Source organism: Chiroxiphia lanceolata, chromosome 11 (genome assembly GCF_009829145.1).
Source record: "Chiroxiphia lanceolata isolate bChiLan1 chromosome 11, bChiLan1.pri, whole genome shotgun sequence".
In the NCBI taxonomy this organism is placed as follows: Eukaryota; Metazoa; Chordata; class Aves; order Passeriformes; family Pipridae; genus Chiroxiphia; species Chiroxiphia lanceolata.
Window position 1 is genome coordinate 3,834,724 of NC_045647.1, and position 71,357 is coordinate 3,906,080.

The window sequence follows — 71,357 nt, forward strand, 5'->3', positions numbered from 1 at the left end:
AAAGAAGGCAATAAACATTCCTTAGAGATGTTCCTTCATACTTTACTTGGATGGAAAAGCAGAATGGCTGAGGCACCAGCTTCTTCACTGAAATCAGCATATAAATAGCTCTTTCACAAGGCAACTATTACCAGAAAAAAAGGGCTGGGAGTTCTTAGACTCTAAAAAAATAATAGTTAGGCAGTATTGGATAGTGTCAGTTAGACAAGAATAAACTCTCTAATGAAACTTCTTATCTTTTATGGACTTGTCCTGCAAATTTGAATTTATGCAGAGAAGACGGTGCCTACTGGTTCATAATCCAGCTTCCTGTCCAATATTCTTATTATAGATTACATTGGCAAGGTCCAAAAGTTAATTAGTGCAGAATTTCTCTGGAAATGCATCAAAAGTTTCTAAGGACATGATCGAGGCCTTGGTCCAAGTCAAATCAGCATCTGAAATTAGATGTCATTAATTTCTTATTATAACAGAAAATGCATTTTATATGCCATGCATCTTCAATTTCTGCAGGAGAAAAAGTGGGACACAAGGAAGTTTAGGCAGAATATTAAAACCATACATCAGTTTTAGATCAGTGGGGAGAATGATCTATTTTGAAGCAAATAATTTGATTTTTGTGCAGTATTTAAACTGCTGGTTCAGTTCTGCACAAGAACAAAGAAGTTATCCCATGAAGAGATGTCATATTCAGTGGATTTCCAGCCTGGGGGATTGTTTGTCTACTTTTTTTTCTAAAGAAAAAAATGTTAGCAGAAGTTACATAATTATGCTTTCTCCCTCCAGGAAAAATGTTTGAATGCATTTCAGAGGGGGCAGCAAGAGGAAGATAGTCAGCAGTATTTAAAGATGTAAAGAATTAACTGAAACCAGAATACATCTCATGGTCTAATGGCAGGAAGATCAGACTAATTCTACATTAGGTGCTATGTTTAATAAATTACGGCCTTTAAACCAACTTTTCTGCTTTTGGCAATTTTTTTGAGCTTCTTGTTGCATTTTCTCCTTAATGCTGTGTTGTAATTCATCAGGATCTGCCTCTTTTCACACTGTCAGTGTTGTTCTGCATTTATCCAATGGCTTAGAAGAGATGTAATTGGGAATTCCTATTCCGACATCGCTCACGGGGTCAATCCTCAGTTTACTGATCTACCTCCCCTGCAGCAAAGTGTGAACACAACAGAAATAACAGGACATTTGCTCACATGAATTAGTCCTGGAGTAACCACTGGTTTCGTAAGAAAGAACAGACCAACTCTCCGACACACTAAAAACTGTTCAATTTCCACACTTATGAAAAGCAGCTGAAATAGAAAACGCAGAGTGTGTGCAATATATTTTATGCAACTGCAGGTAAGAATCCATCCTTCCCATTTCTCAAGGGGGCGGATTCTGATTTTCAGCCTAAACAACTTAGGTTTTACACAGTTACACTGTCCATGTCCACGCTAACTGTTAACCATTTCCTTTCTAGCAACTCCGGGAAACATGGCGCAACTCCATCAGATTTTTAAGAGCGACTCGAATTTAAAGGTGATGTCTGAATTCGCGTGTATTTCGCGAAAACCAGCAGGAGTACAGATAAGTAGCCGGCTGTTCCCAGGCTGGCCGGGCACCGCGCTCTGTGACAGCGGCCGCAGGGGCCGCCATGACGGGGGCGGGGCGCGCCCCGTCTGCGCCTGCGCGGCCCCGCCCCCGGTGCGGGCGGGCGCGGGAAGCGGCGCGGGCGGTGAGTGGCGGCGCGGGCGGGCGCGGATGGGCTTTATCATCCCTTCCCCATTCCTTCATCCCGGGACTCTTCCCGCTTGGAGCCGCCTCCTCGGAAGGCTCTGTCCCGCTGGAGGGCTCGGGAGGTTATGGGCGCAGGTGGGCCCTCGGCCCGGTGTGAGCCAGCGGTGGGAGGTTGTGTTTTACCGGACCCCCCCCGTCCTGCTCCCTGCGCCTTTCCCTGGAGCGCAGCGGTGTTTGCTCGGGAAGGGCTGGAAAGCGGGATTATTCGGGATACATGCGGCGTGTTATCGCCGTTCCTCAGCCGTGAGATACCGGGGGGGTTGTGTGGCAGCCTCCGGAGGGGTTTGGGGTCGTTACTTTGGGTCAGGGATGCTCCAAGTGCAGCAGCAGCGCAGGGACGGCTGGGCCTGGCTTTGGGACTGCGCTTTATAGATGAAACTCTGACTTAAGGAAATAAAACTTGCGGACTAACACCCCCTGAGGGGTCTAAACGAGCGGCTGGATTTTTGTATCCAAACTTGAGGTGTTGAAGTAGACAAGAAGAAAGCCCATAGCGCTGTACTTTTTAGTTTGCAGGTGTTCCCTATCCAGGCACAACTATACATAAACACCTGGCAGCTTTTCAGCCTGGAAAGGGTGGGAATGTTGCCCTTGAATTCAGTAGTACGGTGCAATGGGGAGTTTAATTTTTTTCACGTGTGCCAAATGAGGTAGATTACCCATATGAAGGTAGTCTGTTAATTTAGCCCTGTTAATGGTTAATGGTTGCTGTCTGTTTGTGAAATTGTCACAAAGGGGATATATTTAACAAACATTTATCTGGGAAAGTGCTACTTTTCACTCAATTTCACAGTTTATTTCTAGTCTGCATTTTTTTGGCCAAAATATTTTTGTTTGAAAAAGTTAGTTTTCGAAACTGTGTGGCCATTTGTAAACATGCCCTCCCCAAACAAACAAAACTCCAGTCCACAACTGGATTCTAAATTAAACCTGATGAATTATCTTGTATTATTTAGAAGCTATTGAAGAGTCAGACAAGTTGTATATTGGGTGAATAGTACTATGTAAATTCCTTCTCTCATGCTAAATATGTACTTGTGCTAGTGTGTATGCACACAAATATGGTTCTGATGGATGTTCATCTAAACTGACCTTGCATCTGTTGCTTGTTTTCTGGCTAATATGTGTGTGAACTATAAAATACAGCTCTTTTTTTTTTTTTTTTTGCAAGTATTACTGTTTTTCAGTGTTTTCTAATAGTGGTTTGTGATCAGTTCACTAAAGAACTGTAAAGGTCTATATGTGATATTATAAATAACAATTACAAAAAGTTGAAAAGTTTTAAGGCTGAATTCAGTGTGGTTTTTTATGTGGAATGTAACAGGTGCTTTCCTGTTTGCATATATTAACATTCAGGTGTTTCATTAAGGTGCAGAGGTGGTACCTTCACGTTCTGGATAACACTTTGATGTTGTTGTCATGAGTGTTTTCTCCTTGAGCATGTGGAAGATCATTTTGTGAGAGTCTGAAATGTTCTTCTTAACAAATTCTGAAGAGACATGATTTGCTCTCATAAACAATAATCTTTTCTTATTTTTATAGGGCCACACAGTCATTGCTTTTCCTGCTGGATCCATCATGATAACTCCAGCTTTCAAACTGACCCAGGATCCGGATTTTCTCACAATAATAATCAGAGTACCTTATGCCAGAGCTTCAGAGTTTGATGTGTATTTTGAAGGGGAAGACTTTAAATTTTATGCTAAGCCATACTTTCTCAGGCAAGTAGTGGCAATACTTATAAAATTTGAACTTCATAGTAGAAATTGAACTTAATTTTGGTCCCTCCAGAACATTCCTCATCTGCAGCTTTTACAAGGTTGGCTGCAGACAGCCCACTTCAAGCAAAGATCTGTTATTTTGGATCTGGCCTCTTTGTTCTTAGGCATTAAATCACATTAAAGAGAGTTGAAAGAAACTTTTCTGAATTTAACTTACAATATATTTTTAATTGTAAGATGGCCAGACAGTTCTCTGGCTGTAGGTTTTGTAGAACAAGTGTGTCTTTTCCTGAGAGGAATCCGTGGGGATTTAACTGCGTGGCTTCCATTACTGTCAAAAGGAGTCACGTAGTCTAATCCTTTGTGCTGCTTTTGGAATGTGCCTTACATTTTTATAGGCTGAGATGTTAAGTTGCCTCACTGAAAGCCTGACTAATTCTGCATCTCATTTTTTGCCCACAGATTGACACTTCCTGGGAGAATTGTAGAAGATGGCAGAGAAAAAGCATCCTATAATACAGACGAAGGTAGTGGTTCATGTGTTGGTATATATGTCATTAAAAATGCTACTAACTCCAGTAATTTATACTTTAAAAACAAAAAAGCAATAAAGCCTATAAATTTGTTGCTTGCAGAGTGTTTATTACATGCTTGACTTAAGACAATCAGATTGCTGAAGGAGTTTCTTATGATCTTTTGTAACTTGTTTAGTGGAAGGATTAAAAATAAAACAAAGCTTGTATTCTTCTGTTGGTTTGTGTTTATACAATGTGAGTCAGGAGACCACAACTGGTTAAATATTCTCTTTGATGTTTTATCATTAAAATCTTTGAGTTTTGTGAAATAAGGTCAAAAACATGCACAGAGATGGATGCATAATTAAATGCTACCAGTATGTGTCCCACTTCCTCTGAGCCTTTTTGATGAGAGGAAAAATGCACATTTTTGTTTGTCTTGGATATTTTAATGCACTAACTACGTTCTGACTTTCTTTTAAGGAACTTTTACAATCCGGTTACCCAAGGAGGTTCCTGGCCAATATTTTGAGGGCCTGGACATGCTGACATCTCTTTTAGCACCAAAGAAATCAAGATCAGCAAAGCCTTTGGTAGAAGAGATAGGTATGACAAGAAAAATCGTGTTTATACTAATGATACATGTACATAATGAAACAGTTTTAGATCTAAGGTGATATATGTGGAAAAATACAGTATTTATTACTGGCTAGTCCTAGGTGTGAAAAGGGTATGAATAAATGTAGAAATAAGTATGTTGTAGACAATATACATGTCAGCTTTATAGGTTTAGTTATGTTAAAATTTTTCCAAAATGTGCTTTAAAATATGCTAATTCTCTGTAGATCTTTGTACCCCTCTAGTGGCTGTAGAGCACACACACATTGGAGTCTTCTGCTTTCTACAAACTACCACAACTGGACTCTTGGCTCATATGAGCAGCGGATTAAAACCCCAGGTTCTGATGGATATCTTGCTTAACATCAGTATTTAACAGACAAAAATGTTTGACTATCTCTGTTTAAACTTTTAGTACCTATCTTAAATTATTGATAACATCACTTCTGTCAGGGTCCTCTTAACATCAAATTCTGATCTTGTTGAAATCAGTGGAACAAGTGTTTCAGTCTTTGAGGGAGTACACTTAAAAAATTTAGCATTCCTGGTCTTCAGTTTTGAAAGTGGGAGAGTTGGAAGCAGGACCTAGGGGTCACTGACCTGTATGACCCCCCAGTGTTGTGTAAGTTTTCTTAAAAGATGTAGTAAAAAGGCTTTTTGTGCTACCCGTGTTTGCCTTTCTAGGAAATCATATATATATTTTCTGTGCACTGATTTTCTTTCTCTGACCATGCAATATATGCAGCTGCTTCTGCTGAGCTGTCTGAGGAGGAGGAAGAAGAATTTGATTGGGAAATAGAACAGACCCCTTATGAAGAAAGTTCAGAAAGCACTCCAGCACTGCAGCACCCTTATGGATTTGGGAATTTGCGCTCAGGGGTGTTCCAGAGGCTGCAGGTAGGTGCATTTTTCCTGTCATAAAAGTTCTGTTTAACTGGCTGTGTAGGCTCTCTGGCTCACAAGGCAACTTCTGAAGAGTGGACTCTTCAAGGTGTCTGTCCACCTGGTGTCTGGGGTTCACTAGCATTATGCTGAGGCATCTAAATTTGCTTTTGTGGGTTGATTGGTAGGATAGGAGACTTCAAATACTGTTACTCTGTTCTTGTGCCTTCAGCAGTTTCTTTTAGCCATGAATTGATTGAAACTAATCTAAAACCTGTAGCATGCTGAGCTGTATAACAATAGTTGTAGTCACTGTTATTAAAATAGATGATAATTTTTTGTAGTGTTCTTGCTCTAAGCAACTAAGTTGTAGCTGTTTAAAGCAACTTAATTATGTAACTCTACTTATTGCATGAATTGTAGTATTTTCAGGTTTTGGAGCAGAAGGATTGCTATTTATGGAGAAAGTATTTATGTTCTGATAGAATATACATACTGGTTTACTTGTGGAGAAATGCATTTCCCATCAGCATTAAAGTACCACTGCTTAATGATGTTTAAAAGGGCACTGCAATTGCCTATTAATTCATGTACAGCCACTTCAGAGAGCGAGAGAGTCAGAAGAACAGTATCTGTGATTTTTATCTTGTCTTCATTGTGGTTGTGTACTTTTGTTAAATATTTCAACTTTTACAATAATGCAAAATAACCTTCCTGCCTTATGATAAAATGTCCTGAATAGACTTGATAATATCATGAATTCTAAGAGGCTTCAAATAATTGCATTTCCTTGGAATTTGGATGTTTCATTTGCACAGTGAAGGCAGAATTTGGAAGATTGGAAAGGGAGGTTGAAGATCCGGAGATTTCAGTGTAATGCTGATCCCTTCCTAAATTATTACTAAATCGGTCTTGCATGTCATACATGTGGCTTGGTCCTATAACTTTGGCTCCCTTTGCAGGATGAGCTCAGTGATGTGATTGACATCAAGGATCCAGACCAGACTCCTGCAGATGAACGAAGGAGGAGACGCCTGGAAGCTGAGGCTGCCAAGTTTGAGCCTGATCATTACCTGTGAGTACTGATTGACTTCATCTGCTCAAGGAGAGGTACCTCAGCTGAAATACAGTCACTTTTCCTTTTCATAAATTATTTGGTTTAACGATCACGTCTGGAAAGAATAATTTCACTTTTCATTTGTCTCCTTCTTTGTCTCATCAGGGCAGGCACTGGAGGGTTTTCTTAGTGTGACACACAAGGCATTGCCCATCTGTTTTGGGGTTACTCAGCTGTTTAATTGCTGCTTAAGTCCGTGTTCAAGTGGGGCTGCTGTGAACTCTTGCAGAACATTGTTTCATAGTTCACCTCTTCAGCAGCTGAGCAGCCAATCCCTGCCAGCATTTTGGGTTGTGGATGTCAGAACTTTGTTTTCCTCTTGTGAAACAAGAATTAATGAACCATCCTGGTCTATAGGAGGTAATTTGAGTTTTGAAGTTAGGAATATTTTGTCTTGGCCACTTTTTGTTTTTTGCTTTCACATGAAAGCTGTTTTAAAGGAGAATGAGGAAAAGTTCCAAATCAAACCTTTGTGTTTCTTTTGTGCTACTTTGTTTCTTTTGTGCTTCATTCCATGTAAGGAACATGGAAGTGATTCTTCGTGTTCTTTTCAGGTTGGGCTTTTTCAGGTCAAATTAGGTTTAGAAGCTGTAAATAAAATAAGTTGGAGCCATGAGATCTATTAATATACATTGATTTCTGCAAGATGGGTTTGGTGGGAGAAGAGTTTAGTCCTCAGTAGGGAGAATTAGTCCTCTGGTGTGTTTTGTGAGGGTCAGGAAGGCTTTACCCACTCTGAGATTTTTTCAGAAGGTATCTTTGCAAACCTGGTGTTTTTCCCCAGTTGGGTGTTTCAGAGGCAGCCTCATGTCTTTCTGTAGCACACAGAAAATAGAACAGCTTTCTGGAAATATCACTTGGAAGTACATTTCACTAGAACTGAAGTAGTTCCTAACCTATAATGGGATGCAAATTACAGTAATTCTAAGTTTCCACTTTAGACTCTGTGTTCTGGCCTGGTAGATGAGTTACACCATTTAGTTTAATGGCTGTGTTTTGGTTGCTTCAGAACAGATGATCCCAGCCTTTCTTCAAGAAAAATTGTTTTCCCAAGTACCTTGATTAAGAACAGAAGCTCTGGGAGAAATGGTGGCAAACAAGTGTTCTGGTGCCTTTGAGCAAAGTGTACACTGACTGATATCTCTAAGTGACTTTGTAATGACATTGAAGGAAGGCAACAAAAACATCTGTCAGTGTGAGAGTGAAGCAAATTACATTTTGTGTTCAGTAGACTGGGCAGGTTTTGTGTGGTGATTAAGAAGGTTTTAAGAAATTCCCTGCAGTTTTTTTCAGTTCTCTGTATTTATACCATTGTTTGGCTCGAAGAAAAAGCTCATATGGTAAAAGGAGGCTTAGAACTTGAGTCCTTTAGTAGAAATCCTCCCAGAATTACTACATTGAGGTTTTTACCACAGTGGCTTTGTGCTGAGATGGATGTAATCTCTCTTCCAGAATTCATGTACAACTCTTCTTTTTCACCTTTCCTGCTTTGTGTCCTTGTTTACCTAAAAGTCCATCCCTACTTTGTGTTTACCCTTCAGCTGCACACCCTTCCTCCCCACAGAATACCTAGTTCTTGAGTGGGAGAGCTTCCCAGTAAAACCAAGTGATTTGTCTGAGGAGCCTTCTCTTTGGAATATTTTCTTTTTAATACATCCAGAACAAATCATGTTTGTTCACCTTTGTGTCATGCTGCAAGCTCATCCATTTCCTGGGATTCTGGGTGGCTCAGGGAAGGTGGAGGAGGTAAGGAAGGGATACTGTAAGATAAGAGAATGTTGTTTATGCTTTTAATAATGATTATTTTCTGCCTTTAAGTCAAAGAACATATCTCTAATGTGTGGAAAATAGCCCAGAGCCCAGTGAGGTGTATTTTATATGTGCATTAATATATACCCACATGCACTATGAACTGAAATAAATAGCATATGACTTTTCTTTTTCTTTTCCCTAGAGCTGATTTTTTTGAAGATGAAGCTATTCAGCATGTTTTAAAGTACAAACCCTGGTGGGTTGATGCACATAAAAAGCTGACAGCCTTGCAGAGGGAAAGTCATCAGGAACATGACACTCATACATTTGGTGAGAACATGCTTATATATATATATATATATCAGCATATATATATATATATCAGCATATATATATATATATCAGCATATATATATATATCTGCACACACACCTGTTGCTTGAATGATAATTGGTGTGATGCCATGTTATGTTCTAGGTTATTGTTCTTAAAGGAAATTTATTACTTTACTATTATTTTTGTGTGTCTCGGCCTTTTTTTGAAGGAAAATTGTGTCTTTTTAGAAACCTAAAGGGATGTTTTCAGGGTTAGTAGATGGCCTTGTAAGAGCACTGTTAACAGATAACCAAGGTCACCTCCCTGCACACAGTGATTGCAGAGAGCACTGCAAGTTACTATTATGCATATTCTTCCATTGTCCTTTGCTCATTTCCTTTGTAGTATGAAAATCTGATATTGAAAGTAGATAATGATAATCCCTTCACCAGAGGTTCTTAGTGCACTAATAATACCTGCACTTTCACATTTGCTACAGGAGAAGAACAATGGAATTTGGGTAAATGTTGTGTATTTTACTGTGAATGTAATCTGATCTTCATTCCTGGTCTCTTTTCAGCCTCTGAAGCAAGAAATTGTTAATTATATCCATCATAAATATTTGATTTAAAAAGCATTGGACAAAGGTACAAAGAAGCTTCAAAACAGAATAATGAGGTGTCCTTTTGTTTGTTTTTATCCATTCACTCCTTAGTAAATGAAACACTCTTACTGTTTGCCTGTGTTAAGGAATATCATTAAAATGAAGAGCTACTGGATGATTTTATTGAGGAAGAATATTTTTCCTTCGAATTGAGATAGGTTTGTTTTTCTTCAGTGTGTTGCTGGGTTTTAGGGGCAGCAACAACAGAAAAACTACTTGAGAGCTTGGCAAGCCTGCTAATGAAAATTACACAGAAAATGCAGCTACATTAAGGGCATTTTTCTCTGAGCCATTTGTTGTAAGAATGATAAAAAAAAAATTTGGTCTGACTCAGATATGGTTGAGTGAAGAGGATCGTGTGGTTTTGTGGATTTAAGTGACAAAAGAAGTGATGTGGTGTTTGGATGATGTTAATGAGAACAACCCACCCTTTCCCTTTGTAAGACCTCAATTTTGGTAACACTTGTACTGTTTGAATGGCAAGTGACTGAGACCAGTGGAGGCTCTTAAACCTGAGTGAGTTGTGGTGAGGGAAACCACCATGAGAGGGAGTGCAGGTTCCACTTGAAGGTCTATGAATGGAAATACAGAAGGGCAGGAGGTGGGTCCAGGCTGTTCCCCCTGGAATCTGATCATCAGCAGGATGAGTTCCCTGTGGGTTTTTGTTGCTTCATCCAATCGAAGGATGGTCCAGCTAATCAGAGTTACAGATCCAGGAATCCTTACAAGCTGGGTGCAGTTTGACTGCACATCTGCCTGACTGTGTGTTCCATCCTGTCTGGGGGGTGGAGGTGACAGAACAGGCACATAAAAGGAACAGGGACTGTGTTAAGTGAAGGACCTTCTTTACTGCTTGAGAAATCCCATGTTATTTCCACTAAAACCAAGCAGTCTGCCTGCATTAAGTCAGGGTGTGCTGTACAGGGAGAAGGATAAGGAGGCTTTCACTGCATTGGAGTGTGCTCCTAGTGAGGAGCCTTTGAACAAAAGTGCTTAGCTGTAAAAAGCCAGAGGGTACTCGAGCACAGAAGCTCTAAGGGCACAAACACTATCCATGTTGCAGATTGTTCCAAGGTGTTGTATGATGTGTGGTGATTCTTTGAGCCTGTGTATACAGGAAGGTGGGAGGTCAAACCTTTTTTGTTACAAAAATCAGACATAAATGTCTCCTGTTTACTTTTGAACTTGTTTAAGGGCATAAAAAAAGAGGAATTGAAACCTTGATGCAGGGGGGTTTGTATTGCTTATGGAGAAGAAGCATAAAATGAAAGTACCCAGATTTCTTCCTCTTCCTGAGTTCCAAATTCATGTCTTCTGTTAAGGAAAGCACCTAAAATAAGGTCATTTCCACTGTCTTCCATGATGAGGACTTCCAAGCATACAGCCTGTAAAGAGACTTCAAATACTGAGATGTTTAAAACATGTACAGCTCATGGCAGGTCTGCTGCCCTGGCCAGCTTGCAGAAACTTTTGTCTGTCCTGTGTGAAGGAAGGTTTTGTTCTTGATTTAAACACGTGCTGCTCCAAAGCTGTTAGAAAATGGTTTTTTTTCTTATTCAGAAACACTGAATGAATGGAATAAGTTTTTATTTCTTCTTTTTCCTTACTTATATTGATGTCCTTTTAGTTGTTCTCTTCAGTGTTTTCTTGGAACTAAAAACTTCATTACGTTTGTCTTCGTCTTTGGCTGCAAGGAGTAATTAGGAATAGAGATGGCATTTTTTATCTTTTGCATGGCATTACAATTAACTGAAGATTTTCTTTGGTTGATTACTGCTCTTATATTCATCCCTGGTTATTTTCTCCCTGTTTTTACATCCTCAGGTTTTTCTAATGTCTCATTACCAGATATTTTTTTTTTGTTTTTGGATTATCTCTTCTCATTAACATTTAAAGTCTTTGTCTCTCTTCTGTCCTTACCTTGAATCTATTTTTATTTGACCTTTTTCTCCAGCTCATGTGCATGGTGTGTGTATTTTGCCTTTTTTAAATTTATTCTTTTTTTGTCCTTAGTGTCTCTTCTTTCTTTGGTCCTTTTTTTACAATTTACTGTGTATCATCTCTTCTGGCCCATTTTGCTCACACTTACAGTGTCTAATGCAAGTCAAGTAATATTCCATAAAGCCTAACTAATTACCCAGCCTTTCACATGAGGGAATAAAACTTTTGGAAAGCTTTCTTTTTGCTGCTGCTGAAGTTTACATCAGTGTCTCCTGCTTCTACAGATTTCAGATGAAAGGGTTTGTATTTTCTAACAGTCACATTCAGCTTGGTTAAAAGTTCATTTTTATTCTACTTCCAGTTGCACAACTGTAAAAACTCCTCTTTAGGCAACACAATAATCTTCAAAGGCTCAGGCTGACATATGTATTCAATCTAACATTTATATGCTCCAAGGATATCTTATTTTGTTCATGGTAACCTGTGACCATTCTCTCTCTGATTTCTTTATAGAATGAGAAGCAATTTCCTCTTAAAGATCCACCTTTCAGTAGAGCTTGGCTCAAATATATACCATTACTGGTAGATTCATAAGTTTAAGATGAATCATTTTTCCTTTTTTATCAGATTTCTGCAATTGCTCTGCCACCTTTGCATCATGTCTGTCTTCCTGGCACTGCTCTGCTGCAGAGCAGGTATTTGTCATGGGAGGGAAGATTGCTTTTTATTAATGCAAAATCCTTAATGATCTGTCTCCTTTGTAAAGTACCTCAGGTTTTAAAAGGCAAGAACAGAAAGAAGAAAGAATGATGTATGGTTTTGATATGGTTTGCAGGAACTGTGTGTTTCTTAAAGAATAATGGGAAAAATTAGTATAAGGAGATTGTGTGAGATCCAGGAAAGACTGTCCAAGTCCAGTGATTCCATGGAGAATGCCTGGAAGAAGAAGGTCAGAAGTGATGTGGAGGAAATGTGCTGTGAACATTGATTCAAGAAGTGAAGGGAAGAAAATATATTAGTGAAGGAGCTAAAATTTTAATGGAAGAAAGGCAAAGAAAGGGGAGGGATGAACAAAGCAGACTTGACTGATCACAGTTTAGAGGGAATACAGGTGTGCACAGGAGGATAGCTTTGTGTTTTTAGAACTTCTAGTTCACTTCCTGTAAAACTGAGGCTCTTCTCATCACAGGTCTCCCTGACAGAGCTTTAGGGGGTCCTAAAGATGGGCCCATCTGCAACTTCTCCAAAAATGGCCCCATGTACAAGGGAAAGAGCTTTTCTTGAATATTCAGTGCCACGTTTTTAAATGTGGAGTCCATACAGGAAAGAGAAGTTATCAGGATGTCAGCACTGTGGGAAGGTTCAGTAACCTCTCATAAACCTCACAACAAATTCAAGCACAAGAGACAAATCAATAGAATATCAGCTTCATTAGTTCAGTCACTTGTTTAAGTTTGTTACTATCAAGTATTTTCAAGGCAGTATCCAGCACTGGGGAAAATGCTGATCCTGCACAAAGCCTTTGGGCATCTTTCTAGGCAGAGTAGTGCTGCCTTTTATCTCTTAATGGCTTAGGAAGAGCTTGAAAAGAGACTTGTTTGCTACTGATTAATATCAATAACTAACTTTATTCCTGACTAATCCTCTCTCTGCTGACTAATCTCCTCCTTTATCTGCTGTTGCTGATTCCTTAACCTACAGGGATAGAAGTACACATTTAAAAACCTCAATATGGTAAAATAATATTTTAATTTAAAACATAAAAAAAGGAGGGATCAGTTCTCCTCAGTTCTTTTTCGAGAGAGAACTGTGGGATTCAAGGCTTGGCTTGACAGGACCTTAAGCCAAGACTGCTCTCACCAGAAAACAGCTGGTTATCAGAGGTCCTTCCTGACCTGTTCTTTCCTGATCTGACCACTGAGTCAGCTCTCTGTGCAGATATAGCACATTTTATCTAAGTGCCCCTAACACATTTAGAACTGGAAGTGTCATAGTGGTCTGGAGATACAGATCTTACAGTGATTTAAGTGGTGTTATCGCAGCAAAATACCAGTAAGGCTGTAACAAAACACCCTCTGGCTGTCAGACCTCATCCTCCCCTCAGAGATTAAACTGTGCTTCATTGACACTCAGGGTCTGAAGGGCAGTTTGAAATATCTTCATTTTAACATGAGGAATGGCCAGTTTAAAGTATGTAAAGGAGATGATTAAAGTGTAAAGGTAATCTCTGCAGGACTATCTGTCAGTAACTTTGTGAGGTGAATTTGTCTGAGTCCTTTAGGCTTGCATATATTAACAGTTTCACTGTGGCTAGAAGGGTGGGTTTGCCACTGACAAATGTACAAAGCAATGTAAAGTCAAAGTTACAGAAAACTTGCAAATGTAGTGCTTGATAAGTACCAGCAGCTTCTGCTTTGCATCAGATTAATATTAATTGTTGTACAGACTATTAACTAAAATGTTGGTAATGCAAGTGTATGGAAGTGCACGGGCTTAATGCAGCAAAAAGTGCAATTACAATTTCCCTTGTTCATCTTACTCCGTGTACTTGGCTTTTTGAAGTGGGAAAACAAAGTAGGTGGTGATTTGGATGTGTTAATTATGAGTTTTGTAGCAACTGTGGGTAGAGTCCTTCCCAAATCTTCGTTTGCAAAGCCTAGCCATGATGATGATGAATAATGAGTTTCAGAGCTGGATAATTCACTGTTCAAAACCTTTAAGGAACAGATAGGTATTTATTTGTGACATTAAAGTATTTTCTCCAGAGAGAGATTTTATGTGGAGCACCTGGTACTTTGCAGTGAGTTAATGAACATCATGTATCATTTACCTTTGGGAATTCTCTAGTCTGTGTCTTGTTTGCCATTGTTTAGTAAACTTGGAATTTCTTTATTTATGGTCCACTTGCAGATGTTATGATGCTTCAGAGTTTGCATTTCAAAGGAAGAAAACTTTACTCCCACGTTTCATGAACTTCACTTGGAATTATTTTGCTTTCTCCTTAAAAGAGAAATAGGGTTCACATTTACATTGAAGCACCAATTTACAAAGAAATGTACTGATAGAATATAGATACATCACCTGTATTAGTGATATAAGGTGTAATACAGAGCTGCTTTGCATGGACAGAAAAACAGAGTTAGAACTGCCATAGTCTTACTAAATTGTCACCTTTTTCTAGATCTTAGCAAGTGGAAGAAATTGGCTTTGTCAAGATGATACAAAAACTGGAATTTCTTTTTGTGGGAGCTTGTAAATAAATGAGACTGGCTTGACTCTAGAGTAATGTTTAGCTCATCAACAAGTTTCTGTAGGAATTTAAATCAAGCATTTAATGGTTATGAAGCTGATAGAAACATTAAAAAAGTTCATACAGTAGAAACATTCAAAAATGTTCCTCCTAATGCATAATTTTATGTCTGCATATGTACATGCCTTTGGCATCACAAACATTTGTTTCAAAACATGTCATCAAGTTAGAAAGCTCCTGGGATAAAGACCACCAGTGGATAAATCCAGCAGTCTTAGCAGTGGATTACATCCCAGAGATTGTGGATTGTGTAAAACGTTAGAGGAGAGAGATCTGTGAACACACTGAGCTGCTGCTGTGATGTGACCAGACTGTGCTCACTGTGCCAGTCCTACTGAGTAAATCAGAGCCTGTGGGCAGGGAATGCCAGTGTTCCATGCAGCCTGGATGGAAATCTCTTGGCTTTGGCTTCTGGCAGTTTTAATTGTTCTAAGTGGCTTCTTGGTTTCCTTTGGGTTGGCACAGAAGTGGCTCCCACTCAGTTCTCTGCTTAACCTCCACTGTTCTTCCAGGGTAACTCTGCCATCCTTGCTGGAGTGTTTTAAGTACAGAAGGGTGAGCATTCAATGTCCAATCTGTGCTATCTGTGTCTGTACCCCTGTTTGTCAGGGAAATCCTTTGATGCAGTGTCACAGCATTCCTGGTGTTTTATCATCTTCCCTGTGCCTCCCAGAGGAGAAGGTACTGGGCGAGAGGATTCTTTGGCTTGGCTCAGTACTGCCACTCTTAACTAAGGGAGGTACACTGAAGATATGCCAAGTCTGATGGTCACTGATGGGGGATGCCACAGCTCTTTGGGAGGAGATGCAGCTTCCATAACTATTGGTGGGGATAGGATTTTGATCTCTTAGATCTCCCTCAGACACTCGAAGGATGTTCTCAGACGGCATCAACAAAGATCCTAAACCATGTCTAGGTCATGAGTCAAAATGGATGAGGCTTGGAAAACAGAATTGTACTTTTTTTTTCCCTTCCCTATTGTTTTAGTTCTTACCTTTTTCTCCAGTAAGAAAATACATCTGTCTTTTTATCCTGTCTTCTTTTATTTCTCCCACACAAGGTGGACTTAAACTTCGTGTTACTCAGCTTCTGATTGTGCATCCAGGCAGAAATCCTTGGCACTTTGAGAGGTTCCAAATCATCAGTGTGTACATGCAGTAGACTGCAGGGCTGGAGCTTGACATCGAAAGGAATATATCAGAGTTTAATAAAAGTTAAAATGAAAGTAAGAATGATTTAGGCTTTTGCTTGAGCGATGAGTGACTTGTGATTAGTTACATGCTCCTTTTTAAAGAGACTGTTCAAGTAGTATTACCACCTATTAAAATGAATGTGCCAGCTTTAAATTCATAATCAATTATCCTTTTACTTTTTATAGTTGTCTTCTCTGAGGAAGAGAGAGAGCAGCTGAGAAAGTTCACAAATAAATCTTACCTGCTGGATAAAAGGAGCCGTCATCATGTATATCTTGGATTAATTGATATCCTCCTGGCATATTGCTATGAGATCTGTGTCAATGAAGGGGACAAGAATGTAAGTTAGAAAAAATAAAAATATATGTTAGGAACCTAGTGCTGGACCCTGTCCTGCCATTTAGGAAACTTATTTTTTAAAGTGAACTTACTTCCAAGCATTAAAAATATATGATTGACTTTAAATTAAGGACTTTGTATCTCTGGATTGAGCTGTTGGGATGCATGTGGGGATTAATGGGATTTCAAAATACTTGTGTTCTTCTGCAGCAGCATTTTAGTAGGAGAGATGTGGAATTGCAGGAGATTCCAGACAATTCTGTTTGTTTCTGATTTGGGTTGTGATGGGTCTTGGTTTATGTAAATGGAAATTTAACAAAATAATTGGTTTTTTTTGTTCTATGTTATGTGGATAACTTGCCCTTTTGGAAGTGGACTTGGTTCCCAAGTACAACTTTGAGCCTTGAATCTCCTCTGCTGGTATTTACCAGTGAGGTGTTTTCTGAATGCTTTTAATCAAAATATCGGGACATGTAATAAAAATTCTGTTGTGTCTTAATCAGATTGGCTTGGAGGGCATGGATTGTAGAAAGAGAAGCAGAAATGTCCAGACCTCTTCATTCAACAGAATAATCTGGGATTGTTGTTTTGTGTGTTAGTGCTGCACAAAATTGCAAATCTGCCAGGAACACAATTGTACAATTCTTTATTTGGTTTGCAGTGATTGTATGGGATATGCAGAAAACACACTGTGGGTTTTGTCCTTTTTTCCCCTCTTTCTTTTTTTCTTTTATTCCTATTTAATAGGAAAACCAAGACATTCAGGCCACACAAATCTTTACTAGAGCCAGGATTACAGATCAAGGCTTTCTGGCTTTTTGCCCTAATCATCCCACTAGACCACACTTGCACACAAATACTGTGAATCTGTCACATTTTAAGAATAATGATATTTTACATATACTGCTGGCTTTGGGACCCTCTCCCAAAGCCAAAAGTCTTGAGCTGTTTTCATGAAACAAGGCAGTTGAGCTTGGCTTTTGTTGATTCAAGTTTCTGTTGCTTTGTGCAAAGGGACAGAATTCCACTAAAATACTGTTTTTCTGTGCATTGCTGTTGTATTTCAAAGACTTTGTGCATGGGCTCGATATTCCCACTACGAAAACCAACATCTGCATTGCAATATAATTTTTAATGCTGTCCTGTGGCCATTTCAATGCACGTAATGTAATTACTGCTGCTTATTCACAAAGGTTCTTAAATTGCTGCCAGAATGTTATCTTAAATGGTTTGCCAGCAGTCTTGAGTGTGGGATTAGATAACACTTATTTTACTGTCTTCTCTTAAAATTAGGTTGAATCGTCTTGGAACATCAGGAAACTGAGTGCAACGTTGTGCTGGCTGGAGGTGAGGCAAAACTAAAGTTTTGTGTTATGTGGTTTTGCTGCATACTTGGGGGTTTATGGGTGTTTTATGTTGCTTTTGGGCAAAGTTTACTCTTTCAGTATTGAATGTTAGTGGATATGTGTTGCTTTACCTGCCCCCTGTCTTTTCAGCCTTATTTATAGAATCATAAAGGTTGGAAAAGACCTTTAAGGTGATCAGGTCCAACCATCATCCCAGCACCACTCCCTTTTTCCCTGTTAAACCATGTCCAAGTGCCACATCCCTGTTTGGTTGCTGCTCACCCTTTGAAGCCAACACAGATTAGAGGAAACACTGAATTCTGCTCTTTCCACATTCACACTGTTCCCTGAGTGTACACAGACCTGTGTAAAGAAGTTGCTAAAGAGCTGGCAGTGGAAAGGATGGCCTGTAATCCACTCACTGTCATGATGCAGCAAGCTGGGAAGGACTGTCCCAGCCCCATTCCTGAAGTTACTGAGCCAAGTCTCAGTTTGCAGGATCAAAACTGAAATTTGACAGGACTTTTGGGTTCGTCCTTTGAACTTTTCTAGTGGTGGTCAGTGTTACATTCACTAATAACTTATTCTGTCAACAGGTTTTCTAGATCTTTTATTATTAATTCTGCAGTAGCAGGTCACAAAAGAGTGCACTTAAAATGCACTGATTGCCTCAATTCCTGATTTATCTTTTTCAGATCCATGTCCTAACATAGTAAAGGGGTTTTCTGCATGTCCTTATGATATAGCAGTTCTTGGTGCAGCCTGTGCCAACTGTATATTTCATACTCAGAAAATTCAGTCTCCTGGCACCAAGCTGTTAATAACTATCTCTGTTATACAAACCATGTAGGGTGGGTGTTTTCATCGTTCTGTAAACAAAATTGCCTGAGCTCTGGTTTGTTTGAACTGGCTGCCATTTTGCTGGGCATGACATGTACACACACCTTAGCCTTTAAATATTAAATCACAAACCATAAATGATTTAAATGCTTGCTGGTCATCCATTAAAATGAAAAATGGGTTGAGGTAGTCACGGGTGCAGAGAAGTGCTGGCTGTCAGCAAAGTGTTTTTATTAATTTTAATAAATTGAGGGTTCAAGATGAAATAGGTATTTTTATTTGAATTCATAAATGGAGTATTTTGTCTTGAAAAGTGAGAGCTGGGAAGAAAATCACTCTTTTAAAAAAGTCTTTAATACCACCTTAATGCCTCTGGCCTGAGTAAATTAGGGGTCTTCCTCACTCATAAAGGAGAACAAGGAACTGCTCTCCCCAAGCAGGTATATTTATCCTTATCTTGAATATCTGTAATTTTCATGGAAGGCAGAGTCATGTATCATTTCTAAAGATCTTATATGTACACATGTATTTGGTTAATATCATGTGGATTTAATTTTTCTTTATTTTTAAAAGGCTTTTTATAGCTTCTCCTTAATATATATAATAATGTGAGACAGATGTAATTTATTGCTTTAATCTAAAGGATGGCAAAGTCTTGAGGTAGATGTTTTATTCTGATGTTCTCTACGTTCTTTTTTTAATCCAAAACCACTAAAATGTACAGGACTCCTGTCATCCTGCCATGCAAACCAAATGTGCAGTGTCTTGTTTCTGTTTAACATGTTGATTTCCATACCTATTCAAATACAGCTTTTTAGAGGCATAATATATAAAAATGTACTTTTTTTCCCTCCTATTCTGCTATGACCTTTTTCCTTAAAGGACAACAAACAAGCACAAAGACTAATTCAGATTTTTTCACTGATATACACAGAGCTTCACTTGCATCCATGATGTCCTGGTATCTTTTGGAAGAAGAGTGCTGTGCTATCCCCTGTACAGACACTTTGGGTTAGTGACACGTGCCTTCAGTGACACAGCCATGATACTGCAATTAGGTGAGTTTTTTAGGGGTTGGAAGTGATGCCTGTAGAGCCACCTTGTTTGTGTGTCTGTTTGCTTTAATAACTTTGAATCCTTTGGCCAGTTTCACCCAAACTTGAAATACCAACATTTCTGGACGTGTGGTGGTTTTGTGAAAATGGGGCTGTGGAGAGAAGAGTTAAAAAAATGAGTGCCTTTAGCAGTAGAAAGCCTCTGAAGCAACTAATTTATTAGGCAGCAGATAATACCTGCAGTATTCCTGAGGTGTTCCATGGTGTGGGGCAGTTCGGTATTGCTGTGCAGAATCACACACCTGAGGAGAAGGGGGACTTTTGTGGCTCCTATTCAGTGTTACAGTTCTTTGCAGGTTTAAGGCAGAATGGTTGAGGTGACCCCAAAGAATAAAAAACTGACTGTACACTGTGTATTTGTAGCTTTTTGTTTCCCCTTGAGGAGTGGAGCTGGCATCTGACTGACTGCAAATTATTCCTTCAGCAGTGATATTCTTTTTGTATATTTCCTGTTTATCCCAGACAGCTTTCCTGTGACAGTACAGATCTTCAAGCCTATGGCTTTTCCAGCTCCAGTTTTGCAGTTGTACACAACCACGTTTATATCTTGGGTTATTAAAGTTACTTGCAACTTTTCTATTTATCGTGAGTTATTACTTTAAAAAAAAAAAAAAACAAACACATTCAGGGTTAAGATTAATTTTTTTGGACAGAAGAATCACTGAGAAGCAGCACTTCAGTGGTTTATTTTCAATTGCAGGATTAAAAACCCACACAAATGACAATGTTAATCTCTACCACTGCCAAAAACTATTGATTCAAAATACTATTTTCATTACAGCAGTCAGGTAGTGAAGTTTTAAGGGGGAGATAGATGCTGTCCTTCTTCACTTATCTCCACTGGCTTATGTTGCTGTTCATACATCTGAAAAAATAAAATTCTGGTAACAAAACTGCAATGATACAGTGCTGTCAGCCTTTTGGATTTGTTTTTTTTCTAAAGAGAATAGTACAGGAGAGATAAGATACTTGCTTTTCTTTCAGTGTCACGATGGAAAATGGTACTGCAGTGAACTTTCAGTGATCCAACAAAATTTCTTTAGTAGCTTGGTAAGGGAGATGAGGAAAAGCTGAGAAGAGCTGGGGGTTGTTCAGTCTGGAGAAGAAAAGGCTTCAGGGAGACCTTAGAGGCCTTCCAGTATTAAAGGGGGCACATAAGAAGGCTGGAGAGGGACTTTAGACAAGGATATGGAGTAATTGGGCAAGGGGGAAAGGCCTTAAGCTGAAGGAGGACAGGGTTAGATGGGATGTTGGGAAGAAATCCTTCCCTGTGAGGGTGGGGAGGCCCTGGCACAGGTTGCCCAGAGAAGCTGTGGCTGCCCCATCCCTGGAAGTGTCCAAGGCCAGGTTGGACGGGGCTTGGAGCAACCTGGGCTAGTGGAAGGTGTCCCTGCCCATGGCAGGGGGTGGGAGTGGATGGGCTTTAAGGTCCCTTCCAACCCAAACCATTCTGTGATTCCACTTCATGTGGACATAAATCCATTGGGAGTGGCATGGGCAGTGTAGTGATGAAAGTAATGGTGATGAATGTGAACTTCAGAAAGTTCTGGGGTTTGTGTATCAAATCAGTATTTACTGTTATGGTGAGTGTAGAGTGTGAGCAGTGCTGATTTTTTTAAGGAGCCAACTGCCAAAGAATTGGAAAGGTACCAAATGGATGGGTTACCCCTCAGTAGTCAGAAGGAGGGTGGGGGAAGAGAGTGTGTGTAGGTATTGTTAAAAGAAATAGGGTTGTAGGTAATGCTTGTACCACCAAGTCACATTCAGTCAAAAACTTTCCCCTTTCAGTCTTCAGTGGTATTTGAACTGTTCTTTTGGGGAACTTCTGTTTTTACAAAATACTTAGCAAAGTATGCACTGTGCAAATCAGACTAAGACTAAAATAACATTAAATACTCTGTTACTCTCTTTGGAAATGATGCATCACCAGTTTGGCACTATATTGTTTTATGAGTGTGAGGGACATAAGTAAAAATCAATAACAGATAATTAATTCAATTAAATAGTAACACAAAACGTGCTTTTGATGTAGATTCAAGGACTACTGTTTAACTTAAAGGAAGAATCGATTTAAATTGACCTCTCCTGACTTGAGATTTCTTTCAGGATGCTGTTGACAGAAGCTGGGACATGGTATAATGCAATGTTTCGCTAATAATAAGCACCGTAAACTAATATATTTTAAAATACTAAAGAATTCTGATGGCACTGACTGCCTCAAGTTATGTTACTTGACTTTAAAAATATTAGTCCTGTGTTGATTGATCACTTCCAAGATACAGGACACTGCATTTTTAAGCTATTAAGGATCCTTGCATGTGGTTGAAACACTTTATTTTGCATTAAGACTTCCTGCCAAAGCCTTAATTGTAAGACAAATGCATTGAGCTGATTAATGCTGAGGTTCTCAGCAGATTTTTTCATATGATGTTCTAGCGATCTGTGGTACTTAAAGTACTTCACAAATCAACGTAGTTATTGACTGTATTTATCTGTTCTTTGGGTAGGATTGAAAAAGGGAATGAGATGGCAGTGGTACATCCATGACCCTGCCAGAGCAGGTGACCCATTGTGGTCCCTTCCAACCTGAACTATCCTCTGATTCTGTGATTTTGAAGTTGTCATCTATGAGCTGGTAATAAAAACTCATTTGGGCTCTTTCTTGCAACGTAAAATATCCTTTGCTTCTTTTCATGCAGAACCTAACACTAATATATTTACAATTCTACAATTGCCCATTAAAAACAGATAGTACTGTTGCCTAACTGGGTAAGTTATTACCAGGATGTTTCAATTTAAAAGCCTTTGAAGGTTCTTTTCTTGTGTTTAAAAATGCTGTTGTTCTCTGTTTTAAATGAAACAGTAAAGTTCAGTGTGTCTTCTTAGATGAATGCTTCTCCTTGAAAATGTGGAAAAATGTACAGAAGTCTTCAGGAAAAATAATGTAAAATAGATATATGTGACTTTAAATTTCCTTTGCTTCCAAATACCCAGTATCAAAGGTGGTAGAATTTCATGATGGTGTAGAACCAGTATAATTTGTTCTATCAAATGGCAGATACAGAGCTGGGGTCAAATTACATCCTTTTTTTTTTTTTTTTTTTTTGAAATAGTCTGTGAAAAGAGGACTGGCTTTCTGAAAATGTGGAATTCAAGTTGCAGGCTGTGGGGTAGCAGCTGTCATAGCAAGGAACTCCAGAACAACCCAGTGATCTGCAGACAATTGCTCTGGATTTTCTGTTACAGATGTCGGGACCTTTTTATTTGTGCTTTTAAAACTGTTGGAGTTTTTTGCATAATCAGGAAATAGTATCTGCACATAAAAAGCAGTGTATTTATTGATCAGTTAAATGCAGAGCTGTGACTTCACACAGAAGAGATGCAAAAACTGGGTTAAATCATATGGACTCACACTCTAAAAGCAGACATTTGGTAGTTTGCTGTGCTCCGTGTTTGCCTTGACTCAGGATTCCCTAGTCCATGTCTGGCAAGATTTGCAGCCTCTCTAATTAGAGACCCATTAAGCTCCTGGAATCCAAAACTTTTTAATTTATGAAGAAAGACTTTTTAATTGAGAATTAGTGCGATGTTCACTGCTGTGCGTCGTCGCTTGGCAGATGAGTAGCAGGAGTGGATGTTGTAAATGCTTTGGGCTGACAGCTTGACAGCTGGAACCTGAGAAAATTAGCAAGATTTTAATTCCACATATCATTTCTTTTTAAAAGAGCTCACTTCTTTTTAGTCAAAATAGTGAAGTTTGACAAGCTTGGCTTGACAAGCATTGATGGGGATACAGTCTAAAAGTTATCAGTTATATTTGGGATTTTGTTTTCTTACCTGACTTCTTCAGTAGGTTTCCCAAACCAGTGGGTTTTTCAGTTCTTTGCCGTGGCTTATTACTCTTTGTTCTTTCTCCTTATTACCATCTTCCTCATCCTTTAACTTTCATTCTCTTTCTCTGTTTTTGCAGCATGGAATTACTTACAAACAAATAAACAAATGTTGTGCTTGAACAGCAGGGGGAGTTCTGATCTTTTTTTTCTTTTTTTTTTTCCCCTCCTTTTTTCCCCCCCCTGCTCTTCTAAATCTGTAAAATGTAATTTCATCCCTGTTCAGGTTTCATAGCCTAGGAGGAGCCAGCCTCATGGGAGAGGGTTATTAGATTCCATTTGCAGTAGTGGCTGTTTTCATTTGAATATGGTGGGTTTTTCCCCTATTAAACAGCGAAAATAATTTTTTTTAAGTGTTCCAGCACTTAACCCTTTAGCAACTGTAATCAGAAAACTAAGGGAGGAGATTCCAGCTAATTGGATTGTTGCATATGAAGGAAAAATCAAATTGATAACAGAAAGCCTTCTGGTTGTGGAATGATAAATCACTTACGTTTTTAATCTTTTACTGAGTTGATTATCTGTGTGTCAAATGGCCCTTTATTGGGCCTAAAGGGAATTTTTCTTTCATTTTGCCAAATTATTCAGTAACTAGTCAGAAGCAGGAAAAGTTTTCCCTAATTTCGGGCCCTGGTGAGCTGTTGGGCAGGGGCATCATTACACTGCCTCACACAATTCCATGTGCTTGACCCTGCTGAGGGCTGTGTCTTCCCAGCCTTGCTGTTTTCCAGGACAGGTTTTTGTGGAGGCATAAAGGGAAATGTGTTTTCCTCCAGAGAAATGATGGGGCATAACTTTTTGTTATTTGTGAGTTACTTTTCAGTTTACTCTTTTTTTCTTTTTTTTTTTTTTTTGGTCAAAATACCATGCACTCTGTACCTGTTACAAAGTTTGGGACAGCACAGCTTGGAGAAGTGGAAAAGCTGAGGGAAGGGGCTCCTTCAACTGTGGAGAATTACATGCATGACTGTGCCTTGAGGCTTTAGCCTTGCAGAGAGATTCCCACTGAATTCAGAGGGATGTGGATACCAAAGGACACGGTTACACTGCTGCTGTCCTGAGCCTGTGATTCAACTATAAAGTTCCAGGATGGTTGTAGATACCGTGGTTATTAAAGCCTCACAGGTGAGATGATGATAAATATGATCTATTAAGATTTCTAGTGATTCACAAAAACAAAAATCTATTTCCAGGAAAAGCTGCAGTTTTGAAGTGTCTGCTGGACATTCACAAGATTTTCAGGGAGAGTGACCCTGCCTACATCCTTAATGATCTCTTCATTACAGACTACTGCATCTGGATTCAAAAAATCAAGTAAGTTCTTCAGTAGTTATTGGTGTGGGTAATGTTTTCAGCATACTTCATCTGTGAACAAGTATCAGCAGAGTAAAAAGAAGTTCTGTCCCCTATATGTGGAAATATGATCACTCTTCTTCATTTAGTAGCTGTGTCTGTCCAGCTATTCTTGTGGAGATATTCAGTGATATATAGTTGAATCACATGACTGGAGAAAGGAGGGAGGAATTGTGTTTTAAATAAAAATGTGAGTTTTCGTGAATCTGTTAATAGGGGTTTTTCTGGGGGGAAAAACAGCTTCTGGGGAATTTTCATTCTACTGCAATCTCTCAGGAAGAAAAAAAGCATATATATCACTTATATAACTTCAGGATAAAGGTAAGAAATAACTCCTAGTTCTGAATTGAATTGACAGCACAGGCAGACCATTGACAGCTGTATGAAACATTGATTTATGGGCTGTAGCAGTTGTAGCAATTGATTATCAACACCAGAGTAAGTGTCACAAATCTCCATGCACTGTGTGCTCCTGCCCCTGGAGCTGTTTGCCAGCTCCCTCTCCCTGACAATGTGCTTTGGCTTCCACTTCACTTGAGAGGAAACAGTGACTCTGCCACTTCCAGGCAAAGTCCCTGCACTTCAGCACTTCTGTGCCTCACCTGTGTTCTTTCAACAGAGTCAGCATGTCTTATTTCCAGAGTTTTGGGAAGTTTGCAGCCAGACTGGTTACAATATCAGCATGTTTTAATGGCTTAAAACCAAAAGTGTCGGCAGGAAAACAGTGGAAAGTGGATTAAATGATTAAAGCAAGCTGCATGTTCAAATCTTACTAAGCTTTATATTGTTCTTATCAGATTTATTCTGTTTTCCATACAGCTTTTATATTTTCTTCCTTCCTTTTCATGTCTTCGCAGCCTTCTCTGAAGGGCCACAAAAGAAGGTGTGAGTTGGAATAGGCATTACTGATGTAAACACAAAAAAATGCCATTTTCATACTGGTTAATATAGCAAAATGTAGACTCATAAAACTGGTTAAAATTAGTCTTTGCTTTTCAGTTCACAATTTAACAAGAGAGTGTGGGAGAGAAATAACTTCAGTGCACGAGACACGAGGAGCAGTGAGGGGATACAGAGGGAAATTGGTAATAATTATGATCAGAAAGGGGAATGTGACAGAATTGAGCCTGCACAAGGCTGTAGGTTTAGGTGTGACCTTATCAGAACTTCTTGGAGAATTAAAGACCCTCAGTTTATAGCTGCTTATTATGCATTGTAGATGATGTTGATTCTTATTCTCCTCTGTGTGCTTTCAGTGACTGTGTTCCTATAAATAGCAATGCACAAAACACTCTAAAGCAACTACAGGTGTTTCCAAACATTCTGATTCATCAATCCTCATTAATTCCAGGATCAGCCAGTTCATTTTACTCTGTCATATTTGAGGAGGCCTTTTTTGGCCACACCTTAAATGTGTGGGAAATTCCCCAAGTATGGGGAAATTCATGTTCAGGTTGAAGTTGAGATGAAAAAGTGCAGTAAATAAAGAAGGAGATACTTATTTCATGGATCTTTCACAAAGAAATGAGTCATAAGACAGTAATATCACTGCTGCCCATATCAATGAATATAATGTCTATCAAGTCAGTCATAAACCCCAGGGTTTTCTTTAAATCCAGCCCGGGAAAATGCACAGTAGCTATAAGTGACTGATAGATTAACACGTTTCCTCCCAGACTCTCACATTATGTCCCAGTTAAGCAGAACTGACAGCTGCTGGAAAGAGGGCAATTAAGCTCTCTTATTGTCAGAGTGACAGGGCACAATAGCTGTCTGTCATTAGCAGAGCGGGAGAAAGAGGAACCGCAGAAACCATTCCTATTTTTAGGTCTGAATCAGGACAGCATTTAAGCATATGCTGAAGTCATTCCTGTTCAGTTTAGCAGTGAAGCATGTGTTTTAAGTTCAGCATGTGCAAAGTGAATGGGAACACTTTGTTTTATTCCTTTATGTTGAAAGGAAAACCAAAAGTTCGCTTGTCATTCAGAAAATACCTTGACAGATGCAGAAATGGGCGACCAATTGTCTGTTCAGGACAAGGGTTCCCAGCTCCCCAGGGTGAGGAATCTGGAGAGGAGGGTGGTACATCTTCCATTCCAGGGGAAGAAGGTTATGACATCCCTCTGCTAACTCCCTCTGAAGCATTGGCACAGAGGTTGCCCAGAGAAGCTGTGGCTGCCCCATCCCTGGAAGTGTCCAAGGCCAGGTTGGACAGGGCTTGGAGCAACCTGGGCTGGTAGAAGGTGTCCCTGCCCAGGGCAGAGAGTGGGACTGGATGGGCTTTAAGGTCCCTTCCAACCCAAAACCCATTCTATGATTCTATAATTGTCTTTGTAATGAGAGAGTGAGGGGAAGGTATTCATAGGTATTTTTGTGATGGTCTTTCAATGTAGTTATTTTCATCTCCAGTGGGTCTGGATACTTTCTGGTTTGTTTCTTGGCTATTCTTTGCTCCGTGGAAGCTTCTTTGTCTCCATTTCCTCCTGTCTTTCCATAACTGAGAGCGCTCTCAAAATCCATGGAGGGTTTTCCTTTTCTTCCCCTCTTTCCCTGCTATGTAACCAAGTCCTGGTGGAGGTTGGGGCCTTCTTTTTTTTTTTTTTTTTTTTTTTAATAAACAGTTAAAACAGACTGTAGGTTCTTTTGAAAGAAGAATCTGGTCACTTTAAAAGCAGCTGGAAGCAAACTTTTTAGCTCACCTGTGCTGGCAGAGAACAGTCTGGGAGATGCAGGTTTAGGAAAAAAGCTTGGCACAGGCAAAACTGTAATGGATGTATCCAGTGGCAGTAAGCACACAGTCCTGTTCCAGATGAAGAGGAACTCCCCTGGTAGGTACCAGCTTTTAAATATTCCACGTGGAAACAAAAACCTTACAGCCAGCAGTGTGTCAATGGCTGATTACAAATTTGGTTTGAGATCATGGTTTGGCTGTGGGGAAATTAGATGAATAAGTGAATGTGTCACTGGGCTGGCAAGAGCTGATTTATTTTAAGCACAGTGTATCTGGAATTGGAAATGATTAAGCTGCTGAATAAAACACATGCAGGTGGCTAATAGTCAGTTCGGTATGGGGAGTACAAACTAGGTCTTTAATGCTAAGGATTTTATTTTCTTTTTTAGAAAAATTGTTTTAATCAGGTGCCTGGTACTAAGAGAAAAATAGATTTCCAAATGTCTTAGTCAAGATATTAGCAAGTGTAGCTAAAATTTTGCCTTCCTGTTTACAATCTTAAAGCTAGTTTTACCTGCTTTCTAGGTTTCTAGTATTTCTCTTTAAGCTGCTTTTGAGGTGACTATTAATAATTTCAACTGCTGTACGAACTGGCATGTAAATCCTGTTAACTGTTACTAGGCTTTGGAGAAAGGGAGAATGTTGCTCAGCAAAACTTAGCAGAAAAGAGGGAGAAGTAAATGTTAACCTGGATAACAAAGGCTCGACAAAGACCTATGGAGGCAGCTTGTGGTAAATCTTGGCAGGTGGTGTCAACATTTCTGTTGAAAAGCCAGATGCAGCCAGATGGAAAATTGCATCTTTAACCCCTGAGGTCATAATGACATGTCATCACTTCATTTGATCCCCCTGCTAAGTGAGCTTATCATCCACCCTGCTGTCACTTCTGTTATTGCTTTCATTTCCATAATAAAATTAAATTTAATTTGTCTGCTTTGCATGCCTTTGTTCCTTAGGTCCGAGCTTTTACAGGCCATTCTGATACATGTGGCAGCCTCTGAGGTGAAGTTGTAACTGAATTTGTATTATAAATCTGAGGTTTTCTCTGTCTTCCACACCTTCCTTTGAGCAGAAGGAGATAAGGAAGAGGAGTTTTGGGGAAACCACTGGTTGGTTGGCAGCTGCAATAGGGGCTGCTGAGACCAGGGGAATCCAGGTACAGGCTTGTTGCAGGAGAGCTTTTTCTCCCTCTGGAGAGGAGTTCTGTGTCTGTGAGCCCACAGGAGTTGTCCTTTGCAGAAGTCAGAATAGTTTACCCACTGCCTCTTGCTGTGCTGAGATTCCTTTGTGTGGCCTGATGTCTTTCTCCAGTGTTTTGTGTTCCCCTTTGTGCCAGGCTCTATTCATACTGGTTTTTGGCCACTGTTGTACATATGTGCCTGCTGGCCATGACATGGGTGGAAGGCTGAACAGCTTCCTCTGAGTCCTTGTCCAGGCAGGCAGTAAGTCCATGCTGTTCTGCAGCCCTGCCTGAGAGGAAAAACTTGAGCCCATGTCAACTTAAAATACTCTTACCTACTATTTATGTGCATGTTTAGTTTTAAACCTTTATCACTTTAGTGTCAGTAAATGAGCATATTCTGTGTTCCTGAAATGGAGGTGAAGTTCTGAGGGTTCCTGGCAGTTTTCCAGGGGGTGGTACACTTAGTACAGAATCACAAAATGGTTTGGGTTGGAAAGAACTTTAAAGATCATCTTGTTCCACCTCCCTTCCACTAGACCAGGTTGCTCAGAGCCCCATCCAGACTGCCTGTTGTATAGTTGGGGATTAATCTGCTCAAAGTTTTGTAGGTATGAGACATGCAGGAGAATAAGGTACATTTTTCACTATCACTATTTTTCTACTTTTTAATTTACCATCTGACCTTTTGTTCATGTTCTACTGCAAAAAAAAATATTATAAAATGATTGTGTATTGTAGTAGCTTCAACTTGTGCAGTGAAGGAGATCTGTGTGCTAAGACAAATAAGCTGTTAAATTGCCTTGGTGTGTTCTGTGGAACTGAAACTGCAAATTACTTTGTTATCCTTCACAAATATGTGCTCCCCAACCTAAGACAAATGTAACACTGCTAATTTTGGTGACTGTAGGTGTAACATGCCAGTTTGAGCATGGATTCTTTGATTTAAAGTTTGGAAAAAAAACCCAGGGTCCCTGGTGGCATTTATACAATCTCTGTGGAAGCTGCTGTCTTTATTGGAACTAACTGAATTAAAGCTAAGCCAGATATTCCTGAGCTGTACTGGCTTCTCCCTGATTTGCAGGTGAGACATACCCTGAAAGGTAGGTTGGCCTCATAGGCCTGCTTTCCTTTTCATCTCTTCGTTAGAATCGAAGCCTAGTCCTTGTTGCAGCATAATTACCTGGTCTGAAGCCAGCAGGGAGTTGCTGCTGTATTGTAGGATGTGAATTTCTCTAAATAAATGTAGGATTAATTACATTCACAGCATGTCATGGAGGGTGAAAAGATCAACTCTGATCATTCAGCCCCCCCTCCTCTTTTCCTCAGGTTTTCTGAATCACTTGTTTAATCAATACAGCATAGTCTTGGCCTGAAGTGTTAAGGCCTGATGTTGCAAAGGCATTAAGAAGCCAAGTCTTTCAGGAAAAAAAAAAAAAGAGTTGTGAGATTGAGGATTTTTTTTACTGCCTGTGTCACATCAGGTCATAAAGTACACGAAAGGGAGTCAGGAACTCAACCTGTGGCATCGCAGTTTGTCCATTGCATTGGTTAAAGTTTAGTAAAAATGTATTTTACAAGTTACCATCTCTTTATATTTGCAAAAAAAGACCAGGTTTGAATGTAGAAGACAGCCCAGTAACATTCTTTAGAGCATACTTCTGATAATCAGAGGAGTGTTGGTAGTTTGATTGCTCTCATGTCCATTTAAACACATGGTACCACACTGAATCTTCAAAAGCCTCTCTTCAGTCCATATAAGTATTTGTATGGCTTTATAGGTCTCTTATTAATTTGCATTAAGTTCTCTGCTCTGTATAGTCTCTTATTTATTTTCCTTGTATCCTGTTGCCCAAATGGGCTCACCATACCCTGTACTGTGCTTGCTCGTGGGGCAAAAAGCATTTGGGAACAGGGCATGTGTTGCAGCCTTTCTGAAAGAATTACTTCAGGCTTTTGCTAGATTTGGGGAAATATTTTGGAACATGTAACATCTTTAAGCTTCTGTGGCCAGATATTGTGATCTTTGTATGAATTTAAATAGAATTTTAGCATGCATTCCAATGGTATGTTGAAATAATTTGTGAAATGGATCATCTATCTGCAAACCTAGGAAATTTGATCCAGTTATTATTTGCTAAGATCTGGAAAACTTTGAAAAATGCTTCAAAGTATGTAGAAACTGTTTTGATTGTGCCATTTTTGCAGCTGTTTCTTCTTGACAGTTTTGTTTTCTTTAGGGGTTTAGGGTTTTGTAAAGCTCAAAATACTTGAAAAGACAAATTCCCCCCAGGATTTTAAAAGACTTTTGTTTTTCCTTTTTTGCTGATTGTGGAGTTAATATTTACAGAATCATAGAATGGTTTGGGTTGGAAGGGACCTTAAAGATCATCCAGTTTCACCCCCTGCCATGGGCAGGGACACCTCCCACTAGCCCAGGTTGCTCCAAGTCCAGTCCAACCTGGCCTTGGACACTTCCAGGGCTGGGGCAGCCACAGCTTCTCTGGGCAACCTGTGCCAGGGCCTCCCCACCCTCACAGGGAAGAATTTCTTCTAATATCTAATCTAAACCTGCCCATATTAATGAAATCCTATTCCCTCCTTGTGGCATTTTCATGTTCCCAGGAAGGAATTAACTGTAACTTCTGAAATTCAGGACTGTCCTGCTAAATGAGGGGTGAACAGAGTAACTCTTGTAAGCTGTGCACCTCTACTGTGAAAATATTAAGTTCAGACAGGAGGATTCAGGAACAAAACTGTCCTAAAAGGCTTTCAAACGATGCACTACTAATGTTAGTTTATTAAATATTTGATTTGTGATGAGGGGAAGAGGGAATGTGTAAAACATAATAAAAATGAATCAGTGCTTTAAAGCATTCTCAAATGTTAAAGGAATATGCTAATTTTCAGCTGTTAACCTCTTGGATTCAGCAGCCATGATTGAAAAGAACAAAGGCATAAGCAGTAATATATTCTGGATGAAAATCCCGCCTCTTGGCTCTGTGGGATTAATCTGATTTGTACAGCATGTTTAATGCACTTCATACAGTGGAGTCCTGAGGAAAAATGCACCTCATAGTATTGCATTTTCTGTGCCTTGCAGTCCCGTGGTCAGCTCTTCTCTGCTTTCTTTGGCTGGAGTTGCACTTTGACTCTACCTTCCTTGCTGCCCATGTCAATCTTAGTTTAGTGAAGGCTGCAGTAATTTCAAGTTTGACAAAATTCCAGTTTTCGAAGTAGGTGGTGCAGAGAAAAGCCAAATTGCTTTCATGGTGCTGATCTGAAAGCAGCTTTGCCATTAGCATATGCTTTTAGCCTGTGTTCTGATGTAGACAGTTGTGTTACTTATCAGAGTGTGTAACAGCCCCATCAGAAAATGCCTTATTTTGATCTGTTTTGTAGTTAGAGGATTATATTTTTCACTGAATCTCTTTAATGATACTGTCATTGTGGATAAACTGGAGCCACTTAATTCTCTGCCCCCACTCTCTGAAAAACAAAAGAACTCATTGGATTTGGGAGATTTTTTTAATTTGAAGGCTATTCTTTCCCTTGCTGTTTTGGCTTAAGAAGAGCCACACAGGTACAAGGGATATATCAAAAAATCTTGGTGCAGCTTGTGATTGCACCTCTTGATGCACAGGGTGAGGAAGACAGGGTTCATCAGGGCTGCACCCTCCCTGTCCTGTGATGACTTGCAGCAGTAGCTCATGACTACAATCCCCAATTATTGTAGCTCATGACTACAATCCCCAATTATTGTAATTCCTTCTTAGCAGGTTTTACAAGCTGGCATTACTACTGCTGGCAGCCAGTTCAGCAGGCAGCACGTTTTCTCACTGCTTGGAGTAATTGTGCTGCTCTAGGTTTGCTTCTCATTCACTTCCTTGGTGGCCTGTGGTGGTGAATTACCTTTGAGGTGCCCCAGCTGCTCTTCAAGCTTTTACCAATAATGAGAGTGGCTACTTCAGGTGGTGTCTTTGAGGTTTGAAAATCCTTAAGAAAATACAGTATGTGTCTTTTTAGATAAATTTTTTGTGGTGTTAAATGTTATTTATTTCAAGGCTGAAAATGAATTGCACAGGCTGTCCCAGACTGGCCTTAAGTGCTTATTTGAACAACCTGCATTTTAATACAATCAAGTATAAAATGACACACTCGATAAAAGATTGTAGGTCGAGTTATGGATTGGAGAATATAAGACAGTTGAGGGCAGCAGCTTCAGAAAAATAGGTTGGGTCATGCTTGAGAACAATTTGAACCTGAGCACCTCTTTGTTTCTTCAGCTGAAGTGTGCTCACCCTCTCACCTGCTCAGAGATAGAGTGGTATCATTTAGAAGAAGGAAGTGGTATGACCTTAGAATGCATCATTTGTAAGACTGTGTTAAAACACAGACTGATTCTCGTGTCTGTTCAAAAAGATGCTGAAAAATGGAGAGAATTAGAGGGGAAACAGTGTTTCCTGACTGATCTGTGTCGAGGCAAAGACACCAGGTAAACTCAGCAGTTCATTGGTAAGACAGCTAAAGTTTGATGTAGACTTGTCTTCAAGTATGATGGGACAGAGATTTTGGGCTTTAGCCATTGGGTAGTATAACAAAAAATTACAAATGCATCTAGTTGAACAGGAAGCAGGAAAAATTCAGACAGAAGTAAGTTTTTGCATTTTCCTAGTGAAGAGGAATTAGGAGTTGGCTCATTCTCCCTGGGTTGCTGGGTAATTCTGTAGTGTCTTATTTGTTTCCATCATGATAGCATAGCTCAAAAAAACACCTTGTGGCTCAAACATGAGCTCTGGGTCTGGTGCAGAAAGTACTGGAGATTCTGTGCAATTTGTCATGCTACTAAAACAGCCTCACAAGAGGAAATGCTATCATTTTCCTTAAAACTGAGATAAGAGTTAACCAATTTATCAAAGAGTACATTGACTGTTGGAAGAAAACCCAGATTTATTTATTTTCATCCCAAGTCCTCTGCTCTTAAACCTTAGATCACAGTTCTTTGATTTAAAAATAGTAACTAATAATTTGCAAGAACATTACATGTCTCCTCTTTCACTGTTTTGATGCATGTTTTTAATACAGTTTGTTTGTTTGCTGCCATCACAAGCTGCCAATGCCTCTCCTTAAGTGTGGCATCTTTTTTAAGGCTTGAGCTGTCACTTCAGTTGTCTCTGAAGCAGGAGGTGCACACAGAGCACTTTGTAAATAACAATACCCAAGTAATATAATATACTGATTTAAAAGCCTTAAGGCAAAACACTGTTTGCCCTGAGGGCCCAAAAAGGTGATAGACAGGTGGGTATAATACCAGATGTTCCCCTTCATGTATGTTTTAGCAAGCCCTGTAAAACATGGATTTTTAACAAGGGATTTAATCTCTCCTCCCAGCTGCTAGCTGCAATTTCCTTTGATGTTTTTCCTCTCCTGCCCTCTGTTGTTTTTTCCTATTTATTCCATCATTTTTCTGCAGCTCCTGTTCCTTCAGGCTGTGTCTGAATGCACCTTGCTGTGGGCAGAGAAGGCAAAAGAAGAAAGCCATTTTTCCCCCCCTCAGGCTACAGCTTTGATTTTCCAAAGTTGTGGGGAGGCATTTCCTACCTGCCTACAGAAGGGTCAGTGAGCTGTGTCATGTCTCTTCAGTCAGCACATCTCAGCTGACTCGTTCTCTGGTTTGGGGAGGGGAAAGCTGAGCTCCTGTGATGGTTCCCTTTCCAAACAGGTGGAATGTGCAGCTCTGCTCCAAGTGGGAAGCTGATCTCCAGGCTGAAAATGCCTTCCTGGTTTGCTTCCAGTGTGGTCAGTAGCTAGCTTAGTAATAATTATTGTTCCTAAAAGGCATGGTCATGGAATCATAGAAGAGTTTGGGTTGGGACCTTAAGGACCATCTAGTTCCAACCCCCTGCCACGGGCAGGGACATCTTCAACTAGACCAGGTTGCTGAGAGCCCCATCCAACCTGACCTTGAATGTTTCCAGGGATAGGGCACCCACAGCTTCTCTGGGCAACATATTGCAGTGTTATACCACCCTCATTGTTAAACACTTCTTTCCTGTATCTAATATAAATGGACCCTCCTGCAGTTTAAACCCATCACCCCTTGTCCTGTCCTGCCCTGGAGCAACTGGTACCAGGTGCCCCAACACACTGGGGGGGGGGGTGGTGGGAGAAGCTGGGAGCAGCTGTTCACTTGAGACCCTTGTGAAAATCTGCCAGGAATTTGCAAGATGCTTGGGTTTGGTGTCTTTTCCTGTTCAGATTGTGTGAGATGAGAATGGACTGTGAGTGGGAAGGCTGCAGGTGGTGGTTTCCCTTCAAGTGTTAGGGGTGTCAGTCGGAAGAGATGGAGCAGCATAAGAGTTAAAACTGATTGACCTCACTGTGTTTTTGGTGGATAAATTCCACTGCAAAGGGGTAGGATCATGTTGGAGTAGTGTGTTTCTAATTGTGCCTTTAAGGCTGTTCCTAGCCATTGTTGTTATTTTTGTAATGCAGGGCTTTACTGGCATTATCCTGACACTAAAATTCACGTTTTCTGCCCTGCTGTCTGTGAGTAGCTTTTATTCACATATTGTAACACAAATTGTATCATTTGCAATGCTAGGAGAACTTTCTCCTGGATCACCAGCAGTGATGGTGAAGACTCAGTTCTAGGTAATGGCAGTTCAGAATGTGAGGGAGATGGAGCTAATGCAGAACAACTGTGTGTTCCATTTCTGTAATACAGCCAATATTACTATCACATCATAAAATCTCTTTCTTTCTCTGCATCTGTTTTGTGGTGAGTTATCTATTCATCTTTCATTATTTGTGTTTATCATATATAACTTTGGAAGCTGTGCCATTGTTAGATGTTTGGACTGGCTGCAACTTACTGGAGATATTTTGGCAACAAAGATCCATTAAACTGTTTTTAAAACTTATAAATACTGTTCAGTTTCTTTTCATAGTCCAATATTAATTCCAAGTCTGTTTTCTCTTATGAATATTTTCATAATATCATCTAAATAAGTAAGCTGTACTTGATTTCTTTTATAATCCATGATCTGTTTGGTTTCAACTTATCAAAAACACCGAGTAATGAAAATAAGATGTTATATTGGAAAGCTTCATCTTTTTTTTAAATATTTATAAATGTGAAGTTCAGCTCATGCAGTATTTAGATTCATTATGAAAGAAGCACCGTGGAATTTCAGAATAAATATGGAGGAAAGTCACTTGAAACATTCAGACTTATTAACATAAAAGAAGTCACTTAAACTGAAACGATGGTGCTATGTTTTATATTTGATTTATGGTTAACAAACTGTAATACTTTAAGCTATGTAGATGGCAGTTCATGTTTACAAGACTGCCAGTTGGATTGCACTGTAAGTACATCACTCTCTTAGTTTCAGGATCCACGTAATGCCCTTTGAAAGCCAGAATTTCAAGATTAAAGCACTTTGTGTTCCCCTTAAACCCGCTGGATTCTCCCCATCAGCCGTTGTTTACGGTGCAGGGCTGTTTTCTGTCACCTGAAGAGAAGGGGGGGTTTCTCTTGTCCAAAGTGGTCTGTTCACCCTGTCTCTCTGCTCTTCCCATCCCATCCATTTGAAGTGGTGGCATCTTGCTTACAGGGAGATGTATTTTCCAGACTTCTCTTTGACCCCAGTGCTCCCTTTTGTGCAGTGTGGTTTTCCCGTGTTTACGACGAACGTTTGACATGCAGGGAACGCTCTTCCAGTCTCTGCTTTATGTGGTGTCTACAAGACAAGGAGGGAAAAAAAAAGATTCTATGAACTTCCCAACCCAAGCCTTGTGCTGTTGTCTCTTCCTCCCATCCCTTGACACTTCCACCAGGCATTTCCACAGCTGGAATTAGCATGGATCAGCTGGCTGGTGTGTGCGTGCCGTGGCCTCCTACCAAGTCAGGACATGAGAGCTGTGTCCTGCCAGCCTTTTCTCATGAGGCTCATTATTTATATCTCTGCTTATTTTCATGAAATATGTAGGAATTTAAAGGTCTCCTTTAAATTCTAGTTGCTCTTAAATTTGATGAAAATGCCTAATGTTTCCAGGAGTACTTAGAAAGGAAATAATTAACAGTTAGTATGGACATGGAGAGTGTTAATTGTTTAAACCTAAGTTATTTAGGCTAAAAATCAGAATCCATCATCTTGAAAAATAGAAAGCATGAATTCTTACCTGTAATTGCATAAAATACCTTGCACAGACTGAGCAGCTTTTATTTCAGCAGCTGCTTTTCATAAGAAGTGCAGAATTTGAACAGTCTTTAGGGAAGATGGTTTCTTTCTTTCCTAAGAAAACAGTAGTTACTCCAGGACTAATTCATGTGAACAAATGTGTTATTTTTGGTGTGTTTACACTCATCTGTCTTTCTTTTGCTGCTGGTAAGGCAGAAGATTAGTTAAAGTTTAGGTCAATTTTTACCTGAGTCTTGAAGAAAATTTTCTATTTCTCCTTTACCAACACATTAAATTCAGCTTTGTACTTTTGTTATCTTCTGTACTCATTGATCAGAGCTAATGAGATTTTAATGGCGTTATTTATTGCTTCTGCCTCTTACTGTGAAAATGTATCATAAACTAAGCACATGAAACTGTTGAATGGTGGTGTTTGTGTTTATCTCCCTGGCTGTTAATTGTACAACCCCTTCTGTGATCCTTTCAGATCTCATAAGCCAGGTAGGGTCATGATGAGCTAACCAGCTAATGAAGGCTGGGAAGGGATTTAGTAGATGTTGCATGTTCATCTTTCTGATGATTATGAAATAATATTATCTGTGTTCTTCTGAATGAGGTGTGTATTTTCCAGTTCATGCCTTAAACTTCATAGTATTATTGTTATGCTTTGTTTTAGCCGTGTTTCACTGTGGGGAACAGTTATGTTCCCAGAGCTGGGTGAAATAAAATGTTTGCATAGATTCCCCGAGCTTGTGGGGGAGTTGGGGTAAAGGTGTGTACAAAGTTCTGAGTAATGAGAACAGTGTGAAGTTAGAGTTGTTCTCATAGTCTGTACTACAGCAGTGTGCATGGATAGGCAAAGTGGTTGGCACTGTCTGTTCACATTTACCAGGACTACTTTCTACTCAGAATTTCTTTCAGAACTTAAATTGCAGTATTTTTGGTCACTGCTTCTGAGCTTGCTTTTTCAAAGCTATTTCACTATTGTTGGAGGTCATTGACTAGTGTATAATTGAAGCACTCATTACAAATAACCTTGGAAGTGAAATAAAAAAATGGTGAAATATGGCATCTCACATAAAACACGTGCTAAAAGGTGTAATTGAGCCTTAATCTCTTGTCTCCAGGCAGACTCTGAGGCTCATGTTCTTTTGTAACCCGTGACTTCTAAAGCATAGTTTGGGCAAATGGATGATGTGTTCAGTGTGATGAGTTTCTCATTATTGCAGGTAAATTTGCAAGGATTCTTTTCCTGAACTGGGGGATTTTTTGTGATCCAATCTCATTGTTCGACCATTTGTGCCTTTTTTTTGTGCCTGTTGACTTGAGCTGTTTCTGCATTAATGAATTCTGCTTTTGCATTCAACACCATCATCATTATCACTTCTATGTCTTAGCAGTCAGGGTTGATCAAACCTAGACTGTTTCATGTCTTGAATATTTTATTAAAATCAAATTGCCTGTCAATTCTGTATCATAAGAATTCAATCATTATATTATTTTTTTCCTTCAAGCTGCTTGAAATTGTATGTCAGATGTGGAGGGATGTTTGTCATTATTAGTTGCCCTTCTGAAGGAATCATTCTACTGTTGGGCTAAAAGCCTGAAATTTAAGTTCTGTTGCAGCTACTCAAGAGTATGTGTGTCTCCCCCATTTATCCTCCACCCCTGGCTCTCAGAATATGCTGATCTAGTGACTTAAGGTGTTGCTTAACAGAGTGAGCTCAGTTACCAGTTTCAAGAGACACATTTTCCCCATAGATCACCAGTTTGGTTGCTCAAGTAGCTGTGCAGGACTAGACACAAACTGCATTTGAATTTTAGAGCAATTTATTTCCTTCTTGATTACATATTAGACTAGTTGGATCATTCTTGTATGAGCTTACTTTGTTGTCTTCTGCTATCACATTTGGCTGTACCTTGTTGAACCTTCTGCTTCAAGAGACCTTAAGCTGTAGATTTACTGCCATAGGGAGATTAATTTCCATCAAGATCGTGACAGAGTTCCTGCAGGAAGTTCATTTGGCATTATCAGGAGACTGAATGTTGAACAATGTCTCTTCATACCCCTTTTGTCTGGGCAGATAAGCCTTGGGCTGGAAGACAGTGATGGATGGAATCCAGCAAGAGCCACTCAGGGCAGGAGGAAAATAAGATGATCTGAAGGGTGTGGAGGGTCTGGCCCTTTGCAGGTGCCCTTTTGTTCAGCAGTGACAGACCGTGCAGAAACATCAGTTGTGTCCTATTGCAGCCTGTCCTCAACCAGTCTGGTGGCAAGGCAGGAAATTCCATTTTTCCTTACAGTTTAACTGACATTTCAGTATCTTCCAGATAGTAAATCTGCATGTCCTCTGTATCTGAACTGCTGAGGCTCTACTTTGGGATAATATCTGGTGATGTTTGAGATAATTTTAACTCTGGGATTGTCTTAATACTTACAGTGCCTCTGGCTAAATGAATAATTGTGGGAAATTGTAAGCAGTGCTGCCAGGTATGTAATTTGGAGCACATTTAATGTGGGGATACTCTTGGCTGGTTGCATTGCTTGGTATCTTATCTGTTTTATCTGTGAAACATTTTCATGAGTCAGTTTTGCCAGGCCTTGTGGACAAGGGTAGTGTAAATAGAGCCTGATGCTTTCTCCTTAAACTTGGTAACTTCTCATATGTGAAACATATACAATTAAGGCTCTGGGAATATCTTGTGATCCAGCAGGCAGAAAACCTTTTGCCTAATGCAACAGCTTTACTATTATATGGATCCTGTGTGTCCAGAGCTCCTGCTGAGTGGAGATAAGTTAAATAAGTGCCCTTTCTGTATCTGTCAGCCCTGCTGACTGGCACAGCACGCTGCTAGTTTGTATTTGAATGCATCCCAAGGAACTGCAGGGCTACCAGGGGACCAGAGCTTGGCAGGGAGACAGGCCCATTTTCATATTTGGTGGAACCTCCATCGCTCCAAAGGCACGTCTGCGCTTGAAGTATCTGCTGGTTCTTTGAGACCTGTTTATCTTGCCCGCGAGGCTTAAAGATAATTAATGTAAAGTGTTTTACACTTAAAACGTCTTGTCAGCCCCGTGGAGCCAAGTCAGAGCCCTGCTAGTGGGGAGGACTGATTCCCAGTGTAGCACAGCGAGCACATGGGAACAACAGAATGCATCAAGACTTTGGTTAGTTCTGAGATTAGTTAGGTTCCAGCTTGGTTCCAAGACCAGTTAGGTCACGTTCAGACACCAGGCTGGTAAACAAAGCTGCTGTCACTGCTTGTGGTACGCAGGTTCCCATGCTTTGTTCTTCTCCTGCTCTGCTCAGGCAGGAACAGCTTCATCTGCTGTGGCAGCTCCTCGTGCTGTCACTTGGCTGTGACTGAGCCAGGGCAGATAACAAAGAAATTCTGTTGCTTTTTGCTGTGTCTTACACCTTGTTTACACTGTGTACTCGGCACAGTGGTTGTTTGTATACATCTGTGAGATGCAAAGCCAAATTGATGAGGCAGTAGAAATAATCCCTCTATTGTTTACAAAAACAAAAGCAAGCTGCAGCTTGTGCCTGTGCAAGGAAAGTCACTTCTCATTCCACAGCAAAATGTGACTGATTCCGGCTTTGGGAGGCTGTGCTGCCAGTGTGACTATTTCATAAACTCACAGAATGGTTTGGATTAGAAAGGACCTTAAAGATATCTTGTTCCACCCCCCTGCCATGGATAGGGACACCTCCACCAGACCAGGTTCCCTGAACACTTCCAGGGATGAGGAGTCCACAACCTCTCTGGGCAACAACATTTGCTCCCATGTTTGCAAATACTCAGTACAGATTTTTAAATGTGTGATTCCCTTGCCATGATGGTGTGCAGTGCCATCATCGTACAGAATCAGGAACAGAATGCTGGTTTTCATTTATTCAAGTTCTCTTTGAGTTGTTTGGGGGTTTTTTTAACTGCTAAAGCAAGAGAATTGGATGTAAGGCAAGTACCAGGCAGATGGAAAGGTCTGGCCCATTAACACTTTCTTTAAAACTTCTCCTTTCATACTGTGATTTCTGACTGATGGACATAATATATAGAAGCATAATTACTTATTTTTAGCATTTGGGAAAAATTAGAGGATTTTGTGGCTGGATGTATCCCCCCACTCAAATCCTGCATTTATTTTTACTCTGAGTGACTAGGCTGACTTTTGTTTTTCCTTCCAGCTTATGTTAAATCTTCCTTGGAAACAATCAAATCCCTAATGTATGTCTTCTGTGAGACCTGTTTCTCATAGCTCTATGTTCTGGAGATAACAGCTATCTTGATTCTTCAGATCCCACTGCCTTCTGTACTCCTTGGAACAGAAGGCAGACCTGGAGCTCACAGGAGTGTTCATCTTCACCTGGAGATGTGTCCTGCTCTCCTCCCACCCCTCAGCCCTGCAGTCAGTCCCATCACCATCACCTCTCCTCATGCTGCCACAGGAGGCCTTTGCTGGAAACCTGTAATGATTTCCCTTTCCTATTGCCATAATCCTCCTTTTTTCCCCTCCTTGTTTTCTCCATCTCCCTTTATTTGCTAAATCTCCTTTCGTCCTTTGTTCTTTTCAGCCCAGTTTCACTCTTTTATAATCTAAGATCTGTAGAACAAGGTTTTTTTTTCTTCTTCTAGCACCTGAAGAAACTCTCTTGTGCTTAGGCAAGGATTACTGTAGTTCTGTCTTGGAATTTTAATTCCAGACTACACGGACAAGCCCCGAGATGCCTCTGTTATCTGTTCCTCAAAGCTATACATTAAACAAAACATGCATCTGATCAGTTTAACCTGTAATTAAACATTTTCCTTAAGCAACTGACATTGTGATAACTAATAATTATCATGTGTAGCACCTTTAAAACCTATTATGCATGTTTATGTAAGAACACTATTACCATAATAATAAGATATCATTACCACAAATGTGCATACTGAATGAGCATGTCTTAAAGTAATCATGGATTCCATTAATCATACTTGAAAAATTAAAGTATTTGCTGTCTAATCTCTCAAACACTACTCGAAAGATTTTGGAAACAGCAGGACCTGTTTACTGCAAGTCTCTAATACATGAGATCTCATTTTTGCTTATCTTTCAGCTTGGGAAATCATTAGCTCAGGGACCCCCAGTCTCCCATTGAAAGCATTTCCATGCTCTGATTTTTAGGCTGTTTGCCCTGGTTTTTGTCCAGGGAATGCTCCCACCTTTTCTTAAGGCTGATGTGAAATGCACTCCTGAAACTCAGTTCTCCTTCAAATTAGATAATTGCCTTAAAGTAGATGAACTGATAGCTAATTGTAATTCTCTTAGTCCTTTGCACAGGGGGAGGAAAAAACCCCTCAACCTGTGCTTTAAGTGCTCTTTTTTTTTTTCCATTTAATAGAAGATTGGGAAGTTGGAGAGTGGAATTTTCTGCTTTTATGTATAAATTTGTCAATAGGTGACAGTTTGACTTTGTCTCTTGTATTGAAAAGTTGAGCTCTGCAGATTGTCCACTTTTTTTTCTGATAGAGACCTCAAGGAGCAGAGTGAAAGTTGGGAAGAAACATTTGGCCTACTAAGAAATCTGAGGAACTGAAAAGAGACTTTTTCATAGAATCACAGAATATTTTGGGTTGGAAGGGACCTATAAAGGCCATCCAGTCTGACCCCCTGCAATGAGCAGGGACAGATACCTGATGTGTCTAAGAGCTAAAAAAACCAGCTTATTGCTTAAGAGAGACCATTCTTTTATCTGTCAGTAGGACCACATTGAATTTAGTAACATCATGTGTGTTGAGCCAAAGGAATATATCACTGTGGGGGTTTTTTCCCTGACATTTGGCATTAAGTAATCTGGAGCCCAGTAAAGTATTTATTAATGCCAAAAAAGCACATGATGTCATACACCTCCTTAATACTTGATGCAGTTATGGGATATGTTTCTATATCAATAAACTGCATTGTAAGAGAATAGTGAAAGAGGAGGAGAGGATTTTAAGGACTGAGAATATCAAGCAAGGAAAACATGCATGGAAAATCAGAACAGCAGAAATAGGAAAAAGCCAAATAATACATACAGAATTGGGAAACAAATTGACAGACATGATAGAAGTGTGAGGAGAAACAGGACTTTGAAATTTGATTTTCACTCTGTAATGGCAGCAGTGGAACAGGTGGGTGAGACTGAGGCAGTGGGAGCTGTAGGTGTGTCACCAGAGGAAATTGTGCCAGAGGGTGTGTTGTGAGTTAGTTGTTCGTGCCTGTCAATGAAATTAAAGGGAGCCACATTTAAAACTGGGACAAAACAGTGTTCTCTGTCCCAGGGCACATCCAGCTTTGGGAGCTCCTATTGCTGTGGACGGTCAGGGAATAGCACAGGAAGAGGGGCTGTACCTTCATGTTACTGACAGCTCTCACAGGGGAAGGGGACACCAACATAGAGCTGGAGGGGAGAAAGGAGACTGTTTCAAAAGCAAAGCCAAATGCTTTCTGAAAGGGATATAAACTCTGGTGACTCGGGGTATAAATCAGCTTCTCACCAATGTGCTCAGGAAGCAGATTTCCCTGGAAGCCAGTTGTTGTGCTCCCACCTACCTGCAAGGCTCCATGAACCTCTCTCAGTGTATCACTTGGCTTCTTTTCCTTTTTTTTTTAATGATGGAGCAGGGAGAATGCTTTCTTTGTTCCCAATTAGGTTGGCAATTTCTCAAATCCTCCATAACTTTTCAAGAAAAAAAATCAAGATCTTGACAAAAATAAAATGGGTGTAAATTGCCAAAAAGAAAACATCAGAATAATGTTAAGTATGCAGATTTTTAAAATTTGCTACCTGACTTTATAGTAGAGACTGCTAGGATGATGTTATATTTAATTCTTAGCTTTACATTTAAAAATCATAGAAATATAAATTGTTTTCTGTTGCTTCACTTCTGGGAAACTTATTTCTTAGTTTTTTTAGTCTGTGGGTTGAACTAAGGAAGTTTATTATGTTCTGCTCCAAGATCAGCTTTTAAATGTTGCACTGTCTGTAAAGTGTGTAAGAAGCTGCACTGAATTTTCCTTCCCCCCCCTTATAAATACAATTCCTTTAGGAGAAAAAAACAATATGGAATCTTCTACTGAGTAATTATGCCCCCTGGGAAATAGAATATAAAGATCTTTAAAATCATTCAACTGAGAGAACAAGCACTTTAACTTTTGCCTCGCAGGAGTCATGTATTACATCCCCAGCTCCTTGCTCCAGTGTCAGTGTGTCGTGCCTTGCAGGTTTGCAGCTTTGGCAGAGGAAATGAAACCCAGTCAGTTACTGCAGGATTTATTGCAGACCTGCTGCTGCAGGAAGTGGTGAAAAGCTGATTGATAGTCTGAGGCAAAACTCTACAACAAGAAACAGGATGTATGTTTGTTATTTTATACCCATTTTCCCCTCTGCCCTCACCACCCTCCATTTCAAGGCACTCTCTTGCTTTTTGGCCTCTGTTTATAAATCCCCGATGCCCTTTTCTGGGAAAGCACGTGCTGACTTCCAAACACTCCAGGGAATGGATGGGGCTGCACCAAGGGTTGGAAGCTGATGGGGTGTGTCTGCTTTATTAGAGGCGTTGATCTAAATGCTCCTGTTATTCCTGTTGAATTCTATTTCAGCTGAATTCCAAGTGAAAGGTAAAGCACATCTACAGGGTGCTGAGTACTTCCTGTGACAATGGGTGCACCAGGCTGGCTGGGAGAGGAGGATGGATCACTGAGATGGCCCTGATCAGCGAGTGCTGCTGGTTCATACACATTTAACAGACACATCTTCAAGGGTAGTAAACCAAAATGATTTTGCTGCATGTAAACTTAATGCAGCCAGCCACATGTGCTGCCAAAGACAGCAATCCTGGAAAGGTTTGTTCTGAACTGCCTTCTCCCTCACTGTGCACTGCTGCAGCACCAAAGCAGCCGTATCTTTTCTGAAAGTATCACGAAGACTTTCCGTGGGATATTGTCTAACCTTGTGGGCAAAGTTACCCCAAATAATCGTAATTATGAGTACTTTTTATTTTTTCCCCCTCCTGTAGCATCTGCTTTTACAATCAGGACTGAAGAAGCTGTTCTGCACAGCAAGCAAATAGTAGAAATGTTTTAAGGTTTGTGTTCTCGTTACCGAACGGGAAAGTTCTGTTTGTAAAGTTCAGTAATACATCTTGTTCTTTTGTTAAAGGTCAAAAAAGTTGGCTGCACTCTCTGAGTCCTTGCAGAAAACCACGCTCACCAAGTCCCACATGGGGTTGGAACTGGAGGAGCTGGAAGCAGCAGCAGTGCTGGTACAGGAGGAAGAGAACGCGTTAAAAGCTGCTGGCACAGTTTCCAAGCAACAGCTGCTTTCCTCGGAGTCAGAGACGAGTGACTCTGAAGAATCAAGCAGCACTTCATCATCTGAGACAGAAGGCTCTGATTCAGATGAGCAAGAGTCCTCAACCAGTGAAGATGGGGAAATAAATTCCTTCCAAGGCACACTTGAGGAGGAGAGGACAGCTCCACTTATTGACTGTAATGGACTGAGGCAGGGCACAAACACCTCGGCGCTGGGGGTTAGTGATGGAACAGCAGAAGCTTCTTTGCAATCTGTGTCTCTTCCTGGGAAATTGATAGAGGAATTGGAAATGCAAATGCACTCTGCAATGAGGCTCTCAGAGCAGCCTGAAGGATTGGCTACTGCGAGCTGCGTTTCACAGGAACAAGCAGCAAACCCTGTACCCAAACCTGACAGATTTTCAGAAGATGCTGCTGGGAAGGGAAGTTTCTTGGAGGTGCCTTCAAAGCCAAACCCATTGCTTTTTCTCTGCAGCACAAATGAAGATGAAGACTAAAGGACCATGTAGGAACACAGTGTGACCCACGGGCACACAGCTCATCACTGTGATGAGATGTCCCAAGGCTGTCCTGAGATACAGAAAGATGTTTTGTTTTTTTTTTTTTGTTGGAGGACAAGACTGCTTTGAAAAGAATTTGTATGACTGTGTGTTAGACACCCTCATAGTTAATTTTTGTTTTTCTCCTCTGATTCAACAGTCTGAGATTTGATGTGGGAATGTATAATTTCAATAAACTTCTAGAAGCAGTTGTCATTAAGCTTATTCAGTGGTAGAATAATGTCCTAGTCAAATACAACTGAAATGAGTTGTAGCATGATTTTAGTTACCTTTAGCTGTTGGGATTTACTTGAAAAAATATCATGTTTCTACAAACTTGTTTGACACTGAACTACTATTTCTTAATTTTAAAATGCTTTATAGCTAACCACTTCAAAAATAATGGTTACAAGTTTAAAAGTCTAAATAGTTGATTGCAAATTATTTTTAAATATATATTTTCTAAATTTTTGTACAAAATAAAGGCTATGTCTTTGTCATCAGTACAAGAAAAAATGGTCATCTTATGTGTCCAAGGGATAGAAACTTATATTTCTGCAGTTCTTACAGGAGTTATTTCAGCAGTTTTGTCATCTATTTATTCTTTTTTGTTGTTTTTGAAATGTTGGGCACTCCTGTGGACATTTCTGTTGCTCTTTAAAGAACAGAAATCCCAGTTATTTCTTATTCCTGCATATGGCCCTACTACCCTGCCAGTAATGTTAACCAAAATGAAGGAACAATGTGGCACGTGGGTCACAAGCACAGGACTGAGAGCAAACCTGGGCTCTCTGGTCCTGACTTTGCTGGTCTGGCACGTAGCTTTGGCCAACTTACCTGCTCCTTTTTGTCTTTATAATATTAAAACAATTCAGTCACTTGATATATTTTGTTAACTAGTTTCTGTTGTTGAAATCAGATGGCTACTGTAAATTATCAGCTGCTCTTTAATCTCTACAGAAGGATTTGGGAAGGAAGGAGAATGGAACATGGACCACCAGGTTTGGTTTCAGCAGGAGCACAAACCCAAGAGGAGCTCCCTGATTCACACCTCTGAAGGAGCAAGTTGCGATTACTATTCAACCTTCTTGCTATTAAAAAGTGTGTAAAAATCCCAAGCTTAAGGATTTACTCTTCACCAGTGCTATTCCCTGCTGGAAATCAGCAGGTGAGCTCTGTTCCTGTGCTGGCTCCTGTTCAGTGAGAGCTGCAGCCCTGATCTGCCACTATTTTTTATGTTCTTAAATACCTGCTGGTTGCTTAATCAGTCTCTGTGTTCTGTTCCCTGGGGGAGAAACCTTTCCCATCCTGTGTGTCAGGGAGCATTTACTCTTCTAAATGCCAGCAATAAAATCTGTGCTGGAGCTGCTGCTGTCTGAGAGGGGAAAAATGCACTTCAGGAAAAAAAAAAAAGCAAAGGTCCTTCTGCTTTCCCCAAATTACAGGTGTGAATTCTGGAACTTCCTGCAGCTGAACAGGGGCTGGAGAAACTCTGTGCCTTTTTGCAAAACTGTTTTCTGGTCATGATAATGGAATTTGATTGCTGTGTGTTGATTGATGGCAATTTTATGTGACCTCTGTAGTGATGAGGTGGGAAATTTTTCCATATTGGGTTCTTTCACATGTGGCTGCATTATCCAGCACAACTGGAGTGCTCAGGACGAGCAGTGCCTGTATGAAAAAGCAGCTCTGCTTCTCCAAAAAGAATGCACAGAGACACTTCTAAAAGAGAAGTGGAGCTCTAATGTTGTTTAGCCAGAATTAAGGCTTACTGAATCTGTGAACCACCAACACTTGGGAAAACAACAAAAAAACCCCAAATCCCACCACTACCCCTGACCCCTCAGGCCCATAAGCTCCTGTGGGTTCTGAAAGAAGCCAGGGAATTCTGGTAAGGAGTCAGATTTCTGGAGAGGAGCTATTTGGATGAATCCATAGGAATTGTTTTGCAAATCCTTCAGGCTGAAAATCAGCTGCTGTCTGAGGAACCCAATACATGTATAGTCTATTCTGTTGGCTTTAAAATTCTCCCTGTCTCTAGTGCCCTTCCCCACCCCGTGCACCCAGGCTGATTGGTAGCACAGCCAGTACTTGGTTTTCAGGCATTTGTTGCTCATCATCATAATCATCCCAAAAGGAACAGAACTGCAGTGTCTGTCCTGGAAATATGTTTGAATATGAGCTAAGCCTGAGGGAGGAATGCTGGGGCATTTTGCTGGAGGAGGGGAAAGCAGCTTGTCTGAGGTGTCTGGAATGCTCTGGGGGAGAGATTAAACAGAGTTGGGTTGGAAATATAATTTGTTTATTGTTGTTAATCAGTGAAGCTTATATCAGTGCTTAGGGCAGCTAGACTGTTCTCTGTGTGGCAGAGCTCCCCTGGGGCCAGTGAAGGTCTCTGTGGGGAGATGGCTCCAGGTAACATCCTGACACTTGTCCATGGACCTTTCTGGAACAGCACCGACCTCCCTTTTTATCCAGAGCCAAGCGAAGGCAAAGTCCCAACCCCACATCCTCACAGAGCTGAGCTGTCCTTAGGGAAAGCTGGGAAATGATTGGCAGCAGCCTGAATTCCTGCCTGAGGCCCTGGCAGGGGTCTGTCCACTATCCTGGAGCGCTGCTCCTGCCAAGGAGAGCAGGAGAGGGAACTGTGTGTGCTCTTGGTGGCACAAGTGCCAGTCCTGCTGCCCTGGGCTGCCCTGAGCCCTGGCAAATGGAAACGGAGACAAATCTGGTGCTCTCAGGCTTTGGCTGCACTGAAGGGGCCACATGAAATGTGTGGAGAGGGAGGGAGGCTCTTGCATCCAGGAATTGGCTGGAAAAGGACGGAGATGCAGCGTGTGAGGGAGGTGCTTGTTCACACGGAGCTTTAAGAATAAGGTGTTCAAAGCAACAAGTGAAATACTGGAAACAATCAGGAGGAGATAAACAGAAGCAGGTTTTGCTCTTTTCTCCTTTTTCTTGATGGCGACAGTGTGACTCACAGGACATTGCCACCTTTTTTCCCCAAATTAAAAATCAGTGCTGAATTGACTAACAACCCTAACTACTCTGTGATTAAATTATTCCCCCCCCCCCAGCTTTCCTTAATTCCAAACAGTTTTCTGAAAAGCCTATAAAGGCTTTGCTCTACGTCTGAAGAAGAAAGCATCGATTAGACTTGATTTACTGCAATAAATGATAAATATGGCAAAGGAATTGATTCACAGCACTGAGTGAAGGGGCTGGGCAACCCTCTGCCACTGCCACAGCTGAGTGTTGTCACAGCCCAAGCCGATGGCTCAAGGCTGGAGAAAACAAACAGGGAAACACATGTCAAATAGATAAATTGCTCTGCTGTTTAGAGCTCTCCGTGGAGGCCATTTGTCTCCAAGATAAGGAAGAATGCACTCCAAAGCCAGGAGAAGATAAGGAGGGAGAAGAAAATGAATGTGGAGTTGCTGTGGTGGCATTTGGGTGTTGGCACAGGGAGAGAATGATGTCCCCCCACGTCTGCAGGGAGCAGGATGAGCACCAGGGGAAATGTCCAGTGTGAACTTGCAGACTTTTCTTAAATATTTCAGGAGTGGATGGTATTTATACCTCTACAGCAGACAAACAAATGGTGTCCTGTCAGTTGTCTGAGTCACTGGAGTGTTTCCTGAGCCTGTCGTGGATCTGTCCCTCCCCTTTTTGGTGGTAAGTGGGCTGCAGCCTGTGGTTATGTGGGCATGTGTGAGGCATGATTTTGCATTGACACAACAAATTTGGGTTTGTAGTATTGTGGTACCCATAAATCATGCCATGTTTTGTATTCTTAGGTTTTGGAGAAGTAACAGTCCCGCTGCGACAAATGCTGCATTTGGAGACCTGACTGAGATCGGATCCAAAATGCTCTTGGTAATGTTGGTTTGCATTTCATTAACTGTTTTCTCATATTCACAAGCCACAAGACAATGAGCACAGTTGGTGGCATTTTGGAGGATGCTTGGGGACAAAAACAAGAGCTGTGTCCCTTAGGTGAGGACTGAAATGTTGGCAGAGCTCCGTGAAGGAGGAAAGCTCCCAACAGCAGGTGATTTCTGTGGGAGAAGCTTCCTTTATAGTGATTAGCATGGAAAAGGGCAAAAAGTTTCAGGTTTAGAAACCAGCAAGGTCAGCAGGTGGTAATGTTATTCACTAGTGACCCCAGGAGCTTGGTGGCCAGTCCATCTCTTTGCTGTTGATGTTCTGAGTGACTCTGGAAATCATTCTCCCTGCTTTCACAGAGGTACCCAGCCTAACTCAAGAAGGTTCAGACTGTGGAAAGGGGATACAAAAATACATTAAAAAGGATTAAAACTCAAATCTGACAGTGGAGACTTCCATATCTGCTACTGACTTGTGCTGAGCAAGAGTATAAGAGGCTAAAATCTACCATTTCTGATGTATTCTCTAATACCTCTCTGTGTATCAGTATCCGAGTGTCTGACTCAAGGCTGTTGGTGTCTTGGGAGCTGTGGTGCTCACCCACACTAGCTGGAGTCACTGCTTCTCTAAACTCCTGAAAACCTGACAAACCTGGCCAAAATTAGGTCCCAGAAATCTCTTAAAAATGTAACAAAAGAATGTGTCTCAAGGCTCAGCCTCTGTTCCACTGTGTATTGATACCTCCATAAAACCTCTGAGCCCTCTGCCCAGGGGGGTCTGTGAGGCCTCAGCACCACTTAAACAAGACTCTGGTGGTTGTCTGGGAAAGGTTGTGTTCCCAGGCAATCCTGGGGCATAACCTTGCTTCACGTCTATAAACCAGGATTAAACCCACTGTGTGTATGTGGGACTGGTTCTAGCACTGGAAAGAGATCCCTGGCATTTCCTCTTGGCAGGAAGGTCACCTTCCTTGAAGAGCCCAGGAATTCATAACTCTCTCATTCCTATCACTGACTTGGCTTGTACCCCTCTTTTCCATGCAGGACCCCCCTTCTGGTGCGTTACCCTGCTCCACAAGGTCCCCTTTGTGTTCACCTCTCCCCTCATCACCTCACCTGTTCACGGGGTGCTTGTCTGCAGCACACCTGCTCTTTATGTCAATATATTTTATATTATTTTATGTTCATATAATATTTTTTTTTATTCTGCCACTCAGTTTACGGTGAGACCTCACCCTGCCCTGCTTTCCATGGGGCGGGAGCTGCAAGGGATGAAGAAGAAGCAGAGGAGAGAAGCTGCTGAGCAGGGAGCACAGAGCCAGCACTGACCTTAAACAAAACTGTGCCTGGGGAGGAGAAAGTTCAGCAGCCACTTTTGTCAGGAGCCAGCATCTGTGTGTGCTTGAGCCCAGCCATGCAGGCCTTGGCTCTCCATGGAGGGCAGGACTGGCTGCTGTTTGCAGTGAGGATTTTGCAACCTTCAGTCGTGCTTTGGGTCTGGAGTCAGTGGTGGGGTGAACGACTGTAAACATCATTCCCTCTAATTACGGATGTGTGAGAGATTCGGGAGCATAACTCATAAATGGTAATGAGATGTTGAAAGGATAAATCAACTGTATATCCAGAAGAGACCAAACTCCCCTCAGCTGCACTCCATATAATCCAGGTAGTGACCTGATGGCAGCACCCTACCTCCCAGGGCTGCGATTACATTTCATCTCATGTCTGCAATTTTTGGCAATTATGCAGAAATGTCCTATTTCCTGCAGTAAATAAATTGGGATTCGTGTTCTGCCTTGATGTAACTCCTCCTCCCCTAATATGCTGCATTGTCCATTGATTTGCCTAATTATGTGTATTACAACTGCACGAGGCGCTGGGTAGCAGCAGGGGTCCGTGCTGGGGAGAGGAGGAGGGTGATTGCTCCATCTGTTCCTCCGAGCTGCCGGGAGAAGCATCGGGGAGTGAAGTGGGAAATGGAGGGGAGGAATTACCATTTAGTGCAGGTGCCTCTGGAAGGGGAATCCCACTGCCAGGTGCTGGCAGGCAGCTCTCCTGAGCTCCTCGCGTGCTTAATTACCCTACAGCGAGTCTTCCCACCTCAAATTAGAGCCGGCAATTGCAACCGAAGCCCTGAAACAAAATGGGGAGCGTAGCAGCACTTAATCTATTTCACTACAGAGACCTGCATTTCTCATTCAGCAAGATTCATGCCCCATTTGGCCGAATTTAAAGGCAGTTACCTGGAATTAGATGATTAATTTTAAAATCTGAGCGTGGAAGCACAGCAGACAAGGTCAAAGCATCCGAGCTGCGACTCTGCGTTCCAGTGGTGATATTCCAAACAGCAAGTGCAGTTGCTCTGCGCTGTGGATTTAGGAAGAAGTTGCTCAGGGCTGCTGGAGCCAGTGCAGGGAGCACCAGGCAGAGCAGGGGATGAGCTGTCAGCACTCGGTGTCCTGAACAAGTGGCTTTCTGCCTCCACAGCTGCTTCTCCCTTTCACGGTGCCTGGATCTCTGATGGATCAGTGGTGGCAATAGGGTAACGTGTTGCTGCTCCCCTGCTGGCTCCTGCTGCTGCGAGCATCAAATCAGTTTGTTAGTCCAACTGGAAAATATCTGAGGGGTAAAAACGGCCTGAACCTGTTGTGTGTGTGGCGTTGTAACAAATGCACAGGGACTGTAACATCCTGGGAACAACGCACTTGGAGAGGGAAGACTGTCAAAGCTGAAGTCATGGTGTGTTTCCTGTTGTGTTTTAAATTGCTTTAACACTTTGTTGTGGGCTTCTGCACCACGGACCAGGGCTGTGAAGAGTCACACACATCTGTGATATATCCAAACTTTGCTGTACCTGGCATATTACTCAGGATTTGCTAGTCCTGTCATTAATTAAAAAATGAAATTGTCTGAAGTGATCACATAACCAGGACTGCAACAGAAAGTTGAGATTTTTGGTCTGTCCTTCCAGTCACCTTCCCACACTGCTTTATACCTGTCCTGAGTGACTGGTCTGTTCGTGCTCGGTCCGTGTAGCTGGGGCAGAGGAGTGAGCTGAAATCGCCTCTCCCTGAGACCTGGTGTAAGTTTTAACACTTAATGTGCTTTTCTTCCTCACTCTGTGGCAGATGTGCCCCACTCAGGGCCTGCAAAGCAACGCTGTGCCTGCTGCTTTGGGGAATGACAGAGGCTGAGATGCAGGAGCAGAAATGTTGGCATGCCTGGAAGCTCACTGTGGCACCACGTGGAAGTGTCATGGCTTCATCCACAGGGATGCACCGGGTTGTGTCCAGGTCAGAGCTGTGAGGATCATCTACAGGAGCTACAAAGCTGAACCGAGGGGCCTGACAGTGCTCCAGTCATTCATCTGTGGTCAGAAGGACTGGACAAGGGTTTGGCACTGGGCACCAGTGGAAAGTTGCCTTTTACTTTCAGATGTCTCACACCAAACTCCATCAGCCTCAGTAGTGGAGGGCATGTAAGGCCCCTGAGAGTATGGGGACTAGTACTGTATAAAAATTGGGATAAGTCTCTATTCCAAGAAGATACTGGTGCTAACATGCTAACACACTGTAAAATCCTGAAGGATTTGAGTTATGAATAATTACAGTGTTACACCTTTCCTGAACCTGTTCTATACAGATAATTGGACAACACTCTCAGGCACATGGTGGCATTCTTGGGGCTGTCCTGTGCAGGGGCAGGAGTCAGACTTTGGTGATCCTTGTGGGTCCCTTCCAACTCAGGATATTTAATCATTCTGTGATAGCTGAAACAGTCAGCTCGGGGAGCTTTAATACTCTGCTCCTAATGACCCTAATGAAAAGTCCTAAATCACACTTTGCCTATAAACTGCAAAGCTGTTGGGTGTCAGTGAATATCCAGCAGAGGCGGCAGAGGATGCGTGTGCACACACAGGTGTGTGTGTGTGTGTGTGTGTGTGTGTTCATCAATTTGCTTTTCAAAGTGGCTAAAAACAGAAGTCTGAGGAGTTCCCCCTGCGAGGTGATTTCCCTGGATGCTGCTCCTCGCGCTAATGGTATCCTCTCACCAGAGAAAACATCCCACTCCAGAGCTGAAGTGGTTGGCAGAAGCTGTAATTAAGGTGTGAAGAGACTTTCCACACAAGAACCTGCCTCCCAGCGCTGGGCTCCTTGCTCGTCTCGCCTCTGAGCGGAGACTTTGGCAACCGGCTTTTATAAATGGGCTTGGAAGCCTGTCTGTATTCCTGCTGTTCTATTTGGGTTGCTAATCCTCCAATTTGCACCTTAAATCCCTTAAAGTAAAACAAGAGCAGAAATGTTATCGCGCTGAGTTGCAGTAATAAATGTAAGAGAACAAAATATTTATAATATAAATATTTATAATACAAGTACTTTTAGACCCAAACTTACCAAAACCAAACTGCAATTAACGTGTGTTTTTTTTTAATACTGAGAGTTGCTAGAACAGGAATTCTGAAGCTTAGAAATATGGTTTAAGATCATTTTTGCTTAAAGAATTGTCAACTTTATTAATTTGGCAGAGATTTATATGGGGAAAAGAGAAACTAAAGAAAATGATGATGTATTAGGTGGGTAGGAGATATCGAATTAACGTGAGAACCTACTGGATTTTTGGGAAGTCATGGGAAGCTATTTTCATTGATAATGTGATACAGACCCTGACACACGTGTCCGTGAGCATGGGAATGTGGGAGGCATTGTGCTGAGAACACCAAGCTGTGAGCATGTTGCCTTCTGCTCAGGGATCAATGTCTGCCTTCCCCCCAGGCTCTGACCCAACCAGGCCCTGCAGAAAGGGCTGGAGCTGCAGTATCAGGTTTTCCTGGCTGCTTATGTTGTTTTAATACAGCCCTGAGTTCCTCGTAACTGGCTGGGTATTTCCCACCTCAGGCACAAAAGGGGTTGAGCAGGAGGTTGTGTGATGGGCTGGGTCATTTCTACTCATTACTCTGCTGCAAGGGTGAAACCAAGGTTTTTAAAACAAGGTCCCCCCTACCTGGATGGGGGGACCTCAGTGCTGGATTTCTGTTACACTGTCAGTAATGTTCTCGAGGTGCTGCTAACAAGGAAAATACAACTCATGTGATGCTTTGAGAACAGCAGCATACAAATTGCTTTGGTAAAAGCAAGGGCTTCTTGAGTGACCACGACACCTCCCTTACACTCCTGGCACCCCGCTTCCCTGAGAGGGCCAGCAGTAAAGCTCCCTTGCTCTGAATCAGTGCTCCCCAGTCACGAGCGTGAAAGAGGTGAAATCTGTTTTCATGTTCTATTTTTGTCTTTAATTTCCATTTTACTCAGAAATTACTGAGATTACAGGTTAATTAATGGTGTAGAGTAACTGGGTGATCTGGTGAGCAGAGCAGTGACAGCTACAAGCTGTGGCCGTCAGGGCCCCACTGCGACATCAATATTAGCTGGATGTTTAATAGATCAGGGAAAACGGGCCTGGGGAGCGGCAGCAGTGGGGAAAGTGTGAGTACCCGGAGACATCCAACGCCGGGAATGTGGTTTGAGCGCTGAACTGCCCATGGCATTAGACACGCACTTACAAGCTGTGTGGTGAGCAGATGTGGGCTCCAGGGAGGGTTTAAGCTGGCGGAACGCGCGAGGGAAGGCAGGAGGAGATACACAAAACTCCCCCGGAGAGCACGAGCCGCGCTCGCCGCAGCCCCGGCTGGATCTGCTCCACGGGCGTGCGGGTGTGACTGTGCTCTGGGGAGCTGGATGCTGCTGCTGTGTTTAATCCATCCTAAAGATGCCGCGGGAGGTGCCTGTAGAGGCTGGCTCTGGGTTCAGCCACAGGAGATGCCATGATCCCACAGGCTGTGCTGGTCTTTCTGCAGCGTTCCCTGAGCTCCAGAACTTCCAGGCTCTGATGAGACTTTCTGGTGCTGCCGTGTGCTGGAGGAGAGCCCCCTGTGAGGACAGGGGCATTGTGGCTGGAGAGTCCTTTGCTTTTCAGCCTCTTGCAGCTGCTGATCTTTTGTCCCCTGAGCTCAGCTTTGTGTCCTTCCAGCAGCCTGGCACAGTGGATTCCATTCCACAGTGGAGCAGGAGGCTGGGAGCTTTGCCAGAGGTGAGACCACAGCTTTCCTGGCTTCTTCCATCACTAGTAACTTTGCAACTTGCTTCGGGGAACATAGGAAAAAGTGGACACATTTGGTTTAAAAATAAGCTGCTGAATTGCAATTTCCCTCAGCTCCAAGAGACTCCAAGGTGCCCAGCAGTGGCCTCTGCCCGCTGGGGTGGGGTGGGAAATCGAAACCTGGAGATTTCACAGGCAACAGAACTCGGAGCCTGAAGAGCTCTATGCAAAACACACTGCACAACTCGAGGAAAAACTTCTCCAAGTCGCCAGCCTGAATTTTCACTCCACCCTAGTCCAAAACCAGCCCCTGGCAGTTCTTTGCTGGCTGAGATTAGTCCGTGGGCGGCTTTAATCTCAAATGCTAAATCGGAGAAGGTTTCAGTCTGTGCAAGCCCGCCCGCCTGCGCTGGGAGTTCTGATTCTCTTTTTCCGTTACTTTTTTCCCTATTGCTACAACAATTAATTAAGAATGGTTCTGCTGAACCCTGTTGATTCATTTGGCACTTGGAAGCTTAATGAGGTGTGAACCTGCAGACTGCGGCATCGGTGTAGCTGACATGGTAATTTATATCAATTGCCGTGATTAGTCCAGGTCCTCAATCACCGCGTTGTTTCTCCGAGCAATCTGTCACAGCCTGGGCGGGGGGACCTCAGGGCTGGATTTCTGTTACACTGGCAGTAATGTTCTCGAGGTGCTGCTAACAAGGAAAATACAACTCATGTGATGCTTTGAGAATAGCAACATACAAATTGCTCCGGTAATAACATGTACTTTTCACTCCCGAGATGACTGAGAGCCGGCCCTCGTACCCGCCCGCTGCCTGGTTTGTGTTTGCAGTCAGAGCAGCTGCGGGGCTGGGGGGAGGTACCTGCCCGAGGTGGGAGCAGAGTTTTGGGAGGGTGTTCTTTCGAGGCCAGAAGGTCTCGTTGCTTCAGCCTGTCGGGCTGTGAAAATCACTCTGAGGGTTGTCGTGCTCACTGTGCCGTGACAAAATTATTCATCAGTAACTATTAGTTCTGCAAATTCAGCCCGTGGCCGTTGGAGCCACCTTAGATCCCTTTGCCCGTAGCAGAGGTGTTGAGCAGAGCACAGCAAGGCTTGTGTGACCTCTCTGCAACCACACAGACTCCAGTAATGTCCTTACTGATGCCACTGCATCGTATTAACTTCCATATTCTAACAACAAAAAAAGCCCCACCCAGAATCCCAGAATGGTTTGGTTTGGAAGGGACCTTAGAGCTCACCCAGTTCCAAACCCCTGCCCTGGGTAGGGATATCTTCCACTAGACCAGGTTGCTCTGAGCCCTGTCCAGCCTGGCTTTGAACACTTCCAGGGATGGGGCAGCCACAGCTTCTCTGGGCAATCTGTGCCAGGGCCTCCCCACCCTCACAGGGAAGAATGTCTTCCTAATATCCAACCTAGATCTGCCCTTCTTCAGCTTAAGGCCATTCCCCCTCATCCTATCACTACGTGCCCTTGTGAAAAGCCCCTCTCCAGCCTTCCTGTAAGCCCCTACAATCATATAAATGTGACTCTTCAGAGTTTTGGAAATAATTTGATGGTAAGACAAGAAAGAGAAGGACACACAGCCTTTTGGCAGCCTGGGCTCAGCAAAGCTGACCACAATGAAAATGTAAATCAGCTACATTTCTGCTCCTCAAAAATACTTGATTTATGGACCGAAGGTCCATTTGCTGTCGCTGCATCATCTCCAGGTCTCCTTTTACACACCTGCCTTCTTTGTGCCCTCTGTTTTGTGAGGGTGGCACTTTGAGGGCCACCAGTGAGCCCATTGCCACATCCTGGCTCGGGGCAAGGGCTGGGTTGGGCAGCAAGACCTTCAGCGGGAGCTGCTTGGCAGCAGAGGAGGGTGGGATCCCAGCGGGATGCGCGGGCAGTGCCCTGGCGGCGCCTGGCAGGGGCACTAAATCAGCCCTGGTGATGGGGAGTGCTTTAAATCAGCCTAATTGAGTTTGTGTGGTTTGAATGGAGCTGGTGCTACTTTTGTTTAGTTTTTTTGGCCTGACTAATGGAAAAACAAACAAACCACCCCCCCTCACAACTGAAACCAGGAATGTAAGAAACTGAGCTACACCAAAATAAACCCGCCTTAAAGCATTCCCTTAAACTGGGTCTCTAAACAGGCAAGATGGATACATGAATAAATCTAAAAAGCAGTAAAATTAAGGTAAAGATCTTCTTAATGTTCAGAGAACCAGCAGGAGATCTTAAAGTGGGTTTTTCTGGAAAAGAAAATCTGTGATAAATTCTGCATATTCAATGTTAATGCTTTTAAACTGAGGCACGGACTCATCATTTCTGTACCAGGAGTCTTCTGCACCACTGCAGTTGTGTAAACTAATTTTAACACCCTTTCTATTTTCAGCACAGAGTCCTTAGAGTAAGTGAGCGTTTGACCTGTAACCACTGAGAGTACTGTTCACTTTGGGGCCTATGTGTGGAGAAATATAATTTATTTTAATGATATTTAAGCTAATGAGCTTGGCTAATAGATATTTTTGAAGCCCTTTATAGGGGTTCAGTCATGGGACAACACGCCACTGGGCACAAATGCTCATTTACTCTGCAAAATGTCAGAGAATGGCCCATCTATTAGTAAAGTGCATTCTGTTTGATTTTTAAGAATATATTTCCATAAATTACTGGCCCTAGAAATAAAATAAATCAGCCAGCTATTCAGTGAAATCTTAAATGTTAATTGAGAGTCACGGGAGTGACTCGAGCCAAAGGAGAGAAGGGCAGAGGGGGATGAGCTGGGTGTTGGCTCAGGGGCTGTGTCACCCCACGGGGTGCTTTACCAACAGCTTTCCCATGGATATGTTCATCCCAGGTCTGTATTAACTCCTGCTGATGGGGACCCTGGCAAGAAACCTCTTCCCGTGGCTGGGCAGTTGTCCTGCCACCCTGTCTGCCACCACCGAGCAGGTTGGGTTTAGCTGGGTGGGATGGGGCTGCTCTCCAGAGCAGCTTGGACAGCCTGGAAGTGAAAAGTGAGCCCTGGGGGAGGAGGAGGATTGAGAAACAGTCTCAGGACCAGAAGGGTGATAGTCAAATGAGTCACTGCATCTCCACCCTGCGTATCTGGGTGCAGGCACTTGAATTACACCGTGTGTAGGCTGGTGTCTGTAAACTCAGCTGTCTTCCCTATAGACCTGGTTGAATGTTGTGTATCATCATTGATCCTTGCATGTTCCTTTCTACATACTTATTCTGCTCAATGCCAGCTAACTAAGGTTTCCCTTTGAGGGAAGATGGTTTCTACCACGGACACATCTGTGGCCAGCTTGAGCTGCTCACATTTTCAGCATCCCCAGAACTTTCTAAGACGGGGGAGGGAAAACTGTGCCTGTGAAGTCATTGCATCAGGGAACATGGGAAGGGAACAGACCTTGCAAGGTCCATTTTCCTGCCCTCAGGCAGGTTAATCTGTGTCAAAATCATTCCCAGCAGCTGTTTATTTAACCCATCCTTGAGCTCTGCCAACACTGGAGACCCCCCAGTGTCTCACTGACACTTTTGGTTACAGCCTGTGGCGTGGATATGTTGTTGTACAAGTGCTTCATAACAAGGACGGTGGGTTTCTCTTCCTCTCCTTTTTAGCAGGGAGGGGACAAGGGCAGCAATTAAATCTGTGCAGGTGCTGTCTGTGGGCAAACCCTGAGGCTGCTCAGCACCCGAGCAGGACCCTGGATCTGAACCCCCTCATCTCCTTTCCTCTTCCTTCTGTCAGGTGAAATGATTTGGGTTTGTGCTGTGCATTCTTCTCCCAGGTCTCATTCCAGGGAAGGAGCAAGTGGCACCTGGACACATCATCCCGCTGGACAAGCTGCTCCACAGGTAGAGCTGTGGCACCTCCACTTGCCAGCAGCCCGGGTCTGTGCTGAGCAGATGAAAGATTAGAGTGATCAATTTGGTGAGAAGGGAGATTTTTCTCCATCTGTCCACCCTCAAGGCTCTATTTCCTCATAAACCATTCCCCGAGACATCAGGAAAATTGAAGCTGTTCAGAAATGGAAAAGATAGTTAACCCAAAATGAATGAATCTCTTGCACACTGGCTGGCTCTGCAGAGCAGGAGGGAGCAGCCAGCTGAGCCGCCAGCCCTGCTGCAGCAGGCTGGGTTTTGAGAGGAGGAAGGTGCCCTGCAGCCCCTTGTTTTCCCCCAGCACCTCCTCTCTGTGCTGCTCAGCCAAGCACAGCCAAACTCTCCCCCCCACACTGCTCAAAGATGCCTCTGCCCCAAACCAGGCAGGATGTGGGGCTGGGACGGACCCCCCCAAACTCAGCTGTGTTGTGTACCCTGGCTGTGCTGGGAGTGCTCGTTAGCAAAGCCCGGGGCTCACAGGCTGCTCCTGGCCAGCCTCGGCCGCCGCGATTTCCTCGTTTGGAATACGGGCTCCCAGCCCCCCAGGCTCTCTGTCCACTTAGTAATCCAGTGTGTAATGTGGCTTGATTTGTTTTTATTTTAAGGGAACAGCAAAAGAAAAAGAAGAAAACACATTTTACAGGGTATATGTTTGTGAAGTTTCCGTGTCCTGTGCTTCCAATCCTCCCGGCTTCATTAGCACTCGGTGTGAATTGTTGGAAGCAGGAGGGTCACCTCTGGAGGACTGGGGCAGGTTTCCTGGTGGGACCTCAGGGAACCTGCTTCTGTTTCCTTCTTGGGACTGCATGAATAGAAGAGATGTAATCCTTGTCCTTATCAAAGTGTGCCTCCCTCCCCACCCTGGTTCTTGCAAGGAATTTAACTACCTCTTTCTCCTCCATCACTTTCCAAACTTTTTTTCCTTACTGCTAGGATAGAGAACATTTCTTAAAACCCTTCTTACCATTCCCTAGGCAGGCCAGAAGAAAAGAGGTGAGCCATTGGGTTTGGAAAGATCCTGCAAGGAAAGTGCTCTGGATGGATTTGCAATTGAACTTGCTGAAGGAAGAATCTGAGGGTTTTCTCTGGGTGCACGGGGCTGGCTTTCCTGAGGGCCAGACACGGCCAGGGAGCAGGAGCTGGAAGATGCAGTTGCTCCTTGGAGAAGTTGGGAGCTGCAGGGCAGACCTTGGCCTTCCCCTTAGCCCTGCTCAGCCTACGGATGCTCCAAAGCCGTGAGGAAACGAAGGCACCACATGATTTTATTTTTGCCTCAAGCCAAGTTTCTGCCAGGAAAACTTCTCCCACGCATCCTGATCGGAGCCTGTGTGGGCAGCCCCCAGCAGCTGGTGCTGTCTCCCACCAAAGCCCACTGGCAGCGAGTGTGGCGGGCAGGCCAGAGCTGCATCCCGAAATAACTGGGGTCCTCATGAGATAGAGACTAGGGACCTCAGTCTGGGGGAATGAAACCCACTTGTCCTACACAGACACCCCAGGCACGAGCCGTGGGTGGTGCTGGGGGATGACTGTGCCAGGGAGAACCTTTGGGAGCCCCTTGTTGTCACCCCAGTCTGCTGATGGTGCAGGTGAGAGCTCAGCTCTTCCCACAGACACCATGTCCCTGCTATCCCTGTCCCCATCTCCCTGCCATCCCTGTGTCCCTGCCATCCTGTCCCCCTGCCAGCCCCGACCAGCAGCCCCCTCTGGGCTTTCAGATGCTTCTGCAATGCAAGTAAGGGTCGGGAGCAGCACGCTATTGTGAGCATGAATGCAGAACCAGTCCTTTTCCTACCAGCTGTCAAAAAGTATTATTTAATCTCAAACGGCTCTCAGTAGCTTTTTTTAGTTGTTGTTGCTGTTGTTTCCTCTAGTTTGTTTTAAGAAGGTTGTTGAGTGTGAGAAAGCAGGAAGCAGTGTCAATAACACAGTGGGTTTTTTCTTTTCACAGACACCCTTTGAACTCCCTTTACTCTGCCTCCCCTCCAGTTACATTTACACACCCTATAAATAACCTTCCAGGGCTTTGAAATGCTTTTATTAAAGCTAAGAGTGATTTTTTTTATTTTTTTTTTTGCCAAATCCAGTGTTATTTGCTGCATTATCTGTAGACAACCTTCAGCATAATTACTATAAATGGCTTTAGGTTTTAACCCCTCCCTGTGTGTGCTGAATGAGAAGGAAAACCAGGCGGAAAAGTGGCAGAAGCTCATGAAGGAGATGATGGATGTGCTGTCCCCAGGTCTCCAGGGTGTGTGGGATGGGGGGAAGTGGGGCTGAGCCTGACCCAACGCCTTCAGTGGCCATTGTCATCCTTGGGGACAGCTGCCCTGGGCACTTCCAAGGTCCTGTGTGAGCAGGACTGAATCCCCCAGTCCCTGCACATGACTGGTCTGCTGAGAGGCACTGGCAGGAGTATTAGGGGAGGGGACCTGGGCCAACATCCTCATGTTTGGGATCAGTTCAGCACAGTCTGGCTCTCCGGGATGGATATTTCTTTTGCTTAGTTGTTACTTTGGGCTTTACCTTAATAACTCCACAGGCAGTCCCAATTTACACTGATTTAAGCCAGAAAATGATGGTCTTTCATAATCCTTTGCTGCCCACAGTACTCTGTGTCCTTGTCTTCCCATGCCAGATCTTGCAATAAGGCTTTGGGATGCCTCTGCTCCAGGTTTCCTTCCTTCCTCCCACTGTCTGTCCTTCCTGGTGCAGCAAATTGGTGGCAGAACCACCCCTACAGCTTTGACTGACCTGCATTTTGCTCTTCTCCCAGTTGGTTTTTTTTTTTTCTATTAGTCATCACTGAGGCTGTGGCTTAAAGAGCTGCTTGATACAAGTTTTGCTGTGTCTCCTGGAGCCAAGTCCCTGGAAAACCACCCAGCGCCCTTAGAGTAGCACTCAGTGACAGCAGATGAGGGTTTCTGGAAGCTTAATGAGGTGTGAGATAAGACCACTCCTCCCAGCCTTGCAGCCCTCAGGAGTATTTATCTCTGCCTCTTGTTATCCCACTGAATGATGAAAATCTCGCTCACCATCATCAATTTTCTGTCCCACCAGGCTGATGCAGGGAACCCCCTCAGCTCACCTGGGCAAGGGATGGAGCTGGGAGTGGCTCTGCTCTGAGCAATGTCCCTTGCAGCCACCTGCCACAAGGGTTGGAACTAGGTGGTCTTTGAGGTCCCTTCCAACCCAAATCCTTCTCTATGATTCTAGGAATTTGAAAGTCAGAAAATGACAAAACCAACTCACGTAATTTTGAATTAATTGAAGTATTTTGGTTTGTGAGCCTTTTTTTTTGCTTGCTTTGTTAATATCTACAGATGTACAGTTAAAACAACAGCTCCTTAATATGATATTAACTAGAAGGTTAAGAAGTCTTTATCATCATTTTAAATAGAATAAAATATTGTAATTGTGACAGTAGTGGATTAGAGTTTCTTTAATGCATTTACATCTGTTCCTTTGCAATGGGTTTCACTGTTTTGAGGTGGACACTTTTGGTAAGGGGAATGGAAACCACCAAAAAAAAAAAAGACTCGGGAAAATGTTATTATTGCCTCAGAATAAACCCAATGGTCATGAAATATTTATTAACACATTATTGGTATTACTGGGATGGTGCATTTTGGAGGAACTGAAGGAAGGAGGAATCTTCCTGAGCAGTGTGCTGGAAGCCTGGCAGGTCATTTTCTATTCTAGATGTAGGTTTTGCAGGCGATGAAGGGCATTAGCTAAATAAGAGATGATTTAGTGGTGATGGCACTGTTGGTCCGCGGATCCCACAGCTGCTAAATTTCAATATAAACTCCATAACTCTGGATGCAGAAAGAACTGAACACGCACAAGAGACTGTTTCTGAATATATTTTTTCCCCTCTCTCCAATAAAAGGCACAAATAATAGCGTATTTTTCAAAGTGCAAAGCACTTTACATTGCAAATAGTTACATTAAATTTACATTTCACGGGTGAGTGGCCATAGCCGCCGCTTGCCACATCCTCGCTGGTGACACTCCAGCAGTTGTACATGATCAAGTGCCCACTGGCCTGTGCGTGCCTGGATTGTCCAGGACTAGAGGGGGCTGAGGGCAGAGTGCTCTTGAGCTCCACAAGTACCTCCCACAACCTTGTCTTCAAAGTCAGAAGGTGAAGGAGTGGAAGAGCGGCGAAGCAGGTGCTGGGAGAAGGCCTTGTGCAGTGACATAGTGATTTCTGGGCAAAGCCAAGGGGAAATCTATCCTTCCAGTACTGGAAGGACATGATTTCTGTGCCCCCAAGGTGGAGGGGAGCAAGACACCTCCCTTTTTTACACTAACAGCCAAGCCACGCTTCTGCTCCGCAGCGTCCAGCCTGTGGATCTGCAGTGCTTCCCTAGAAAGGTCAATACACTCACTGTCCCCATTTTCTCCAGTGATCAATGCAGTGCAAACACTCTGCTGACAGTTGCTCCAGCCATGGAAAATCCATTTTCTGATGGTTCTCTTTGGGAGGTGCAGAGTGGCTGCCCTTACCCCGATAACGGCTGCACCATCCTGCCACGGGCCACCTTTCTGGTTTGTGTAGGTAGAGATGGGTTTTTTTCATAGAATCACAGAGTCATTTAGGTTGGAAAGCCCCTCTAAGATCATCAAGTCCAACTGTTAATCCATCACTGCCAAGCCCACCACTAAACTGTGTCCCCGAGTGCCACATCCACAGGTCTTTTAAATCCCTCCAGGGACAATGACTTCCCTGGGCAGCTTGTTCCAGGACTTGACAACCCCTTCAGTGAAGAAAATTTTTCTGATATCCAATCTCAGAAAATTTCCTATATAACATCCAGTCTAAGATTGATTTTCATGCCCTCCTTTGAGGAGCTCCCTGTCGGAGCCACCCTGGCAGTTACAGGCTCCCTGATTTTCCTGCTTGATCAGAAACTGTTGTCTTCCCCTCCTTGCTCCTGCAGATGATAGCTGCTGTGCCTGCAGCCACCAACCAAAACCTGGGGCTGGAAGGACTGTAGGAATAAAAGCCCCCAGCCACCGGCACATAATGTCAGGCAGGAGCCCAGCACTCCTTCACTGCCATAAGAAAATGGGGGCATTTTTTTTCCCTTTCTCTGCTTATCTGCAACAGCCTCGATGACTTTTCTGATCAGTCCTTACCCTGACCTTTTCATTTTTCATTGTTTCATTTTAGTCTCAAGGTTCATTGTTTGTCATTTATCTGTGTTGGCCTTGGCACCTGCAAGCCCGGGGTCTGCACCTGAGTCACTCCTTACCTGTGGGAATTATTCCTCCTTAGTTGCTGTGCTGGCATTTACCAACCTGGCAGCCTCGAGATCCTGTCTGGTATGTGAGGCCAGGCTGAGTCACAGCTGGGTTTGCATCCGTGGAAAATAAGTGGAGACCTGAGAAGGCACAGGGGGTCTGGTCCCATCTTTGGAGAGGGCAGGGGGGCAGGGGTGTTAGTGTGGGAAGCCCCAGTGGGGATGTGTCCATTCCTCAGCCTGACCCAGGCACGAACAAACATTTATTCCCCGCGGGATTTATTTTACCACGTTCTTTGTCCAGCAGTGCCCACACTCACAGATTAAAAACCCATGTGGGTTTGCCAGCCTGCGCGGCAGCCATGACTCTGCTGATGTGCAGCCGTGGCTGCCCATTGGGATTCGCTGTTTTGGATTTGTTCACAGGCTCCTGGGAGAGCTCTCCTGTTTTATGGCTCTGTTCCCTGCACACTGTGCTCCTGTTCCCCACGAGCAGCGATGCAGCAGCCCCGTGCCACCACGCCGTGCCACACTGGGGGCCAGCTCCCGCTCAGAGCACCATCATTTCCAGAATTTCCTCTATGAAAAAATCTCAAGCAGTTCCTTAATAAACTGGTTCAGCGTATAAAGTATTTAACTGTTGTGTAATTTCCTGGCAAGCCAGCGGGTCCCCTAATAAATGCAGGAGCGTCGTGCTGGCTCCCGGCCAGCGCTCAGGCGTCCCTGGCCAGTTGCCCTGTGCCAGCTCGTAAAAACCTCCCGCCCCGGCTCCTCTTCCCATCCTGCTCCCCCCTTGCGGAGGCACAGCCAGGTAGGGGGGGGTCCCTGGGAGCCCCCCAAGTCCAACTTGAGGCTCATTACCCCGTTCTCTGCAGGGAGGAGGCTGGACATTGTCACCAGCCCCCACGGCCCCACCACCGCTTGTGTGACAGAACCAGTTTTTCTCCTCTGTTTGCACACACGGAGCCCTTTCCCCAGGGGTCGGATGGTTTCTGGCGCCTGCAGCAAAGCCACAGGAAATATCACCGACTTCAGGGGTTTCTATGGGTTTTAGCAGTTTCTCACCTTTCCAAGCAGGGTTAAAAGCGTGGAGAAATGATTCATCCCATCCCTGAAAACCAAACCAAAACCCACCAGGGAGCCAGCCGAGCCTCAGGCAGCGAGTCAAACCTCCCCGTGCTCTAACCCAAGGTCACGGCTGTGGGGCCTGACTCAGATTCCTCAACCTTTGGGGTCTGATCCCGGGGGCCTGACAGCCCACCACATCAGCACATCCCTTCTTTCTGGCTATTAATTCCCTGCAATAACCCCCCAGCTGGTGCCTTCCTTACAAATCTCCCTGAAGGCACAGTGCCTGGCGGATGCTGACGGGTGCCAGTGGGTCTGCTGGGGTGCTGACAGATCTGTTGGGGTGCTGGTGCATCTGCTGGGGTGCTGGCAGGTCTGCTGGGGTGCTGCAGCCCCCTCCCATCCATGTGCTGTCCCAACGTGCTGGCCAGCTGATGGAGTCACTCTGGCTGCGCAGCGTTTGAACTGGGAGGGAGGTGGGACCGGGATGCAGCTTCAAAGGCTCTGAACTGGCTGCCAAGAAGTTCAAAGTGGCAGATTTGGGTTTTATTTCAAGCCTCACGAGAGCCTTGATACCTTATTTTCTGAGCCGTGGGGACGCTGTGATGGGATTTGGAAGGCTCTGTGTGGCTTTGAAACAGGTCGTGTGTTTGCTGCAAACCCCTCTGGGCAGCAAACACAGGGGGGACTGTGGCTGACCCGGTGCCACAGCCCCTGGCAAGCCTGGGAGAGAGGAAGGAGGGGACTGGATGCCTTAATGTGTGAAGTGAAACCATCTGGCAACAGACAGACAGACAGACAGACAGACATCCCACACTGGGCTGTGCAAGCCTGGGTGGGTGGTGGGGGCTCTCCAGGGAGAAGGATGGGGAGAGGAGGACGTGGAGCTGGGCTGCCTGAGAATGCCCAGGCTGGGCTGTGCTGCAGGGGGATTGTCTCTTAGTCACTTGTCCAGTGGGACTGGGCAGGCTGGGCAGACTGGTCTGCCTGGGTTGCCTGTGGCAGATCCAGAGGGCAAAACCTGACCTGGGCTGCCTGCATGGGGTGGGGGATGTTTTTGGAAGGGCCTTCCTGTGCCTGGCATCAGTTAGGATTGTCCTAGACGATCTCTAAGGTCCCTTCATACCCAAACCATTCAATGATGGTTTGATTCTACGTTTCACATTCTTATCCTTCAGACCCTCTGCGTCTCTACACCACCATCCATTTGTGTGCGAGCAAAGATTAAGTTGCCAAAGCCATGTGTGGGCATCCTGCGTTCAACTGCATTAAAACAAAGAGTGAAGGAGCTCTGAGGGACCAGGCTCAGTGCAAAGCCTGCTGAGGCTGATGAGTTTTCCTGATAACTTAGAGGACTTTGGACCCTGCCCTTTAGCACGTGCAGCTGAGTGCTATTGGAAGTGATTCCTGCCCCGTGTGTAAGAGAGGGAGCTGTTGGGAAGCCTCTTGCATTTTCCCATCCACGGTATTTTTTCGTATCAACATGTATGTTTTGGGCAGGGCAGTAAAAGCCCATGCAATACCTTTATCTGTATTTCTGAAGGATGTTTGCTTATAGGCTCTTTCACAGTGTTTGGGAAGATGTGCTGGCCTGAATCCGCTCCAGGATGCAGCTGTGCTGGGGTGGTTTGGATTTGTTTGGGTCATTTGTGCCAAGCCAGAGAAGCAGCAAGACCATCATGCTCCATCCACACACTGAATGCTCGTTGGAAGGATTTCCTTCCCCTGGGATTTCTGTTAATGAAAATTGGCTTAGCAGGGGGTGGAGCTTTTGAATTTGGCAATTCCTACACTAAGTGCTCAAGAAGGTAAAATCTCCTGGCAGACCTTTCCCTAGAAATGCTCCCAGGCCCCCAGCTTGAACTCATTTCTCATCTGCCAGGTGCTAATGGTCCCATTTCAGTCCTGTCCACGTTAGTGGGACTTACACCAGCCTCTCCAGGAAAGCTCCTGCAGGTACGTTCTCCCCACGGGAAAGACCTGAGCACGTGCTCAGTGCTCTGCTGAATCACAGCTTCAGAGCACAACTTGTGGCTGTGATACAGTTTAGGATTTTATTCACTATTTTATTCCAGCCCTATATGTACCTCGCTGCCCAGTGTGTTTTTTTCTCTTTCCAGGCCAATTGCAGACCAGTTTCTTTGCCTTGCTTGTCCTGCAGCCATTTGCTACAACAGCTTCTGTTGTTGAAGGTTTTGCTTGGACACACCATCTCAACAAGAAATCAGTTGTGTTTTCTTTGAAATCACACAGGTATCCACATTTCCTTATTTTTGGTTAAGTGGCCATCACCTCCTAATTATAGTTTCTCTTTTTTTTAACTACTGTACTCAATTTACAGCCTAATTACCCTTACCTTGTTTGTTTAATGGAGCTTATATAATGATTCCTGTGATCTTCATGAGATGTTACACTGGGATTTCATTTTTCACTTTATAAACTGTGATTTTATATTAATGTTTTTAACCTCAGGTTTCTAATCATAAAGTCATAAGGAGTTTAATTGATTTGAAACTAGCCATGCCCTGAAGTGTGTACATGTCAGATTGATTCAAATTGATCCAACGTGTTTAAATAAAACTCGTGCCAAAAGCACGTTGCACCTTATGCTACCAGATATTTGCCCAAAGCCCTCTGGTAACTTAATTATGCTGCCATCTCAGTATAATAAATTATTGACCAGTACATGTTTTTATGTGTGTTTATTGTGGTTTGAGGAGCCAGAGAATCCCCCCAGTCTTGCAAGGCAGTGCAGGCACATTGTGTTGGAGGCAACTGGTGCAAATCCATTTGGTGCTGGTCCTGGAGGCTCCAGTCCCTGCTCACTGCAGCTCTTAGCAAGTGTCTTGGTCACATCCTTGTGTCTTCTCAAAGTTTGGGTCGGTTTTGGTGCTCTAAGAAGCTCCTTTTGCCATTTAAAGAAAGTAATGGGAGGTCAGAGAGAGAATACAGCATGTGGACCCAAGGTGAAGCTGACACAGGAGCAACACCTGATTTCAAACTGAACAGTCAGCCTGGAAATCCTCAACAGCTGATCTGCTGGGTCTGCTTTGCACATGGGCCTGCACAGTTTGTTTAGATCTGCCAGACCCAAATGTGACCAGATTGCAAACATTCAGCTGTGTCGTGACAGAGACACACAGAGGGTCTGCCAAGGCTGCAGCCCCCCAGGCAGCCCTGCAAGCTCTGCCTCCCACAGGATGCTGAGCTTGGTGTCTGTGGCAGAGGGATGCAGCAGCTATTCCTGCTGTTGAAAACATCCAAGAAATATCAAAAATCATTGTTTCATGGCAAAAACCCTGCAGCCAATGGGAAATGCCTTTTGGAAAGTAAGATTTGATCCAAGCAACCCACGATGCAATATCAGCGAAATCAAATGCTGCCCCTTTACCTGAATCTGCCCGAGCAGTGCTTGGGTCATATCACCATCACCAGGGTGCCTCTCAGGGCCCAGTCCCTCCCCTGGAGTCATCTGCATGCCCAAAAGAGCCTGATGGGCCAACTGACATGAGCACAGATTTGTGAGGTTAAATGAAGACAGTTCAATCTAGAAAGATGGCAACAGATTTTTGTCTTTAATTTGGAACCTCAGTATTACTATTGGATTTTTATTTATTCTGTAGTTGGGTTAGATTTTAATAAAATAGTTATGTGTGCTAGTACAGACAGATGAGCAGAGACAAAACTGCTGAATGGGCTAAAACACAGCAAAGTTGATTACGGTGACCTGTACAGTCAGAAGCAATGAAGTCAGTTTTGTTTTTAACCATCTTGGATTATTTTATTATAAATTTATGCCAAAAACCATTGGCTGAGCTGAGATATGTGTCAATCCAGAAATGCATAAATAAATAAAAAAAAGCAACAGGTGGTGTTGAGCTCCAGTAAATATTTCCTGGCACAGCCTTCCCCTCTCAGCTGTATCTCCTTTACAGTCCCAGGGGTGAGAGGTTGTGCCTGCAGGTCTCCCTGTGCCTGGGGTGAAGAGCCTGAGTGGGGTGAGGTGAATCCCAGAGAAAAGCATCCTTGGAATCATGGGGCTTCTCTGGTTTGCCTGAGGCAGCAGGAAAGAGGTGCAGTAAAATGCAAAATTGCTCTTATCAGTTAAGCACTTGCTTTCCAAGTTTCAGGGTAGATTTCCTGTGAGCTTCAGGTTTGGGTTTGAGTGCTCTTTTCTATGTAGATGACACCAAGTAACTAAAAGATCTCTCTTCCACAGGGACAGGACTTGTGGATTCAAAACCACCAGAAACTCAGAGCTCAGAAAACCCATGTTTGTTTGCTTTTATTTAAATTTTCATGCCCTTGAGAGCAGAGGGGTAAGGGGGGCTCTGTGCACACAGCAAGTGCACTGGAATGTGACCACCTCTTTCAGCTGCACAAGCCCTGTGTGCCACCCTGGCCAGCAACAGGCACAGCCAGAGCCTTCTCAGCTGGAATTTTACTCCTGAACCCCAAGAGACCAAATTAATGAATGTAGTTATAATTTTAAACAAATCCCATCTGTTTTCCATAGGCAAATCCTGACAGATGATCGATGGGGGGTCTGAACCAGCATCCTCTGTCCCAGGATGAACCTCTGCAGTTGATTTCCATGGGCTGCAGTCAGATCAGGGCACAGAGCGGGCACTTTGCTGCTATTTTAGGAAGTGCTTTGAGATCCTCAGGTGTTCAGAACCCTGAGTGTGACTGTGCCACATGGAGCAGCCAGACATTGCTCTGTGCTGTGCCAGGATGGACAGAAGGACATCACTGTTACCAAACAGCCCTGGCCTTGTCCAAGCAGTTTGTTTCTGTGCAGGAATTCACCCCAGTGCCACACACCCAGAAAGAAATCACAGGTTAATATATTTTGTTTAGTTGTTCATGTTTTGTGAACACATAGAATCATGGAATGGTTTGGGTTGGGAGAGACCTTAAAGATCATCCAGTTCCAACTCCCCTGCCATGGGCAGGGACACCTTCCACTGGACCAGGTTGCTCAAAGCCCTGTCCAGCCTGGCCTTGAACACTTCCATGTGGAGAGCTGGAGGACATCACTCCATTCTGCTGAAGGCATTTAGGACAATTGTAAGAAAAGATGCAAGACTGCTGTGGATTTTACTTTTTGCATTGCACTGGATTTTGTCCTGATTGGGAACATTGCTGTTAAAAGTGTCTGCAACTTTTTTATCACAGACCCACAAAAATCCTGTCTTAGACTGTCATTTCTCCACAGGCCAAGCAGAGGTGTTGTGCATTGAAAATTCCCCGTGGAGCACTTGTGCTTGTGCTACCCACGTCGGGGTAGCCCTCTGTGTTCAGTGTGTAAATCACACACATCTCTGCACTGACTCGCTAGTAAAATACTGGAGCTCTAGAAATAATGTGCATTGCTCTCATGAGAATATTTTTTATCAATTGGCCCATAAAATTCACCCAGGAATTATGTGAGTACCAATATATCTCTACCACCCTCCCACTGACGAGACCATCTATTTGGGTATAGATGAAATTG

General features: G+C 43.0%; 1 protein-coding gene across 4 annotated transcripts; it reads left to right on the top strand.

Annotated features, from left to right (window-relative positions):
• Positions 1-1,326: 1,326 nt before the first annotated feature.
• SHQ1 (SHQ1, H/ACA ribonucleoprotein assembly factor) lies at positions 1,327-46,803 on the top strand. 4 transcript variants are annotated; one of them, XM_032699369.1, is made up of 12 exons: positions 1,327-1,353; positions 3,334-3,512; positions 3,975-4,039; positions 4,511-4,633; positions 5,391-5,542; positions 6,490-6,602; positions 8,599-8,726; positions 16,005-16,159; positions 17,452-17,505; positions 19,279-19,402; positions 24,543-24,663; positions 44,989-45,904. In XM_032699369.1, the coding sequence occupies exons 1-12, from the start codon at positions 1,342-1,344 to the stop codon at positions 45,635-45,637; spliced, it is 1,875 nt and encodes a 624-aa protein (XP_032555260.1). In that variant the 5' UTR covers positions 1,327-1,341; the 3' UTR covers positions 45,638-45,904. The 4 variants fall into 4 exon arrangements, with proteins under 4 accessions (XP_032555260.1, XP_032555261.1, XP_032555259.1 ...); XM_032699370.1 differs by lacking the exon at positions 1,327-1,353 and adding an exon at positions 1,690-1,729; XM_032699368.1 differs by lacking the exon at positions 1,327-1,353 and adding an exon at positions 1,737-1,866 and having other exon boundaries at positions 44,989-46,803.
• The last annotated feature ends 24,554 nt before the right edge of the window (positions 46,804-71,357 follow it).

What these genes read in the sequence shown, in the direction of transcription:
- SHQ1 (XM_032699368.1), top strand. Translation starts at nt 1,756, where the DNA reads ATGGGCTTTATCATCCCTTCCCCATTCCTTCATCCCGGGACTCTTCCC. An exon ending in CAACGTTGTGCTGGCTGGAG is followed by an intron (nt 17,506 to 19,278) that starts GTGAGGCAAAAC and finishes TGATATACACAG; the next exon opens with AGCTTCACTTGCATCCATGA. An exon ending in AGCCATGATACTGCAATTAG is followed by an intron (nt 19,403 to 24,542) that starts GTGAGTTTTTTA and finishes ATCTATTTCCAG; the next exon opens with GAAAAGCTGCAGTTTTGAAG.